This window comes from Bidens hawaiensis, unplaced genomic scaffold, assembly GCF_021521415.1.
Source record: "Bidens hawaiensis isolate Kalapana, Puna unplaced genomic scaffold, B.hawaiensis_p1.1 tig00029671_1, whole genome shotgun sequence".
Lineage (NCBI taxonomy): Eukaryota > Viridiplantae > Streptophyta > Magnoliopsida > Asterales > Asteraceae > Bidens > Bidens hawaiensis.
In genome coordinates, this window is record NW_027494930.1 from 151117 (window position 1) to 223205 (window position 72089).

General features: G+C 37.5%; 4 protein-coding genes and 3 pseudogenes across 8 annotated transcripts; 3 read left to right on the forward strand and 4 right to left on the reverse strand.

Annotated features, from left to right (window-relative positions):
• The first annotated feature begins 6242 nt into the window (after positions 1-6242).
• Positions 6243-8995, forward strand: LOC143579365 (putative polygalacturonase). Its single transcript, XM_077062695.1, has 5 exons — positions 6243-6690; positions 7580-7700; positions 7770-7944; positions 8039-8109; positions 8559-8995. The coding sequence occupies exons 1-5, from the start codon at positions 6346-6348 to the stop codon at positions 8993-8995; spliced, it is 1149 nt and encodes a 382-aa protein (XP_076918810.1). The 5' UTR covers positions 6243-6345.
• Positions 8996-16456: 7461 nt separating this feature from the next.
• Positions 16457-18870, reverse strand: LOC143579360 (uncharacterized). Of its 2 annotated transcripts, none has more exons than XR_013143448.1 (2): positions 17394-18870; positions 16457-17362 (listed from the first exon to the last, which is right to left on the reverse strand). XR_013143448.1 is itself a non-coding variant. In XM_077062693.1 (2 exons), exon 1 carries the CDS (start codon positions 18624-18626, stop codon positions 17664-17666), a length of 963 nt encoding a protein of 320 aa, XP_076918808.1. In that variant the 5' UTR covers positions 18627-18870; the 3' UTR covers positions 16457-17425; positions 17622-17663. The 2 variants fall into 2 exon arrangements, 1 of the variants encoding a protein (XP_076918808.1); XM_077062693.1 differs by having other exon boundaries at positions 16457-17425; positions 17622-18870.
• Positions 18871-24751: 5881 nt separating this feature from the next.
• Positions 24752-28248, forward strand: LOC143579356 (uncharacterized). Its single transcript, XM_077062692.1, has 6 exons — positions 24752-24972; positions 26492-26553; positions 26626-26758; positions 26846-26918; positions 27005-27070; positions 27168-28248. Exons 1-6 carry the CDS (start codon positions 24794-24796, stop codon positions 27414-27416), a joined length of 762 nt encoding a protein of 253 aa, XP_076918807.1. The 5' UTR covers positions 24752-24793; the 3' UTR covers positions 27417-28248.
• A 1008-nt stretch (positions 28249-29256) lies between these two features.
• On the reverse strand, positions 29257-31821 carry LOC143579361 (high mobility group B protein 13-like; annotated as a pseudogene). Its single transcript, XR_013143449.1, has 8 exons — positions 31275-31821; positions 30741-30863; positions 30374-30651; positions 30174-30283; positions 29853-30085; positions 29678-29769; positions 29512-29596; positions 29257-29424 (listed from the first exon to the last, which is right to left on the reverse strand). The product of XR_013143449.1 is annotated as a high mobility group B protein 13-like (transcript).
• Positions 31822-43936: 12115 nt separating this feature from the next.
• On the reverse strand, positions 43937-46094 carry LOC143579357 (protein trichome birefringence-like 23; annotated as a pseudogene). Its single transcript, XR_013143446.1, has 3 exons — positions 45814-46094; positions 45177-45466; positions 43937-44902 (listed from the first exon to the last, which is right to left on the reverse strand). The product of XR_013143446.1 is annotated as a protein trichome birefringence-like 23 (transcript).
• A 9471-nt stretch (positions 46095-55565) lies between these two features.
• Positions 55566-56261, forward strand: LOC143579366 (uncharacterized). The gene has a single exon (XM_077062696.1). It carries the CDS (start codon positions 55566-55568, stop codon positions 56259-56261), a length of 696 nt encoding a protein of 231 aa, XP_076918811.1.
• Positions 56262-66964: 10703 nt separating this feature from the next.
• On the reverse strand, positions 66965-70905 carry LOC143579358 (uncharacterized; annotated as a pseudogene). The gene is made up of 5 exons (XR_013143447.1): positions 70554-70905; positions 68483-70027; positions 67618-67678; positions 67296-67519; positions 66965-67209 (listed from the first exon to the last, which is right to left on the reverse strand). The product of XR_013143447.1 is annotated as an uncharacterized LOC143579358 (transcript).
• Positions 70906-72089: the final 1184 nt, after the last annotated feature.

The following is a 72089-nucleotide window of genomic DNA, read 5'->3' on the forward strand; positions in this document are numbered from 1 at the left end:
TTGCAGCAGCCTCTTCGACGCCCTTTAGCTTCCGCTCAGTATGGTCAAGCACGCCCCTCTGGTCCAGGATCTCTTGAAGCTTCTTCGCGTCCTCCATCGCCAAGGCATCATGAGCCTGCTGGAGAGCCTCTAATTTGGCTTTAAGCTCTTCATTCTCCACGCGTAGAGGCTCGGCAACAGCTTCAGCCTTGGTGGCCCTCTCGGTTGCGTTCCTCGCAGTCTCCTTAGCCAGCCGAAGCTGTTCATTAACAGCTTGGGCAGCCTTGGAACGGGCCTCGAGTCGTGCCTGAACTTCAACCTCAAGGGCCTTGAAGGCCTTCTCCTTTTCCGCAGCTACAGCGGAAAGCCTTTGGTTCTCCTCCCGGATGGCCCGCGCCTGAGCAACTTCTTTAAGGCGAGCTGCTTTTAACTTGTCGTTTTCACGACAAAGCAGCTCGACGCGCGGCTGCATCCGAGCTAGGAGAACCCGAAGCTCATTGGTTAGCCTACCCTCCTGGTAGCTAGCCATGGCTTCCCCCAACGCACCACTGGGAGCAGCGTGACGAGCCCATTCCACGCACTCCACAGGGGTGCGAAGGGTTGTTCCTCGGTGAATGTTCCATCGTGGAACATACACTTCATTGGAATCCGACACTGCAAAAAACATAAAGCAGTTAGGAAAAGATGATAAAGAATATATATAAAAGGGCCAAAGGAACCCTACGCACCTGTAGGGTCAATAACAGGCCGATAGCCGCCGAACCCATCACCTGAACCCAAAGGAAATCCATCCAAGAGGTCAGGCAGATGGGAAGGTGGCAAAGACAGGCGAGAAGCCCCATGCGTACCTGATGGATCGGCAGTCGTTGCCGATGGCGGGGGCATCGTAGCAGCCGCCGCGGTGGCCGCCGCAGTCGCCGCCGCGGAATCCGCAGCAAGTGTAACCGCCGGCTCAGTGAAAGATGCTGTAAAAATCGCACTCACTGCCGGCGGTGACGTCAACTCGGCTGGAACAGTCGGCTCAAAAGAGTGAGCAACTGAACCAGCGGACGCAGGCGCAGCCGCCTGGGTCGTCGCCTCAGGTAGGCTGACCGGGCCTACCGTCATTGGCGTGGAGGTACAACTCTGCGCTCCACCCTGGAATGCGTCAACATCCACGCCTGCGTAAAGAAGATAAGTGTTAACGATATTAAGCTATGAAGATAAAAGCAAAAGAAAATTGTACTTACGGGTTTTCTTGGGCCTGAAGGTACGGAGAGGCGGGGACGAACCCGATGGAGCCGGCCTCTTTGCGCCGGTTACCGTCGTCTTCTTGGGCTCTCCGGAGGTGACAGTCGCAGCCTCCGGAGCAGTGGTCTTATCACCACCGGGATTCCCCGCCACCTCTTCGCTCTCGGTCTCCGAATCAGACCGAGGCGCTGGATCGGCAGTGGAGGCCTTCTCCTTCCCCTTCCCGCCGGCAGCCTTCTTCTTCCGCACCAACGGAGGACCATCTGCGGATTCCTCATCAGAACATACGATTAGAGGAATTCCAGCAGAGGTTTCAACATTGAGGGGTCGAGGGTCGAAGAGCGCCTTACCTGGCCGACGGGCGCTGAGGATCTCATGGCCTAGCGGATAGACCTCCACGAACCGATCCGCCGTTTGTTCTAGGATGGGCAACTCGTTCTCATCGAGAGCGCGAGTACCCATCCGTGCGGGACCGTCAGCCTCCCGCGGGTTCAGGAGCGACTGCAAATCGTTCCCCTCTGAAATAAACAGGAAAGAAGTTAGAAGAAATTCAAAATCAACAAAAGGGAAAAAGGCATACCGTAAGGAACAGAGTTCGAACCGTATTCGAGGACGATCGGAATCTTGCGCGCATCAGCCTCCTTCCACACCCGGCTCATCCCCAACATCACCATCCCGGACTCCGCAAACCGGTAAACCGGAGATTGGACCCAAGATATCTTCGCAAACCATTCCGCCTCCTGGTAGCTGGAGGCGTGAAGGCTGGGAAGTGCCTGCCCGTTCTTGAATTTCATGGCAATGGGGATGGCGCGGGCGGATATGAAGAAGAACTCCCGCTTCCACGAGCGAAGACTGCGCCCGGTCGCGCAGATCTTTAAACCCTTGATTCGGGTTGTCAGGGTGTACCACCCCTGGATGCACCTCCAAGTGTAGAAGGTCATCAGGCGGTCAACATAGGGCTCAACGCCCAGTATCCGGCACACCCACTCAAAGTGGCGAATTTTAGCAATCGCCATAGGGTGCAACTCGGTCAAATGAACACCGTGCCTCTCAAGGACACGGTAAACAAACTTTGTCAATGGGAACCTAAGATTCCCATAAACAAAGAATGCTGCATAAACCCCGATCTTGCCTCTGGGGGCATCGTACACAGTATGATGGGGTTCAGGAAACTCAGGCTCGAGAGACTCGAGCATGAACTTCCTGATGACATACCGGTACAGATCGCCAGGCAGAGCACACTGGCACTCGCCAGCAGTACTCTTATCATCGGCTGTGGATTCAACATCACGAGACGACATCTTGTGAAGAAGAGAAGAAAGCGATTTCGGAAGAATGCTTGCCTGAAAAGGGGAGTATTCGCCGGAAATCGCTTAAAATATGAAGAGAAGAGTGAAAGGGTTGATTATAAAGAACCCTCTCCCCCTTTATATACTAATCGCAATTAATGCGATGAATTTAATGCGGAGGAGAGAGAAAAAGAAGGTGCAATGAAACTATGACACGTGGCAAAAAAGAAAGCTGGGCAACAGCTGTTTACAGGACGCGTACCATTAATTTCGCGGCCACGCGCCCGAAAAATCGGGCCCACGCGCCTGAAAAAGCGTCTGGAATGACCATGTACTGTCACGTCACCATAACTTCCTGCACGACCTGACACAGTCAGAAGAAACCGTCGCACGACGTTTCAGATGTTTGGACTGTTCCTATCTTTCCATCAACTCTTCGAATTTCAAAATTCAAAATTCAAAAAGATTCAAAAGTGAGCGGGAAAATACCCCTTACCTTGGCAACCAAGTAACCGTAAGACGGATGCGGGTACAGTGTTAAGGCAAAACCCTTCACATACCTAGCACCCGCAGGGAATTGACGCCAGGATTACCTTGGAAGTAAAGTAACCGTAAGACGAGTGCGGGTACAGTGTCAAGGCAAAACCCTTCACGTACTTAGCACTCTGCAGGGAATTCAAACCAAGAGGGATCTTCTGGGCCATGCTTGCGGAAAAGTGAATAACATTCCCGCACGACGGGAACGTCGAGAACTATATTGTTTGAAACTCCAAGATGGAATTGGTGGTTTTAGCATAAATGATCACTATGTCGAAAACCACCAAGACCCCATGGAGAATCCACACAGGTGGGACTCAACGCTCCTGACGTGCGAGGAGGTTACAAACCTACCCGCTTCACACCCAAAGATCAAGCAGAAAAGTCGGGAATTTCTGCGTGACATCAGGAAAACCGCGGGATGAATCACCACGGAAAACCGAAAAACTAAACCCTTTTCAAAACCCCTTGCTAAGTCCAAAAGTTCACCTCACTTATTAATAATTCATGAGAAGAACATTGGACTGGGGGGACTTGAAGAGGTAGGTCCCAGCAGAGTCCAGTTGGACCCGCAAGACTCACCTTGAACAGGGACGTCTGCGCAATGACCAACTGCTCCAGCAGGACCCACCATGCTCAAAGAACCTTACGCGCAGTACGCCAGCTGTACCCGCAGGGAAAGCCTCCCAATGGTGAAGTACCCCGCCTGTTCCCGCAGCTGCGGATACAAGCCATCAGGGAAGACTACCCGCACTAACAGCAAGGCTACACGCACAAGGCATTCGTTCAGTAGTCACATGAAGGAATGAGCAAGGCGGGAATACTCCCGCCTAAATGAGCCAGTCCGTATGCTTCTGGAAGGTCTTTCGTACTATACCTACTAAGGTATGGGCGGAACAGACAATTTGACCAGAGCAGCCCATGAACTAATCACAGGGTGACAGCTCACCGACAACAATACGAGGAGGAGCACCCTCTAGTACTGTTTGTCACTATTAGCCGCTGCCTACTCACCAACCCTTATGATGGGACATGCGCAGCCTACAGTTGGTGGAACAGTATACAGCCGACCTTATTACTGTTGGCCGTAACCTATCCACCAACCAGCATGGCCTGTGCGTAGTCCACTGTTGGTAGAACAGGAATACTATTCAGCCGGCTGTACCTGCTTGGAAACCTACCTTCGGCTATAAATACTCCAACATCTTGGATTGGTAAGGACATCATCTGATATCTCAATCTTATCTAGCAATCTCTTAATATACACTTATATTCAGAGCAATCTAGTCTGATTCTCACGCCGGAGGGTGGTCACAAGGAGGAACCCCCCCTTCTCAGTGACGAGCTTACGGTGTCTGTTTTGCAGGTCTCTAGAACAACCTTCTCAGCTGGACCTCATCCCCGTGGGAAACATTACTTAACCCCCAGATTATCTATAATCTGTCCAGGGTTCACTTAGTGTTTCTTCAGTTGGGCTAAGAAATATTCGATAGGGAAATGGAAAGGTGTTGAAGAGGTAACTAAAGCATTTGATAATATGCTTAAAGAAAAACAAAATGGATATCATGAAGAAAAGGTGGATAAGTCCCTTGAAATAAAACAATGAAAAGTGTAAATGGCAATCCTCAGCATATAAAAGCCAAATGAATCTAGAGATGTTTGCACTATATAAACAACAATGTGTCGATATAAAAAAATGATATGTAATACTTTAATGTCAAAATTAAGTGATATAACTGGAACAGATATGAAACTACTGGTTAAAGAAAAGCGTAAATATCAATTGAGTTCTATAATTATTATTTCATATATAGATTATTCATATAAAAATCACAAATGAAAATTCATGACAATTTAAAATACTACAATTTGAGGGAATTTTGTAGTTACAACTTACAACTTATAAGAAAACACGTTTTACTTTATTATAACATAAGTAACTTTTATTGAATTTAAATAATTTTAACTATTGCACATTGGTTGGCAAAAAACTCAACTAACGAAATATTCTGTAACAGTCTAACCTTTTAACATATTTTCTCCCAACGATCTCATACTAACGAATTCCTAAAGTCGTTAGTATTTTAATGATATGGCATGCTTGTGTGCAAAAAACGTGCTTATGTGTCGAATATGTGACAATCGTGCTTATGTGGCATATTGCACCACCAACACCATTACCATGGCAGCTACCGCCATTAGCACTGCCACAACCACCATCTTCGGCCATCGCCACCATCTCCACCCACCACCTCATAACCAATCAACCCCCAAACTTGAAGCTTCAAACCAAAGCCTTCAAAACCAACCCAAACCCTCAATCCCTCCCCGTCAGACTCCCCGAAACTCCATCTCCATCGTTGGAGATACTTGTCCGTATGGGTGGAAATTCCTGTATAGATGGGAATTACCCCCCCCCCCCCTCTCCCTCCACCCAAAAAATAAATAATAATAATAATAACCCCACTCTCCTCCAGCTTTTTCTGAATCCACTTTCAGCGATTATTGGTGATTGCAAAGCCGACTTTTCCAAGAATTAAAGGCAAAGCAAGAACAAAAATGGAGAAGTCAAGATGAATCCCTAGGCTATTGATCCATGAAAAGCTGGGAACACTACCAACCCGCTCTAAGGAAAAATACGAAAGTAAGGATGACTCTGTATGCTCTTATCTTATTGGCAGTTTTAACAATATGGGTGGGCACGGTATGGTTTGCTTAATAGCAATAACCAAACCATACCCCAACACTTCGGTTATTAAAAAGCAATAACCGTTCGGTTTTGGTTAATCGGTTATTGGTGGTTAAACCGGTTCAGCTAATTAACCGTTAAACCAAAATTTTTAACATATAGTCATAATATTCTTAACCTTTGTTAAGATTTTAATAATAACAAAACCATAAATAATATAAACAATTAGGTTATGCACATATTTTCAAAATATACATAAAGAATTACTTATATCTATAAAAACAACTATCATAACAGTTAATATTATTTGAATTACAGAAACACAAAAGAAGACGATTGAGATAATATCTTCATTTATTATTTATTAATCCTATGACCTTTATGTATAATAAGTTCGGTTAATTTCGGTTAACTAAAGGTATAAAAATAACCAATAACTATTTTTCGATTAATTTGGTTTAGTTTTATCAACTTTTTGGTTTGATTTATAGCCCCTCTGAAAGCATGAATATCATTCTGTTACGTGTCCGCTCTCACAGAAAACAAATGCTTGTGCAGAAGATCAGAAACCAACTTCAATTCCTCTTCAAACTCTCACAAACTTTAACCTAATAACAGAAAATGAGTCCTCAATGTGTTTACCAAACGCTAGCTTACCTAACATTATTATCATTAGCCGTCGTGAATTGCTATTCAGCAGCCGCTGAAGCGGTCACGTGTTCCGGAATCGTACCGATGGTTTACCGGAACGATAAGATATCAATAACGGATTTTGGCGGAGTCGGAGACGGTAAAACGGTGAATACGAAAGCGTTTAATGAAGCTGTTTACAGGATTAAGCATTTGAGGAGAAGAGGTGGCACGTTACTGTACATACCTCCAGGTGTTTATTTGACACAGAGTTTTAACCTAACTAGTCATATGACTCTGTATTTGGCTAATGGTGCTGTTATTAAAGCCACGCAGGTATTCTTAATTCCAAATTGGTGTATTAACTTTTGGTCACTGTCGGTCCCAACTAATGAATTGGTTGATAACGGTCCCACCTTTTATCATATGTGTTCCCAACGGTTAGTGACTAATAGAATCTAACACTGTTAGTTGCATGTCGCCAGAAAAACGCTTTTGGCTGAAAAGTCACATGTTTTTTCCGGGAAAACTCAACCTGAACACTACCACTTGAGCACCACCAACCGATTCCGAAGATGGTTCTAGGCTTCCTGCGACCTCAATAATTGGGTCTTTTACTTGAAAAAGGTTCCTTAAAGTCCGATTAAAGGTTACAAAGATGTTTGAGACGAAAATGTTGAGTTTTCTGGAAAAAAATGTGTGTTATCCGGCCAAAAACATTTTTCAGGTGATCTGCAACTAACTAGGTTTTAAACCGTAGGTTCGGAACCATTTTGTACTTTTCTCAGCCAAAGCCAGTTTCAAACTGGTTAACCGAATCGAAACCGGCCAAAACCAGGCAAAAACTGGTCAAACCCGAACCAAAACCGATCAAAACCCAAACTGAAATCGATCGTAAGGTGGTCAAAAAACCGGTTTCAACCTGTACCGATACCGATCATAAACCGATTTTGACTTTTAAACTGGTTTGTGCAAATCTAGATTGTATCGTTTAGTACCACTTTAGTTTTAAATGGTGTTAGCATGCTGTTAGTCGCAGACCGTTGGGAATGAATATGATAAAAGTTGGGATAGTTATCACCCAATTCGTTAGTTGGGACCGACAACGACCAAAAGATGATAGTTGAGATCAATAAAAACCAATACACCTTCCAAATTTCACTGTAATTGACTAATTATTTGTTATGAATTTAGTTAATTGAATTTTGAAGATTCAATTTTGCAGAATACTGCAGACTGGCCGTTGATTGATCCTTTGCCTAGTTACGGAAGAGGACGAGAGCGGCCGGGAGGGAGATATATGAGTTTTATTCATGGAGAAGGGCTCCGGGATGTAATTATTACTGGTATGCAGATTGTCCTTTGATTGCGTGTTTAATTTTGACCTGATGAGGATGAACTAATTGTTTTGTTAGGTGAGAATGGGACAATTGATGGTCAAGGAGGGGTTTGGTGGGACATGTGGAGACGAAGGACGTTGCGGTTTACTAGACCAAACCTTGTTGAATTCAAGGATTCGAGAAGGATCATTATCTCTAATGTGATATTTAAGAACTCGCCGTTTTGGAACATTCATCCTGTGTACTGCAGGTAGTTTGGGACTATAATGTTTGTGGATTAAACTTTATTTAGATGTGTATCATGTTAACATAATTTGTAAATTCATGTGTTTATGTGAAAACAGCAAAGTTGTTATCAGGCATGTCACTATATTGGCTCCACCTAGCTCCCCAAACACTGATGGAATTGATCCAGGCATCCAGTATTTTGGAATTACCATAAGAAAACAAATCATATTAGTTATTACTTATTAGGCTTTGCAAAGTGCGCAGGCCGACTAATTGGTTCAGGCTAAACAGGCGTGTTTTTTTAAATATCAATCTGGTTCATGTCAAAACATGTCCTGACAAGAATGAAATCAGGTTGAAACGGGTTTTTTTAAAGAAAATATCAAAATAGGTTCACTCGCTAGTTGCTACATTTGTTTTTAAGCATGTCTGCAAGTTTCATAGAAGTGGCCCAAATTAACTCGTTTAGCAAACAAAAATCATTCAAATCAATCAATGTTAATATGTTTTTGCTATCTTGCAAAATAACGTTTATTTGTCAAAAGTTCTAATTTACCATAACATGTGTATTTATCTATTTATAACTTGAAGACTTGATGCTTGCCTCAAATTACTCATGTGCATCCATTGTTGCAGATTCAAGCTCCCATGTATGCATAGAAGACTCCTACATTTCCACAGGAGACGACCTAGTGGCGGTAAAAAGTGGGTGGGACGAGTACGGTATCAAATACAACCGTCCTAGCACCGACATTACAATCCGCCGTCTGGTCGGATCATCTCCATTCGCAGGAATAGCTGTCGGAAGTGAAACTTCCGGTGGGGTATATAATGTATTGGCGGAACATATAACTCTAAACACCATGGGAGTTGGAATCCACTTGAAAACAAACATTGGTCGGGGCGGAATCATCAAAAACATCACTATTTCCAACGTTTACATGGTGAATGTCCGTAAGGGAATCAAAATTGTTGCTGATGTTGGTGACCATCCTGATGAAAACTACAACCCAAATGCCTTACCGGTTCTAAAGCACGATTTTACCATTGCTATCAACCATTTAAATTGTTAATGTTATTAAGAATGATATATTAGAGAGTATGAACTACAAGGAGTTAATCGAGAGCGTTGCTTTCAAAAATGCTACGAGGCTCACGATTCTTTTTAGTTAAACTAAATCATTTTGCAATAATACTTTTATTTTGTTTAACGTTTTCACAATCATTTAAACTATATATGAATTATTGAGTTTATTTTTAAGTGGCACACACATTTTTATTAGCCCTGGACCCAAAAGTTTTAAGGGATTCTTGAAGACGGCCTTGGTCTAATGTTCCCTGTGGACTAGAATCTCCAATGATTTGAAGCAACTCACACACTAATGTTCACATGAGATATTACTTGCTTATATACCCCACTAGATTTAGTTTAACTCTTCAAGTTCTACAACCATGCACATTCAGCCCTTCTAACTTCCAATAACCAACAACAACTTGTAACAACTAGAATAGATAGCTTTAGCCCTTCAACTCATCTAAAGATGTCAAAAACGTAAACACGAAGTTGAAAACATTTATACAAAATACCTTATTCATTTCACATTTACTGCTGAATTGCGTTGCCGTTGTAGCATATCTATTTAACACATAACGTTCGCAAAAGGGCTTAGGTGAGTAATTATTTACTTGTTTAATATAGATTATATTTATCCGTTTATTTTTTTACAATAATTTAGAAATATCTTACCTATAATAATAAGAGGCTTGCCTCCCTAGTGGAGATGCAGACATACAAGTACGATTCCCATTCGGGCCAAATTGATGGGGATCTGAGTGGAGGGACGAATCGAGGCTTTAATCACAGGTTCGAAACCGACAAGGGGTGAGAGTTTACGAATTTCATCCGGTTCCCGTGCATCAAAGGGGTATGGTCTCACAGTGGTTGAGAAGTCGACCTTAGATATAGCCCCAAATATGATAAGTTTACACATGCGATTCCCTGTCATTATAAAAACTATTGAATGTTACCAATATAAACTTTGGTCTAGTCTCATGTTATAAAAATAGTATAATTTAAACATATTGAATAAGGCTTTGTCTTTCTAAATGGTAAAAGTTTAAGTGGGTTAAAAAATGTAATTTGAAAGTATAGTAAAGAGTGTTTTTCATTAAGAAAACATATATATAATGTTACGAGTTAATGACCATTTTTGTCCCTGTGGTTTGCTACTTTCGTCACTTCAGTCCAAAGTTTGAAATTTTGTCAATTTAGTCCCCATAGTTTTAAATCTTAGCCAAATATGTCTCATTCATCAAACGGCATCCAGCTATGTCGTTAGTTTAAGGGTATTTTGTCTTTCTTTCTTTTTATTTTGAGTTAATGGTCATTTTAGTCCTTGTGGTTTGATACTTTTGCCACTTTAGTCCAAAGTTTGAAAATTTATCAATTTAATTCTTTTTATTTTTATTTTTTTTTTGTTTATAACCTGAAAAGCATAATCCAAGCCCAAAGCAATCGAGCATCAACTAAAACAGGTCTGCATTTACTCTGTCGACGACAGTAATCATGCCCCGTCCCCTCGTATTTTGTTTCTAGACGGTTCATAAACTCTCCCCCATGGTGGAATTCAATGGTAAAGTGGTCAAAGCAACTCCCTAAAAACGATTTGTACGAAAAAAAACTAAAAATCATTTCTTTGATGAATGCATAATAGTTAGGGTTTAGAGATTAACATATCGTAACGAAAATTTGGGTCGAAATCAACTATTATACATTAATCAAATAAACAATTTTTTTTTCTGTACAACTCTGTTTCAGGGGATTATCTTGACCACTTTACCATTGAATTCCACCATATGGGAGAGTTTAGGAAATGTCTAGAAACTAAATACAAGGGGGGGTACTAATACTGTTGTCAACAGAGTAAATGCATACCTGTATTCGAGGTTGTTCGATGGTTTTGGGCTTGATTTATGCTCTCTGGTTTATAGACAGCATAAAAGTTAAAAGAAATAATAAATAAACTGAAATAAACAGAACATTAAATTGATAAATTTTCAAACTTTGAACTGAAGTGGAAAAAGTATCAAACTACAGGGACTAAAATGACCATTAACTCAAAATAAAAAGAAGAAAGACAAAAATACCCTTAAACTAACGGCATAACAGGATGCTGTTAAACGGATGTGACGTAATTGGTTAAAATCTAAAACTATGAGGACTAAATTGACAAAAATTCGAACTTTGAACTGAAATGGCGAAAACATAAACGAAAATGGTCATTAACTCTAATGTTACACATCAACTTTGTTCGTAGAATCATACGTATCAAAGTTTTTATATTATCATGATTCTTTAAATAAACACATACTAAATTATGTTCCAGAATGCTTCAAGATGTGAAATTATGAGTTAAATCTTTATTTTTTTTCTTCTTCAATACTTTCTGAATTTTAGTTTATATTATATTATTTTTTGCTAAAGTTGCTACACGGTGAAACCAAACCGATTATATTAGTGAGTGTCAAAATTAAGTTGTGTAAAACTAAGCTGATAAACATTTAAGACTAAATACATATTGATAGTAGTCGGATTCAAGATTGGCGGTCTTCCAATATTTGATCAATTGAGCAGGTTAGACTCCTATAAAATAATAGATAGATCAAGACATTTTACTTCAATTTTCTTTCAAGACCAAGTCAATCCTGAATAATAATGAAATCCTCAATAATTCAGTGTATCCGGTACAGTGTAAACATTTAATACAAATCCAATAATTTACACTCTTAGGCTATGCGTAGTGGAGGGGCTATAAATTGAGGCATTTTGCGCCGTGTGGCGCCCAATCAGCAAGATGTGAGAATTTGTTTTTTGGGTGTAATGATGTAGAGGCTAAGATAGTAATATGTATATATATATATATATATATATATATATATATATATATAACACATATTAATAAAATATTAATATTCTTCAAACCTTTCAGGCGACAAATACTCCCCGCCCCGCCCCTTTTCGCCCAAATATCGCCGGGGGCGGTGTTCCCCTTCTTCTCACCTCAATTCGTCCCAAACCTCGCCCCACTACGCACGACCTTACAGTCTTACCCATTCACATATTATTCTTCCAAAGGAATTTATTTCTTTCAACATTTTTCTCATTACTTGTCTCCTAAAATAGTAATGTCTGCTCCATTCATCTTAAAATATATATATATTCATGGAACTATTAATGGAACTGAAGAAAATAATACTTAAGCGAGACACGTCGACATGTATACATGAAATATATCTCATGCTTTAGATTCAAGGGAATCTTTTGACTATTTCATCAACACCAAGCGTGCTTGAGTTGCGTACGTGCGTTGGTGACCAATGTTCTATGGGTTTTTTACATGCATTATACGGTGTTTTCAAAACACCCATCCAATCCACCAAGGATTGAGCAATCTATGGCATATTGGTAGGATCTTTTGGAAAAATGTGTTTTTTTTGTATTTTTATTGTCTTTTTTATATATTTTATTGTGTTTTTGTCTTTTTGTTGTCTTTTCTTTTCTTTTGTTTGTTTTTGTTTTTGTATTAGTAATTTTTTTAAAAAAATAGTTTTTAAATTTTTTTTCATTTTAAACCAAGTTTCGGGTAAAACCAAGTAAAAGTCGAACTTTTCATTTTAACGAGCTAGTCACTGTTCAAATCACCAAAAATATTTCCTAACATTTTTAACTTATATTCATTTTATATTATTTAAATTTCTAAGTTTTCTAAGTTTGTGGTGTGTTGGAACCAAACTTGGTTTAATACCAAGATCGAGAGGATTTACATTCGCTTAAACCCGAGTTTAGGACTTTAGTTAATAAAAATTCTTCTCAAACTAAGCTATTGATTTTATTGAAGTGATTTATATATTTAAAAGAATTGTTTGACGAGTTTGAATAATACGAGGATATAAAATGAATTAAACAAAATTAAATACTCAAAAATACAAGTTTTTATTAATAAGAAAGTTCCGAATTACATTCCCGAGTCGGGTAAATATAAACGAATACAAATACAAAAAATCCGAGATGTTACAACGACGGTAGAACGACGATGACGATGATGCTGGGGATAAGCCCACCACACGCAGACGAGACGACGACGCGGGTGGCGCTGCGGTTTAGATTTATTTTTGTGTTTTGTTTTTTTTTTTCGAACTCATTGTTATGTATTTAATATTATTATATAAAATTTGTTTTGTTTACGTTGTTTCGTTTCAACTTTAAAATTGTTGTTTTATTTTTATTTTTGATTTTGTTTTGTTTTTGTGTTAGTGGGGATGTAACCAATTTTTATTTTCAATATTTTTTTGTTTTCAATTCATCGGTTTTGAAATTACAACGAAAGAACAATTTTAAAATTGAAACGGAACAACATAAACAAAACAAAATTTATATAACAATATTAAATACATAACAACGATTTCGAAAAAAAAACAAAACACAAAAATAAATCTAAACCACAGCACCACCCGCGCCGTGGTCTCGTCTGTGTGTGGTGGGCTTATCCCTAGCATCATCGCCGTCGTCGTTCTACCGTCGTTGTAACATCTCGGATTTTTCGTATTTGTATTCGTTTATGTTTACCGACGTAATTCGAAACTTTCTTATTAATAAAACTTGTATTTTTGAGTATTTAATTTTGTTTAATTCATTTTATATCCTCGTATTATTCAAACTCGTCAAACAATTCTATTTAAATATATGAATCACTTCAATAAAATCAGTAGCTTAAGCAAGTTTGAGAATTTTTATTAAATAAAGTCCCAAACTCGGGTTTAAGCGAATGTAAATCCTCTCGATCTTGGTATTAAACCAAGTTTGGTTCCAACACACCACAAGCTTAGAAATTTAAATAATATAAAACGAAACATAAGTTAAAAATGTTAGGAAATATTTTTGGTGATTTGAACAGTGACTAGCTCGTTAAAACAAAAAGTTCGACTTTTACTCGGTTTTACCCGAAACTTGGTTTAAAATGAAAAAAAAATTATAAAGTATTTTTTTTTTTAAATTACTAATACAAAAACAATAACAAACAAAAGAAAAGAAATAAAAGAAAAGCAAAGACAACAAAAAGACAAAAACACAATGAATGTCTCTAGTAAGACCCATATTCTACCGTTTTTACTTTAAGGTAACACATTCTTAATTATAATTTATTTATTCTTAAATCAAGGTTAATTTAATTTTGTACCTTACCTAAGCTAGCTACTTACGTTACCCATAACCATTCCCATTTGGTCATATAAATTAAGATAGCTCATACTCTTTGTTCTTGTACAAAGAACAAGCGTTAACGCCTTAACGCCACCACCACTTAGGCGTTTAACACTCATATAAACCACATTGTTGGTGTTAAGCAGGGCACCACCCCTTAACGGGCTAGAGAGAAGAGTGATATTTAACTTTTTAGTTAAACCACGACGTGATAATTAAATAGATATGTTGTGTAGTACTCTACATATTGATATTACCCATCGTCTTCTATAACATGTTGGGAAGCAGTAGCGTAGCCAGAAATTTTTTCTTAAGGGTTCGAAAAATTTCAAGAGACGGACAACCGATTGTTTATCACTTAGATTTGGTACGGGTTCGATGCTGAAATTTCTACGGGTTCGATGTCAAAATACACTAATATATAACGCTATTAAAAAGTTTGTACAGGTTCAACCGAACCCATTCCTCTAAACCTGCCTACGCCCCTGTTGGGAAGACAAAAAGATAGATCTATTGCGTGAACAGTTGTGATACCTCCGAGAGTGGATATGTTGAGTGATGATGTTTCCATGGTGTATAGATCATATTTCAACATGAATTTTATAGACCGGGCTAATTAAATAAATTAAATCCATAAGAAAATTTGGTAATATATTCTTTGGACCATGCATCTATATTGACAAACTCAAACACCCCTAATGTACTCTTTAATTGACTTCGTTTTGCTCTCAATAGATTTTAACCCTTACCGCTTAAGACGGACTCCATATTTTTTACATTTTGATATCATTGAACTACAAACCATTATGTATTTACATATTACATGCTCTCATAGGATGTGCACAACATATAAATGCTCTCATAGGATATGCACGTTAGTTAAATATACTAACAATCTTAAACACCATCTTTTTCTATAAAGACTATAAATAGTTGCACGCTTATTAAAGTCAAACGAATCATTATTAATACTAAACACACAAATATGTTATTTACAAAAGTAATAATCATTTAATCCCTCTTTTCTTAATTTCTTTAACCCCACACGCTCCAAATTAATTAAAAAAAAAAACTTATCATCTTTTGTAGAAGATTTTAGATCCATGATGCCAGGCATGATAGAGTCAAAGTGGTTTGGTGGTGTACTATTATATAGCATAAGAGAACAATGACAAATGGATCTTAATTATCACTCAAGAATGGATGACACAAAAACATCTACACTTTGTGTTCATGAATTATGATCCTGAATATGCCCGCCTTCAATCAGACAGGTCAGTTTTGTAATTTCATCACATCACCTTCATCATGATGTTAACTATATGTGTGTGTGTAATTTCTATATTGTAGGACAAAGAGAGGAGCAAGGGAGGTGGAAATATACTTGATCAAGAAGCATAGTGACTTGTTGGCTAAGGAACTTGAGCCTGGAACCTACAAAAAGACCTTATCTATGTCCATTGTTGATGCTTTTGCTGTTCAAATAACTGATGCTTAGGTTAGTGGTGGACCTTGAAAATTTTCTCAGTTAACTATCGTTATATATTCACTAGGGTCGGTCAGAACTTTTACACTATAATTATAGCACTAAGAATTTTTTTTTCACATGGGACAGCTGACCACCATCCAGACACACACATACACACTCATCTCTCTCTCTCTCTCTCTCTCTCTCTCTTCATTCATAGCTTGTAGCCATTCCGGGTCCTTAGTTGCGGTCTTGAAACCACGTGGCTCGGTGATGGCGGTTAAAGCAATATGAAGAGGGTGAGTGTTAAGCGATGCCAAATCAGCAATATGCTTAGGTTTAAAAATGCCAGATTTGGATCGAGTGGTCATTTGATGGGTAGAGGAAGTAGGCTCGGCCGGATGATTGAAGGGAATCGGATCAGGTTGATTGAAATGTAATGGTTCAGGAAGAGGTTGAGGGTTATGAGCTGGTGGATCAGATTGGGTCAAGGAGGGTGGGCTTGGTGGGTTTAAGTTGAAGGATGAAGGTGAATTATTGGGTGAGTTAACTAGTGAGTATAAATTAGAGAGAGGGATTGGTGGGATTGTTGTTGATTTAGGCTCACAAAGTATACACGGAGTGGTGGTAGGTAATTTTGTTGGAGTGGGATTAAGTGGTTGAGAAAAAGTTTGAGTAATAGAAGGTGATGGATCAGTTGGTGAGGTGGTTGAGTTGTTGGCTAAAGGACCCGAAAATTCATCCAAAAAGGTTATGATGTCAAGTTTAGATATGCTAGAAACATCTGTCGCCCCCATAAATGGAAATGCCGTTTCGTTAAACCGAGCGTGACGTGTAATGTAGATACGAGAAGTGGTTGGATCTAGACAACGATACCCTTTGTATTGTGAGCTATAGCCGATAAAGATACACGGAATACTTCGCGGTGCAAGCTTGTGTTTTGAGTAGTCACGCAAATATGGAAAAACTTGGCAACCGAAAACACGAAAATTCGCATATTGCGGTTTGTGATCAAATAAACTTGAAATGGCGACTTGTTATCTAATAATGAAGTGGGGAGCCGATTAATAATATAGGTTGCCGATGCAAAGGCCTCTACCCAAAATTGAGCCGGATCATGGGCATTAAATAGCATGGCGAGACCTGTTTCAACAATATGCCTATGTTTTCGCTCCGAAAGCCCATTTTGTTAGGGCGTATATGGACACGAAAAACGATGAAAAGTGCCATTATCTTCAAAAAATTTTCGAATCGTGTGATTGAAAAATTCCGTGCCACCATAACTTTGAAAAACCTTGATCTTCCTTGCACATTGTGTTTGAACAAGATTGATGAATATAGGCAATATCGTGTAGAAACCTGTTTTGGTTTTTAGTGGATAAAACCACGTGAACCTGGAATAATCATCAATAAACACAACATAATATAAATAACCATCTTTAGACCCAATAGGTGATGGTCCCCATAAATCGCAATGTATAAGATCCTACGGATGTAAAGATCGTTTTAAATTAACATCAAATGAAAGTTTTTGACCCTTTGCAAGTTGACAAGAAACACAAATGTTTGGTTTGGGCAAAACTGAAGTAACAGATAAAGCCCCCAACTTATTTAAAATAGAAATAGAGTCAAAACAAACGTGGCCTAAACAAGCATGCCAAAGTTCATAAGATGCTCGACTCGAAACTGTAGCAACCAAGGATTGTGGAATTTCTTTTAACACGTAAAGGCCGTTTTCACAAACTCCTTAGCTAGCACTCTTTTTGTTATCCGATCCTGAATATGAAAGAAAGGTTGAGAGAAAAGCACATCAACCGAATAATCAGATGTTAATTTGCTGACAGATAATAACTTCTTTGTCAGATTTGGAATGACCAAACATCTCTTAATTTAATATGATCGGAAATAACAGAAGTACCCGTATGAGTAACGGGAAGAGTCTTACCATTGCCAAAAATAACACTTGTATTACCTTGATAAGGAGCAGACTGATGAAGAGAATCAAAATCTGGAGTCATGTGCGTAGTAGCTCCCGAGTCAACGTTCCAATCTGGCGTGTTATTAGTAACATGACATTGAGCATGAAAGGCCTTTGCCAATGAGTCATCAGAAGGAGAGTGTTGCCTAGCATACTTATGTAGATCATGACAAGCAGTGGCAGCGTGGCCATGAGTTTTGCAAATTTGACAATGAGGAAGCCTCTTTTCATAAGAACGACCACGACCATTACTTTGCCCTCCACGATAAGAGTTCCCTCGGTAATTATTTGACCGACCGCGAGAAGCGTTCCCGCGGTAATTATTTGACTGATGTTGAGCTGTGAAGGCCGCTGGTGGGTTGGAACTCCCATTAATAGATTGCATAAAAATCTCGTGACTTTCGGCTTGAGTAACAAGGTCACGAAATAGCGGGGCTGGTTTAGTAGTCCGTATAGCACGGAAAAATTCTCAAAGGCTGGTCCAAGTCCACAAAGGAACCAGTGGAACTTGTCCAACTCGAGAACGGGTTGTCCAATAGCAGCTAACTGATCACAAATTGATTTAAATTTTCGACTATAATCGGTAACCAAAGAAGTACCTTTTGTGAGTTGACGAAGAGTGTCATGGAGAAAATACATACGCTCAGTAGAAGAATTACTGAAAGCCAATTCGAGTGCAATCCAGATTTGACGTGCACCGGAGATGCCGAGAACCTCCGAAGCAACTTCTTCGGTTAAAGAGGCATTCAAAAGTATAACAGCTTTCTGGTCTTGAGCCGCCCAGAGAGAAGCGGCTGGATTCGGAGTCGTCTTGCCTTCGACAGTGATGGTGGATGACGGCTGGAGGGAGGTGCCATCGATATGACCAAGCAGATTCTGGAATGCAAAGATTGGAAGCATGTGATTCTTCCAAACCAGGTAGTTAGTAGGGGTTAGTTTGAGAGTGACAAGGTGTAATAGGGTGCTCATAGATAGAGATTCAGAAGAGGAATCCGCCATTGAAGAAGAGAAGAAGGAAAAAAATAGGGTTAGGAAGAAAATAGGATCGGTGGTTATTTGGCTGATACCATGTGAGATATGGTGAAATCAACCTCACGTATGTTGAGGTATTAGATTGCTTTATATAATAATACGGATACACAAATTACACCATAATCAAAGGAGATTTGACCAAAAGAATAGGAAACTAAATAACTATACAAAATTAACATATTCTCTTAACTATACGACATGTTCTCTTAATTATACTTTAATAACATGGGACGGCTGACCACCATCCAGACACACACATACACACTCATCTCTCTCTCTCTCTCACACACACACACACTTTAGAGTTTAGATTGTTGATTAAGTTTGAGCAGGGCCGTCTCAACGAATGTGGAGGTCTAAATCAAAACAAGATTTTGAGGCATTTTAATAACAATTGTTAAGAAAAAAAATTGATTATTATAAATTTTGAACTCATAACCTATACTTCAGTAATAACCAAGTCTACCACCACATCAATACATTACTTTGAGTTTACCATACTCATTATAATATATCTATATACAATGTTTTTTTATTTGGAGGCCTTAACTAAACGGGGGCCTAAAGCCCTAACTTATTTTCGCTATTCCACGAGCCACCTCTGAGTTTGAGTATATGTGTTTCAGGCCAATGTGCTTAGATATGCAAAAGAAGTGAGGATAATGGAGAAGAACCAAGAGCTTGCTTGAAATGAAACACTGTTTAATTATGTGGTTGGACGTTGAACCATTATTTTTCTTAAATATCTACTACTACTACTACCTAACAGTCCTAGCTAGAGACTTGTGGCCGCTACATTTGTATAGCATAAGATATTATTGTTTCATGAGTAGAAAGACTAATGAGGATCGGTTGGCTTATTTATATGTTCATATATATGTTGTGAAGACTTTTGGACTTTGGTTGTTAATTCATCGTTTGCGAATCCTTTTGTTTTGGATTTCATTTGCTGATTCATATGATGAGCATGAGTCGCTATGATATAATTATAGGCTAAAACCGAGTTCTAGTTTTTCCATTTTTTTTAAAGTTTATTAACTGAGTACTTATGGTTAGAAACAATTTAGTTTTTTTTCTTTTTACTGGCCGGGAAGGTGACTCGAATTCGGTAAACTCTTGATAGTTTTATAAAAAAACTCAAAACTTGTGTTTTGGTGACATATTACCTAAGTTATTTCGGTTAATTTTTCATGTATATATTTGATGATTTTCAAATCATTTTTCTATTATAATAAAAGCCTATTATTTTTGCCACTTCTCAATACCATAATCTTCCTCATTTTTTTCCAACCAATTTTCATATATGGTCCTTATCTTTTAAGTCATTTCAATATATGACATTAAAATTATAGGTTTATTCCAACTAAATCCATTACTACATACAATAAGTATTCTCCATATGGATTGACAAGAGACGATTAGTGAATTTTGAAGTGTTAATTAAAGTGTTTATTATGGTTTATATTCAAAATAATAAACAATAAGCATTCGATTCATAATATGTGCAATGAGAACAATCGACTTGGACTAAATTCTGATAACGTCAGCGACTAAGGCTTAGCCTTTAATACCTGAAAATACATATGATTTTAAAACTAATAGTTTTCGGGTTGACCCGAAACCTAGAATTCTGACCCAAGAACCAACCCGAATTCATTCGATTCAGGTTCGGGTTAGTATTTTCTTGGGTTTGAGTTTCTCGGGTCAGGTTAGTTTGGGTCAGGTACGGGTTTTCTTGGGTTGGGTTTCATGTTACGGGTAAAAGTGGCAGCCCTACTTTCAACGATTATAAATAATAATAATCGCTACATTCATTTTATGCAACTTTAAATCTTCTAATATTCTTTTAACTCAGAATAATCACTATTATTTGAACATGGTTTTAATGTTAGTATGTATTTTTCATTTTCCTGACAATTACATTCATATGAAATAAACAAATCATTTTGTTATATTTAAATTTTTGGTTTTTATGTCGCTTGATTATACAGTTTTTAATTGTAAAATATAAAGTCAATTAAAAATTTGTCATACACAGAATATTAATTACAACAAATTTATCATGATCAATCAATTTCAAATTGTAAAGATTCTAAGGATAATTATTTTATCAAAGTTCAGGTATATGGTTTTTGGGATACTAATGTTTTTTTTTGGATAAACATGAGGAGATATTCTCAAATGACATCATATTAATTGATTAAAAACATGATATTTTATGTGTATGAATATTTTTTATTAGTACCATGGATATATATTATCATTTATCTAGAGTTGGTATGTACTTAGAGAACCTTTTTTGTCACACATGCAACTATATATAGCTATATCAAGAGTTATAAGCAGACCTATATGTTACTTTATTAATAGTTACAAGCAGACATGGACTAAAAATTTTGATTTTTGATAAACATTGTATACCTAATAATACAATAAAAAATGTAGTGTAATTTTAATTTAATTGTAATTGTATTAACAATATATAATCAATTTGTTGCCTCTATTTCACTTAATGGTTAAAGTTTAAAATTTTCAACAATTACCCGTGTAATACACGAGCCTCAAACTAGTTTATCATATAATAATAACATACAAGTATACAACTATACAAGATAACAATGTTACACATAAAAAACATAATTTCTTTCATTATCTTAAAGTGATTGAACATGTATTTGGGTATCTGATTCAAGTCTCACATATGATAAAATAGAAGTTTTAGGTTGGGCCACAAATTTTTCTTGCATATAGTGCATGAGTTTCTTTCTAAGGTAGCGTTTGATATGCAGTAATAACAGAATGAATGGAATTACTCATTGTGAAGGAATTAAAAAATGCATTTGGTTGCTCAATGCAATGGAATAAACGATAGACACCACCACCACCACCTTGCCACTACCACCACCAGACCACCATCACTACCACCGCCACCGTAGCCGTAGTCATCCCAACCATTGTCTTTGTTGTCGCCTGACCATCATCACCATTGTCACTACTTGACTACCACCACCTGACCGCCATCACTACCATCGCCATTATCACCTAACTGCCACCACCCCTACCGCCATTGCCACCACCGCAACCACCATCGTCGTCACCGATGCCGCCGCCACCACCACTGTCACCATCACATTTTTTTTTCTTTTTTGGTGTGTGTGTGTGTGTGTGTATGTATATATATTGATGGGAATATTTTTATCATTTATATTTCATTCCTACGTTTTTTATGGCTACCGAACAACATAAAATAATAATTTATTTCATTCTCATAGGTTAACAAAAAAGACAAAGGAATTGTAATGATCACTTTCATTCATTAGTCCATTAATTTCATTCTCTCATTTAATCCATTACCTCCAACTAAACATATCCTAAGAGTGGTATCCAGGTCAGAACTGATAAGGCGAACTGGCATACGAGCTTTCAAGGACGAATTAGCCTAGCACATCGTGGTTAGGGGTGCTATTCGGGTTGTACTTTCGGATTTTGGGTTCATGTCGGGTGTTCCTCGGGTTCAATAATTTTTTTTCGAGTACTCATACTAGACCCTAATCTCCCCTGGGCTATTCGAATTCAGGTTTTATAAGTACGGGTTAATTGGGTTACGAGTATTTTACCTAAAAAACTATATATATATATATATATGCTAAAATAATAGCAAATATATAATCTTCAAGTTTTAATTTACATAAGAAAATAACAAACCACATAATCCAATCGAAAGAGCCTGAAAAAACGTTTCGATTGATGCAATGAATAACCGGTCAAATGATGAATTGAGCCTGAAAAAACGATCCATTGATTGAAAAATAATCATATCTAATCTCTAGATTAATGAATGTTGGAATAATAATCGACAGGTAGTGTTGGAATCGGAATGGAATATGCGACTTAAAATATGAATTGTGTAGGTAGCGACATTCATTGAAAGTAGAAAGCATGTGATATATAGTTGAATAGAATACTTAGTGAAACGAGTTTTTCGTGTTAACCAGAACCCCATTAAAAAGTAATCGATACTTGACTCGTATTAGTTCGGGTTGTACTCGGGTTTGTTAGATTCGGGTTCGGGTTTCATGAGTACGGGTACTTCGATTTCAGTTTATTGCTATCCGAGTCAGGTTTTGGGTTGGGGTTAAAAATGACGGCTCTAATCGTGGTTCCATATAGAGGTGTACAAAACCGGTTCTTTACCCGAACCGGTTCGGTTTGGGACCCGGTTTCAGTGAGCAAGAACTTGGAATGGTCTGAACTGGCTCGGTTTTAAACCTTTTTTGTTTTCTTTGGGTGGAATGGACTACAGCAGTGGGCACCCTGGCAGGCCTGCTCTGAATTATAAAGTCTGAAGTGGATTAGGGGGCTGCCAAACTCCAAGTCGAAGTCAAAATCATTGCATTTTGAAAAATTGCATTATTGCATTACATATGTTCGGTGCAGTTGTTACTTGTTACAGAAATTACACCATATTGCCCGGTTCCTATTAGTAGGATAAATTTGAATAACTACGTCGGTTACGCCAACGGTGGGTTGAGTTGGAGCACTTAAAGTAGCCATTTGAAAGTGAACAAAGAGTGTATTTCTATGATTTAAGGAATAGTTATGAATAAAGAGTGTTGTGAGTAAAAGTGATCTGAGTTGTGAATAAAGAGTGTTGTGAAACTCTTTAATACTAGTTCCAAGTACTTTTTTAATGATAAAAAAAGTTCAAAAAACGGTAACATTACCGTAGCATGCATGTTAATTATCAATACCATTGTCAATTGTCAGCCTACTTAGTACTTACCTTACATACCTATTGTTACACTATAATAATGTATGCATGATTTCAAGTTTTATGGTTTCAGCTTTAGTGTAAAGTAGTAAACTAGTAAAGTTATTTTAAAAGTTATCTGCTTTTAGACAATTGGACTTCGTGAAGCCCAAAGAGGCAAAGAAGCTTGCATCAGCCATCGGCCCATAATAATCTATACTATATATAAAGCATGTGTCAGGGATTTCTTAAATTTTAAAAGATATAAAACTCATTGTTTTATATACAACACATAATGCATTAAAAAATTATAAGTTAGGGGTAATTAAGTCTTTACCCACATTTCAAAATATACTTACAACTTTGGTCCCTCAACTTCACTACCTTATTTTGTAAGTTTAATAAAAGTTGCACATATGATCCCTAATTCAAAACCAACTACTCCATGGTTTTTTAACGACCATAACCTTTTCACACGTTAATATTTTTTCACAAAAATTACATCATAAAAACAAGCATTTTTTTCTTTTTAATTTGGGTATAATATGCTATAATTTTTAGTTATAAAAATTTAGCATGTTACGCGCTTATCATTTAGAACCGGGTAACAGGTCGAGTCGGGCGAATTCAGGTCACTTGTAAAAGTACAATAGGGTCGGAATGAGTCGATACAAAAAAAAATGATTATGGTTCGGGTTCGAGTAGAAATGGGCCAGGTCAGATGGCTCTAGAGTCAGAATGGGTTTGGGGGCAAAACGGGTTGGTTTAAAAAATGAATTATTTCAAATTACTGTATATTGATTAGGCAAGTTTTAATGTCGGTAATGTGTATTCCCGTCTGGTTACGCATGTTCAATCTTCCATTACACGCAACTGGCTTTGCATGAGTTACGTGTCCAATTTTAGGCTACGTGCACACTATTATCAGGTGATGTAAAAATGGGCCAGGTCAGATGACTACGTGCACACTGTCATCGACGTATGTACCGACACAGACTACATTCAATGTTGAGTTGCGCGCACGCCCCGCTGCATTGCGCGGGTACCTTGCTAGTAAACATATACGCCCAAGTCACAGGACCTGTTTAAAACCGGCTTTCAGTTAAACCCGGTTTGTTGAGCAAAAATACGAACCGACACCCGAAACATGCGGGTTGGGTCGGTTTCGGGGCCGGTTTGAGTGTTGACCCTTCTGAAATGAAGATATGGGCTAGTTGCTTTATGTCATAAAAAGCCCAAGTAAAACTCTGACAGCTCAGTATAGCCGCGCCAGCCAGCCGATGTCATTTGGCGCGAGATAATCAGCCAACAACAACAACAAGAAATTAGGGTTTCATATCTCTCTGAAGAAGTTGTTGAACTGAATCAACTCAGATTCCGATCAATGACGTCAAAGCGGCCGCGAGAGACAACAGAAAGCGAAGACGAAAAGGCTATACAAGTATACGCTCCGGTTACCAAACGATCCGAAAGCTTGCCGGTCACGTTAAGTAATCACAATTCGCCAGTAGTCGTATTTGCTCATGGCGCTGGTGCTCCGTCAACTTCCGAGTGGATAATTAGGTTTTATTTCATTTCATATTATTTTTTAAACTACATTTTGCTCAAGTAATCACAATTCGCCGGTTGTTGATTTAAATCCCTAAATTTTGATTCCTGTCTACATGATTAAAGCTAGGGCTGTAAACGAACCAAATGTGAACCGCTCGGCTGGAAGTTCATTTATGCTCGTTTGTGTAATTAATGAACAAACATGAACCACATTCAATAATGTGTTCACTAACATTCGTTCATGTTCATTTGTATATGTTCATGAAAGTTTTTTGTACATTTTTTTATTTTATCTAAACGTTTTATATTCTTCTCATCATTCACATTGATGAATACATCGATCTCAATCTCTAGGCTCCGCAGATTTTGTATGTGTTCGTGAACGGATTTTATTAACTTAATGAACAAACATGAACTAAAAATCTCGTTCGGTAAGTGTTTGTGAACATGTTATTTGTTTAACAGACAAACATGAACAAGGCCTTGTTTGATTTTGTTCGGTTCGTTTACAGCCCTAATTAAAGCTTTTATCCAGTGTTGTAGAACTCGCTAGTTGCGAAGTGGGGTAGGGACTAATGAATAACATGATTAATCAGGATTCATCGGGTTGGAATTTATATGTAAATTTTCAAATATACATACATACATATATATATGTGTGTGTGTGTGTATGTATATATTCCAAATTTTTTATATAAAATTTTCAATTTTGACCGATTTTGGAAAAATAGAGATTAGTCGGAGACAAGTCGGTGGGGTAGTAGCTAGCGATAAATCAGCGCTTAGTTGGGATTTTTTACAACCATGCTTTTTACTATTCCAATGAAGAATATGCTTGTTGTTTATTCAAATAGGACATGTGAATATTAAGTATACGTGTGTTAATTTTGCACACGATTAAGTAAATTACGCTAAATTAATTAACACTGAACTCTGAACTTATGAAGCAATGGAATTTAGATACCTTGTTAAATTTTAGTAAGATTGATGGCTAGTTTGACAATAAGCTTAAATTTTGTTTTGTTCATGCTATTAGGGCTTATTATTGCAGCTTACTGATTTAAATCCCTGAAATGTGTTTCTATTGCAATGCAGACTGTGGTTTATATGTCTACAAATAGGATGTATGGATATCAAATGCAGTAGTTTTAATTTTGAAATTTGCAATGATAATTAGAGTTCCTTACACTGATTTAATTCACATTCGACTCGGAACTCCTGAAGTAATTGAACTTAGATACCTTGTTAAGTTTTAGTATAATGCAGGTCAAATCATGTGACTGCTTATCTAAAATTTGTTGATTGAAATACCAAAAATTTGGTTCTATTTACATGATTAAAGCTTTTATTTATTGCAATGCAGAATATGCTTGCTATTTTTTTCAAATAGTACATATGTATATATAATATAATTGTGAAATTTGAAATGAGAATTAGAGTAAAACAAATCAAATGGGCAAAGACATGTATGTGCATATCAATTTGCTTACAACTAGATTTCTATTGAACACCAGGCTTGAGTTTTATGCAGATGGAAGAACTTGCTGGCCAATGCTTTAGATGCTGTGGAAGTTGTAACTTTTGACTATCCATGTGAGTTTCATATATGTGTTTGATGTAAAATCTTCACTTGGCGTTAGGGTAACTAATTATGGTGTCTGGCAGATATTAATGGTAGAAGAAAGGCTGCACCGAAGCCAGAAAAACTGGTTGGGTTTCACTCTGATGTTGTAAGAAAGGCTGCTGCCAAGTATCCAGAACATCCTTTGATTTTGGCTGGAAAATCCTTGGGTTCAAGGTAGTGGTTAAACTGTTTAAATAGTTGCAGTTTGTTATGGACCGTCTATAAAAAGGTCACTAAAACAAGACTGTTCAATTTTGACAGAGTCAGTTGTATGGTAGCTGCAGAGGATGGTATTGAGGCTTCAGCTGTAATCTGCTTGGGATATCCACTAAAGGTTTGTTGCTAAATGAATTCTATTTTTGTTTCTTTAGATTTTATTTCTTCTGTAAATGGTATTTGACACAATAGATAATGTTGCAGGCCACCAATGGAGTCATTCGAGATGAACCCTTGTTGCAACTTACTGTTCCCATCATGTTTGTACAGGTATAACAATGAAAAGCTAAAAAGGCTTTTCACTTATGTTTACAGTACTTAAAAGTGGTTGATTCATTGCTATATTTTTTATATATATTTGATGTAGGGTGGAAATGATGGTTTCTGCCCGTTGGACTCTTTAGAAACGGTTAGGAATAAATTAAATGTTATAAACGCTTTGCATGTCATTGAAAATGGTGATCACTCATTCCAAATCGCTAAGAAGAATCTCGAGTTAACTGGAATGACTCATGAAGAAGCTGAAGGACATGCCGTTGAAGCTGTTGCAATGTTTGTTAAACAAATCACAACTGAAAAGGCGATCGATGCACCCATAGTAAGTTTTCACAAGTGATATTATTTGTATATACTAGCTTATATCATGTTTTCATCATAACAATTATTCTCTAGTGAAGGATATGACTGTGTCAGTTAGTTCTGGTGTGTTGTGCTTTTCTATCTTTCTTTTGACTCTTAATCATGTATGAAAAAGTGAGTTAATATCGTTTATTAGGAAATACCATACAAAAGGAAATACAGTAGTTATTACACACCAATTTCAGTAAAGCTTCACAAGTACCACATGTGATTTATTGAATTTAGTATGCCTTGTATATGTTATAATATATTAGCAGTTCTCCACACCTTAGATACGTTTAGCATGAGCTTCATTGTCACTGTCGCTACTGCTGCTGCCATCTTTGCATTTACAATCTTTTCCCTTCTTTTTTGAGTTTTTGTCTTTCCTTCTATTATCACCGATTCTAGGTATGCAGGTGGACATGCTTGATTCTTTTTGTTTTGGGCTAACCGGTTTGGGGCCAACTGGTTTTGGGCCTGAGTTGGGTCGATGACCATTGTTGTGTTGATCATGGCGGTGCATCTGGTCAGCCACTTTCTTGTAAGTTGAGTTTGCCATCTCTTTCATTCTGTTGGTAAACGAATGCTCGTTATCCTTACGGTGGCAGCATGAACAGGTGTTGTTACATTTGTTTGGGGCGTGTTGACTGGTTTTGGTGTGGTCAACTGGTTTTTGGTTGCCACAAGTGTTGCATTTGTTTTGGGTATTGGCTGGGATATGGGCGTGTTGAGTGGTGTGGTCGACCGACCTTTGGCATTGGATTGAAGCCATTTGTTGTTCGGTTTGTTTTTTGGGCTTTGATTGATTGATGGCTCACACACATTGGTACACAATGGGACATGAATTTATAGCAGTTTTTGAAATGGGAATTGGATTCCCATATCACCAAACCGGAATTGGATTCTGACTTTATAATCATAGTTTTTGGTTTTTCGAATTTTAGTGCCTTCCAGTGGTATTATTCTAGTTGGTTCGATTCTTTCGTCATCCAGGCAACTGGCATGGAACCTTTCTATAGATAGAAAGTTTCTGGTGCAATGAATGATGTGTCCCAAAACATTTTAGGTAAATAGTTGGAACCGAACTTTCAAGAATTGTTCCGAGTTTGACGGGTAAAATACTAAAATCAAGTGTATTACTGAAACTGAATTTGCTATTTACTGGCATGAAATGGTGACAATGAGTACCGATTAAACTAAACGTACTTATCTAAACACTGAAACAAGAAATGATCTTCACTGGCTTCTCGACACTACTAACAATGAACCCTGAGCCTTTTTTGTGGTTTCTTATAAGCATATATATCTTTTATGTCTTTGTTCCTATTCAAGAGATTTTAGATAGATGTTAAAAATCGAACTCATTCAGACTGCGGAGTCGATAAATCTTAAATTCAAAATCAAACTTATTCAGACTGCAGAGTCCACAAAACATTCATATTAATAGAACATCATAGATTATGTGGTCTCAGAACTGAACCAACATCCTTTTCACCTGTTGATTATCTTAATGAATATGTAATTTGACAATGAACCAATATTTTTTCATAGACCGCAGGTAAATTATGAAACTTGATTAGAAAATCAACTTCAAAAAAAATATAAAAATTTGTTAATCAAATCCTTTTGCTGTATTCTCTCATGCACCATGCCAAAGTACGAACTATGATTTACGACATAATTTACAAATAATGTCGTGCTCAATTTTTTTTCTAGCAAACAATGGTCGAATTTCAAAAGCATGTAATCAAATTTATTTTTCCACTGATAGTAATTTTTCATTCAAATACCCTGGTTTGTGGCTAAAACTTGAGACATAATTATCAACTTAAAAGGAGTTCAACAGAACCAGTTGAACATCATAAGCCAAATTAGTGCTGGTTATCATCATTGTTAGCGGTTTCCACTACGTTCTTATTATACTCCTCCATTTCCTTCTTGTAACTTTCCATGGCTTCTGCAGCCTCTGCATTCCATCTCTGTTTCTCTTCTTCACTCAGTTCCTGCACATTTAAACTCGTAAGAATTTCAAACTTTTAACAGTTAACCGAACGAACACGAACACGAACACTTGAGAAAGTGAAACATACCTTCCACTTCACAGAAATGAGAGCAGTGAGTTGTGCATTGCTAATATCGGGCTTCTCTTTCTTCAAATCATTCCTTGTTTCTTTGCTGCTTGATGCAAAACAACATGATTAATAACATTCGAAACGCGAGTTTATTGAAATCTTGAAATGAGTCACGATATGCTACCTGAAAAGAAGGAAAGAAGAAGCGGGGCGTTTGGGCTTGTTAGGATCATCAATCTTATTGCTCTTCTTCTTATGCTTCTTTTCCTTCGTTTTCTGCATAACCGATCATAAAACCAAAATTAATCTTATCCTAAAATCGAATGAAGAATTAACACCGTAAAACTAATAACACAAACCTTAATGATTGTTTCGGTTTTCTCTTTCTTTTTAAGCAATTGTAAAGCTTCCTGCTATAAAACTTTCAAAACCTCATCTTCTTCCTTCTTAGCAATTTCAGCTTCATTTTCTTTATTCTGCTTGTAAATCTCCATTTCTTGAATATATTTTTCATTCTTTTGCTTTGCAACTTTTTCATACCGCGCCTTTTGTTCATCTGTCATGTTCTTCCATTCTTCCCCTAGCAATCTGCCACCACCAAAACAAGAACCAAGTTCTTTACTTTTTCAAAAAAACAGCATTAAGTTTGTCTAATTTGATCTTTTAATGTTTAAATCAAATTACCTCAACCGCACTCTTGTTTTCAGCTACTAAAGCAGCTCGTCTTTCGTTCATAAACAAGAAATACGCAGATTCGGGACGCTTCGGCTTTAATGGATCTTTCTACTTCCTGTATCCATAACAAAAATCATTAAAATCAAATTTTGACAATGACCAAATTTTATAAAACATAAAGATTACAGTAAATTTAGATAATTACTTTTTCTTCTTGTTATCACCGTCTTCTTCGGCTTCTTGTTTGAATTGCAGATATTGTTCAAGTAACTCCAAAGCTGTTTTCTGCTTCTGTTCTTCTTCCAGTAGCTTCATAGCTTCATTTTCTCTCTTCTCATTACCCATAACTTTCAAATAAACCGCCTTCTCGGTTTGATATTTCTCCTCATAAGGCTTCTTTTCTTCAGGAGTTAATGTCTTCTATTTTGCCCCCAAAATATTTGCTACCTCACTAAACTCTGCTTCTGGATTTTCTTTCTTCACCTGCAAAATTCACACAATTCCCACAATTTTTAGCAAAATCTTTCATACCCACACACACAAAAAAAAAAGATGAAAAAATTGGTGCTTGCCTCAGTCCAATTCTCCTTACACCACATGTTGTAAGGAGTTGCAGGCTTTTTGGTTTCTTGCCCACTCTTCTTCTTCTTCTTCACTTGATCTTTGTCTTTTAAAGATTGCAGTATGGGAAGTGTCTATACAACAGATTATTAAAACCCTAATTTAAGTTTCCAATTCAAGATACAAAGACCCAAGTGCTAAAATCAAGAATTATATTATTATAGATGTGAAAAAGATGATGAAAACCCTAAAAATTTGATTTTTCACAACAATTTCAAATCTTGATACAAACCCTAGTCCCAAAAACCAAATTTAAACATACAAACCCTAATTTTATTGACTAACCCTAGAATCAAGAATCAAGATTCAGATACTTTAACACAAATTGAAGAACTTGAAATCATAATATTATATCAAAAGGGAATCTTGATACAAACCCTAATTAGACTAACCCTAGGACCAAGATTCAAGATTCAAAAACTTTAACATATTAAAGAAATTAAAACCCTAGAGATATTATATTAAAAGGGTTAATAATAACATACCATTGTGGGTTTAAATTCTTTCAATTTCTGCAACTTTTTAAGCTCCAATTTCATCTTTTGTTGCTCTTTATTATTCAACTCAAGCTCTTGATCCTTCAACTTCAAAAGCTCCTCTGCTTGTTGCTTCTCAAGTGTCATCTTTTCAAGCTTCTCTTGCATTTCCAACAACTCTTTCTCAAATGTTGCAGCTTCGGGTTGCGGTTGCATTTTCGATTTGGATGGTTTCTTGATTTTTGTGGATTTGTGTTGCGAGAGGGTTTCGGAGTTCTCTTTTCCTGCAGAGATCGCTCCCGCGGCAATGTTGGATTCATTGGTTGAAGAGGGTTTGGGGTTTAGCGGCTTTTGGGTTCTCTTCTTTGTGGGGATAGCCACGAAATCTGCGGTTGCGATATCGGCCATTTGTGTGATTGATTCAAGGAAGAGATTGTTTTGTTGGTTTGAATAGAAATGATTTGAGGGTTTTATAAAGAGGAGTATTGGTGTGGTTCTAACGGTTATATTTGTGAATTCAAAAATATTGCCTACAAAATTTTTATTATTATTAATTATTGTTATTTGGAATTAATATTGGACAAGAAAGTTTGTAAAAAGTTTGAAAATTTTACCTTTTAAGAATTAAGATTGTTAATGACTTCAAATCTGGGAATTAAATGCCTATAATATATATTAGTATTTTTTTCCTGAAAATGTTGTGTTTTAGAGCATTCGCATCCCATCCCCTAAATTTATGTGAGGAGAGTATGTAAATTATAGGGTGAAGTTATGAGTGGTTGTGAGTGTAAATTATAGGGTGGAGAGAAAAATGTAGTGATTTTTTGTAAATTTTGGAAAACATTTGGGGAACATTGTTTGCCCCTATTTATTTTTTAATATTTATTGGATTGTTTGTGAGTAGAGGAAAGAGAAACTGTAATGATAAATGTATAAAAAATATTATTTAATTGAACTGGAGAGAGAAATGTAATGTTTTTTAGTGTAATTATAGAGATAAGGATGGAGAATGGGGAATAAATGTATAAAAAATATTATTTCATTTCTATGTAATATTTGTTTCAATATATGTCTAAAGTTTCTTTGTGTTTACAAAAGAAATATTTATATTTATTTTGTGAAAATTTATTTGTTTATATCAAAACATATATAAGAAAGAGTGAAGTTATTCAAAATAAACATATATGAGTGGTTAACTTTTACAAAATAGACATTGATTAATCATAAAAGTAAACATGTACTCTTCAGGCGAAAATGTCAGTCAACTTGAAAATCTTAGTGTGATATCACCGTCCATATGAACACCTTAGGACTTACGTGTGACTTCTTTAGGTGTAAATTCCATGGAAAAATATTTGGGGTGGGGGGGGGGGGGGACCTTAGGGACTTGATATTGATATTTTGATTTTAAAAGTTGATGTTTATTTTGTAATTTTGACTGGTAATATAATTATATTTAAAGAATTTTTCTTAAACTGGGTTGAATATAAAACCAATGTTTTAAAAACCGGTATTTTACTCGTACAGGATTTGGTTTAAAAATGGTGTAACCGGTTAAACCGTGATGTTCAACCGGGTTAAATAATTTACCTTGTAATTCAATATAAATGCAACTTCAACTCAAAAATACATTAATAAACATCAAACATGAATCAAACATCAAACCTGAACAATGAAAAGTCAAGTAGAAACTTAATCCATTACAAAATATGTAAAAAAAATCCATTACTCATCGTTACTATTGTTAGGGCATGGAAATTTGACACTGTGGATACGTTATTTTGACATATGTTCTTGGATCAGTTATCCTTAGACAGATCCTGTCAAGATCAGTGGTCCTCAGTACTTGGTATTATTAACAATTGTTTCTTGTGTGTAAGTTGTTATTTAATAAGTATAGCGGCTCCAAGACTTATTTCACCGGATATCTCGCTATTGGACTTGGCAAACACGTGGTCAAATGGCTGTAACACGTTTAGTGGGAGAAGTGGCGGATTTATAGGACTTCTTGTTGTGTCACAAATAACTGAGTATTGAGGATATGTTATTCTTGAAGACATGTCTTGATCAATTATCCTTCTGAAGAGTTCCAGAGCTATGTCAGGATCATGGATCCTCGGTATTTGATGCTGTTAACGGTTGTTTCTCATATGAATGTTGATATTTATCAACATTAACGGCTCCAAGGACCAAGGCTGCCTAAACTTTCGCTACAAGACTCCTTTATGCACGCGGTCAAAGATATGGAGTGGATAGTGGAGGATTTGTGGATTTTTAGGACCTGTTTGTTAGTTAGTTATTAATTATTTTCTTTATATACTGAGATTATGATCGATTAGGAGATTCATTCATCACTGTATACACACACACTTAGAGCAGAACCAAACACTCTCTGTACACATTAGCAATTCTTGTAACATCGATCTAATCTCCACAACACTTGTAACCGATTTTTACCATTAATAAACTTGACGGTGATAGTTTTCACCGTCCGGGGGTTTTTTGTGCCGAAGATTACTATATACACGTACTATCCGACCAAAGGTTACCTCGTTGATCCTTGACTGAAGTGATTCGACCAAAGATTATCTTGTTAATCCTTGACCGAAGTCATTTTATCAAAGATTGCCTTGTTAAGTTTTGACCGAAGTAAGATTATCGTAATTAAGGGTTTTTTCCCTCGTGATCAAATCACGGTGTTCATCTCTATTTCGTTTATATAATCGCTGTTATCATTTTAGCACTAAACCTCACATAACAGATTTGGATACATTATCCTTAGCAGATTTTTGTCCAAAACAATTTGGCGCCCACCGTGGGGCAATTGGTGCTATAATCCAGATTATTCCCTATCAGTTTCCAACTTTTCATACCCATATCACTTTCAATGGCCTCTCAATCAACCTCTGCTTCATCAACCATGCCGTCTTTGGTTTCTCTCTTATCAAGGACTTTGCCACCGATGCCTCCGCCAATCACGGGAGCACCAATGGCTGCTGCTGCTGGGGGAAAGACGCAACAACCAGTCTTCCAGAGCTCCAAAACCGCTGCTGCTGCGCCGGTGGTTAATACTAACAATGATGTTTCATCTATGTTTTCACAAGTTAAAGCATATATGGAGCAGCATAACAAGATCAACCAGAGGATCCTTCGTGAGATAGAAGATCTCAAGAAGACTAAGAGGCCAGCGGAGGATCACACTCCTCTGATGCCCAGGATGCTGGATTTCGCCAGTCCAGGATCCATGGCTCAGTTCTCGCAAGGATCATCTATCCTTCAACAGGGGTCCATGGGTCCACAGGCTCAAGGATCCTCAATGTTTCAGCCATGATCATTTATCCTCCAACAAGGGTTCATGGGACAGCAAGCTCAGGGATCCTCATTCTTCTCGCAAGGATCATCTATCCTCCAACAAGGGTCCATGGGTCAGCAAGCTCAGGGATCCTCATTCTTCCCGCAAGGATCCTCTATCCTTCAGCAGGGATCCATGGGTCAACAGACTCAAGAACACTCGACCTTTCACTCAGGATCATCCATTCTAGATCCGAGGTCCATAGGTCAGCAGATTCAAGGATCCTCGATGTTTCAGCAAGGATCCTCAGTCCTTAATCCGGGATCGATGGGTCGGCAGGTCCAAGGATCCTCCATGTTCCAGAGAGGATCATCAATCCTTCAACAAGGGTCCTCTGGGGTGTATAACCAAGGATCCTACAATTCCCAGCCTCAAGGATCCTTCTACCAGGGCCAAGGATCCTTAGGAGTTCAACACCAACTATCTTCTGAAATCCATGAATGAGATATAATCCTCATGCAGACCATAGCTTCTGGTGGACCAACTCCTGTAGCAGACGCTTGTTACATCATCCACTCTTCTGGAATGCCGACTTTCACGCAAAAAAGAGGTAACTTGTATGATCCTATATCCTTATATGCTAACCGTGGTTCCATGCAGGATGCAGGTATCAACCAAGCTATGGCTAAGGAACTACAGAAACTCAAGGATATGATATCCAGCGTACCAGGGGTGATCCGTCCAATTCCTGAGATACCAGAAGGAAGCCACAAACTTTCCAGATTTGCTGCACCAATCTGTGACGCGGAGATCCCAAAACGCTTTCAAACCCCCAACATGAAAGTGTACGATGGTACCACTGATCCTGAAGAGCATGTAGCCCAATACAGGGAAAGAATGGAGATCAATCCAATTCCCGAGAGACTCAAGGAGGCTTGTCTGTGCAAGGGTTTCGGATCCACACTAACAGGATCTGCATTAAAATGGCTGCTAAGTCTTCCTTCCTTTTCTGTTATTTCTTTCTCACATTTAGTTAACTTGTTCAACGTCCAATTTTCTTGTAGTAGGAAATTTGAGAAGTTAACTAGTGACTTATAGAGTTGTCCAACCTTATGATGAGTCCTTTAGGGATTTTGTTACAAGGTTTGGCAGGGAGGCCCTAGAGATTCCTAATCTTGATATAGTTATAGCTGTTGAAGCATTCAAGATGGGACTTCAATGGGGCTCCCCATTTTATAACGATCTTGTGATGACTCCATGCAGGACTTTAGATGAAGTCAGAAATAGGGCACTTAGATTCATAAGACTAGAGGATGATAAAAGGATCTAGGAAAGATTGGGTACTTCAACAAAATAGGAGTCACCCGGTAAGAAATCAAGGATCCATGATCCTGAAGAAGCCCCTTAGAAAGCAGCAACACCACTACCAGATGCGCACGTGATCAACTTCGTCTCCAGAGGCGCAGATATATTTTGAAGTTCCTCTCCGACAGCAGAGACCCTCGTTGAGAAGACCGAATTGAATAATGGGGAAAGACCGCTTATCCCCACTACGTCAATAGCTGATAAAAGAATCTTCTTTGAACAAGAAGATAGTATAAGGATCCATGATCCTCATCGAGATGCTCGCATGATCAATTTCATTTCCGGAGGGTCAGACATATGCGGCACTTCTTTCTCTGCAGCTAAGAGGCTAGCCAAGGAAATAAAATTGGATGGCGGGGACCAACCGGTTATATTCACCACTCTGACCACTGACAAAAGAATCTTTTTCGATGAAGAAGACAAATCAAGCATCCAGGATCCTCACCACGATGGTTTGATTATTACTTTATTTATAGCTAACCATTATATTTGCAGGATCCTAGTTGACGGTAGCTCGGTCAATATCATCCAACATGATGTACTTCAGAAGATGAACATACCAGATCCAGACATCATCCCAAGAACATCGGTGCTAGTTGGTTTTAGTGGAGAAACCAAGAAAACATTGGGGGACATCAACCTCCCAATATACATCGAAGGGTTAAATTCTTATCAAAGATTTTGTGTAATTGATAACCTTTCTTGTTGCAATGTTATTTAAGGTAGGCCTTGGCTACATGGAATGAAACCAGTGGCTTCTACATACCATCAGTGCATCAAGCTTCATACCCCTTGGAGAGTAGTAAGGATAGACGGTGATCAGGTGGAAGCCAAGAACTACTATTCTTCGTTAATGAAGTCGACAGCCAAGCAGACTGTGGCATAGCAACCACAGCAACATCCTAGGGACGTTCTGGAAGCTCGGGAGAAAGACGTTAAAGAAGTATCCTTCGATCCCGAGGATCCAGACATAAAGGTGTTCCTAGGATCCAGTATCCCCAACAAGATTGAGGAGGATTTGGTATCCTTCTTAGGGCGAAGAAAATCTACCTTTGCCTTTAAGCATTCAGACATGACAGGGGCAACATATCAAAGACTGGTCAATATGATGTTCAAAGACCAGTTAGGCAAGACCATGGAAGTTTGAATGGACTCAAAAGCATGAGGATGCGCTGAAGGCTCTTAAGGATTATCTATCCTCAGCACCAGCCTTGATGAAGCCAATTTATGGTGAGCCGTTGTCTCTATACTTAGATGTTTCAGGTAATGCAGTCAGTGCTGTTCTGGCCAAGGATCATGAAGGTCCACAGCATCCGGTATATTATGTAAGTAAAAATCTCTTAGACGCATAGGTCAGGTATTCTCACATTGAGAAATTAATTCTTGCTTTGATTATTGCCTCAACCAAGTTGAGACATTATTTTTAAACACCCTATTATTTTGAGAACTAATTATCCTGTGAAGAATGTTCTTAGAAAACCAGAGTTATCAGGTAGAATGGCCAAATGGGCAGTGAAGTTAAGTGCATATGATATCCAGTATGAGCTAAGAACAACAATCAAGTCTCAAGCACTGGCGGACTTTGTGGCTGATTTCACTAGTGATCTACAAAAAGAAGCTGACTTGGAGGTCCAACAACTGGAAAAGATCAAGGATCCTTGGATCCTCTTCACAGATGGAGCATCCAACGTAAGAGGAACGGGATTGGGCATACTACTGAAATCGCCATAGGGGGACATAATACCCCAGTCCATTGCATGTGCATTCCAAGCTACCAACAATGAAGCAGAATACGAAGCACTTATAGCAGGTTTACTCTTAGCCAAAAATATGAGGATCAGTTTTCTTCAAGTTTATATGGATTCTTTACTCATTACTAACCACTTTAACGGTTCTTATACCGTAAAAGGTGAAAATATGATCAAATATTTAGAAATTCTGAAGGAATTAGCAAAATCTTTCGATGTATTTAGTATAGTACATGTACCAAGAGAAGAAAATGCCGGGGCAGACGCTTTGACAAATTTAGCCTCATCCCTAAAAATACCAGAAAATACGAAGATCCCAATTATTCACATACTCTCGCCAGCAATATGAGAGCAAGAAATTGGGAAAATAACAAATAATAAGCAGATTGTGCTTTGGGATCCATTATCCTCGGCCAATCAAGGATCCTGGATCCTCCCGATCAAAAAGTACATACATACAGGAGAAATTCCAACAACAGAGAATCCCAGATCCTTCAAACTCAAGGTATCAGAGTACATTTTATTAGATGATATGCTACATAGAAAATCTCTTGCAGGTCCATACTTGAGGTGCATCGAGGATCCTGAGATCAAAGAAGTACTCAAGGATTTTCATGAAGGAGACTGCAGCAACCACACAGGTGAAAGAGCACTATTTTCTAGGATACTTAGAACTGGATACTTCTGGCCAACAATGAAGAAGGATGCAGTGGAGTATTCAAGGAAATGTGATGCTTGTCAAAGACATGCAAACATTCTTCATCAGCCAGCGGAGCCTTTATATCTTATATCCTCCTCATGGCCTTTCATGAAATAGGGTATGGATATTGTAGGCAAGCTACCAAAAGCACCCGGTGGAAAAGTCTTTATGCTTGCTATGACTGACTACTTCTCCAAATGGATTGAGGCAGAAGCATTTGTACAAGTCCGAGAAAGGGAAGTAATATCTTTTATTAAACGAAATATTATAACTAGATTTGGTATTCCTGCTGAAATTGTTTGTGACAATGGTTCCCAGTTTATCGGGGATAGAACCACTAACTTTTGTGACAGTCGGCGCATCAAAATGATTACTTCCATTCCGGTTCATCCTCAAGCCAATGGTCAAGTAGAGTCTAGCAACAAAATCATCATCAACAATCTGAAGAAAAAGCTAGGATCCAAGAAGGGAAAATGGGCTGAAGAACTTCCTTATGTTCTTTGGGCAGACAGAACAACTCCAAAAAATGCAACAGGCCAGACACCCTTCTCATTGGTGTTTGGATCATAAACAGTAGTCCCTACAGAAATGGTGGTCCCTATAGCCAGAACGAGCATCCGTGATCCTGAAGCCAATGAAAAAATATTTCTTGAAGACTTGGATACTATAGAAGAACTCAGAGACCTAGCAAAGATCAGAATGACAGCTTATCAACAAAGGGTAGCTGGGGCATACAACAAAAATATCAGAATCAGAAGATTTCGAGAAGGAGATCTAGTGTTAAGAAAAGCCTTCCAAAACACAACAAATCCGGCTGATGGGAAGCTAGCGCCCAAATGGGAAGGACCTAATTAGATTGAGTCAGAAGCAGGAAAGGGCGCATATCATTTGCTCACAATGGAAGGCAATAGACTACCGAGAGCATGGAATGCAGTCCACCTCAAGAAGTACTTTTTCTAATCAGGATCCCATATCCTGAGAGGATGTATTGTCCTTAGAGAATCAAGGATCCTAAAATCGGTAATATCTATCTAATTACTTATTCATTTTATATTCTTATTATTCTAAGGATAATGTATTTTTAACATTTATTTTTTCCAAGTTTTTTAAGTAACAATGCAGATTTCAATAAGAAGTTCAATGTCTAAGAGGTTGGCCACCTCTCCTTTACATATAAGGTACTTTACTATTTCCCTTGGCTTTGCCCACGATTGGGTATGACCCCCGATGGTCATACCCCCCTAAGGTTTAAAGGTTTTCACCTTTCTCACGATCGCCAGTTGCGCACGATATCCGATGTATAGTCCGGGACAGCGGGACCAGTACACGTTTAGTGGCTGACAATTTCGTTGTTGCCGGCTATATGGAGGATCCTACGATATATGGTAGACTTACCATTTCCTAAGGTTTAAGGGGTTTTCACCTCTTCTCAAGGGCCATGTCGCCAGTTTAATCCTAAGGTTTAAGGGGTTTTCACCTCTTCTCAAGGGCCATGTCGCCAGTTTAATCCTAAGGTTTAAGGGGTTTTCACCTCTTCTTAAGGGCCATGTCGCCAGTTTAACACCAGATTATTGGGCTTGTCCCCAGAATATTTGTTGGGCTTGTCCCCAGAATATTTGTTGGGCTTGTCCCCAGTTTATTTTATGGGCTTGTCCTCAGTTGCACGGGCTTGTCCCCAGAATATTTGTTGGGCTTGTCCCCAGTTTATTGGGCTTGTCCCCAGAATATTTGTTGGGCTTGTCCCCAGTTTATTTTATGGGCTTGTCCCCAGCTTAACGGATTTGATCCCAATTAATAATATGAATTATTTGCAGCGAATTTTCTAAGTTATTACTGAAGATCGAGAAACTAAGGATCCCAGATCCTAAAACTACTCTTGTAAGGAACATTAAGAGTTCAATACTTCTGGTAACTTAGGTCTAACCAGACCTTACGGTATGATTTCTGTTTATCGGTTTACACTTATTTGATTTCAGTTTATATCTTCATAGATATAAGGATTCATTATTCTCAATCTATTTTTATAAGGATTTGAGATCCTGGTTTATTTTTAGCAAGGATATTTTATCCTAAAAACTTTTTACTAAAATATATTATTTCTTAAAACTTTCAATGAGACTTAAGCTATATCAACAAACTTTCAAAATAACAAGTAACAAGTAAGTAGTCATAAGATTTATATATTAATTAAGATAAGCCACGAGGACTTATCCAAAATTCTTAACCCGGACTTCACCATACGAAATATGGACCATCCACCCAAGTTAAACAGGTGTTACTAGTTGTTCGTGATTTTCAGGGAGAAGGATATACAGCCGGAAGTGAAGATTCCATGAAAACTCCATTGATATATGATAATTATATCTAGCTTGTCAAATCTCATCTGTTTTTACAGAAGTCTGAATTCAAAGGCAAAATGACAGCTGTGATCTTATCACAACCGCCATTTTGGAGGCAATTGTTAGGGCACGGAAATTTGACACTGTGGATACGTTATTTTGACATATGTTCTTGGATCAGTTATCCTTAGGCAGATCCTGTCAGGATCAGTGGTCCTCAGTACTTGGTATTATTAACAATTGTTTCTTGTGTGTAGGTTGTTATTTAATAAGTATAGCGGCTCCAAGACTTATTCCACCGGATATCTCGCTATTGGACTTGGCAAACACGTGGTCAAATGGCTGTAACACGTTTAGTGGGAGAAGTGGCGGATTTATAGGACTTCTTGTTGTGTCACAAATAACTGGGTATTGAGGATATGTTATTCTTGAAGACATGTCTTGATCAATTATCCTTCTGAAGAGTTTCAGAGCTATGTCAGGATCATGGATCCTCAGTATTTGATGCTGTTAACGGTTGTTTCTCATATGAATGTTGATATTTATCAACATTAACGGCTCCAAGGACCAAGTCTGCCTAAACTTTCGCTACAAGACTCCTTTATGCACACGGTCAAAGATATGGAGTGGATAGTGGAGGATTTGCGGATTTTTAGGACCTGTTTGTTAGTTAGTTATTAATTATTTTCTTTATATACTGAGATTATGATCGATTAGGAGATTCATTCATCACTGTATACACACACACTCAGAGCAGAACCAAACACTCTCTGTACACATTAGCAATTCTTGTAACATCGATCTAATCTCCACAACACTTGTAACCGAGTTTTACCATTAATAAACTTGACGGTGATAGTTTTCACCGTCCGGGGGTTTTTTGTGCCGGAGATTACTATAATCACGTACTATCCGATCAAAGGTTACCTCGTTGATCCTTGACTGAAGTGATTCGACCAAAGATTATCTTGTTAATCCTTGACCGAAGTCATTTTATCAAAGATTGCTTTGTAAAGTTTTGACCGAAGTAAGATTATCGTAATTAAGGGCTTTTTCCCTCGTGATCAAATCACGGTGTTCATCTCTATTTCGTTCATATAATCGATGTTATCATTTTAGCACTAAACCTCACATAACAGATTTGGATACATTATCCTTAGCAGATTTTTGTCCGAAACAACTATGATTACCCGTTTCAACCTTACCCGCTAGGTTAAAAGTTAGTTTTAAAAAATATGGGTCCAAAAAAAGTATCAAAAATATATTGGTTTTAAAACCGGTTTGCCGGTTTAAACCGGTATTTTTTTAAAAAACCGGCAGTACGATGTCTTAGCAAACCGCCCAAAAATACCGGGCTCTAAATATCGGTTGCCTTACTAAAATCCGGTGTAACCGGTTCAACCGGCCGATACAAACCGATTTTTAAAACAAAGTATAAAACAGTAAATGTTCTGATATTATTTATAATAATATAAGAAAGATAATTGTTAGACACATTTAAGTATTTGATATTTTTAAGTTATGATAAGATAACACAATATTAATTTTAATGGAAAGAATATAACGTGTAATGCTCAACATATCTAATATCCTTAACATTGTATTATGAATTAATACCATGTATAGTGTAGCGCATGCCTTTCATGTTCTCAAAAATGTAGTGCAAACCTCTCAAAAAAGGTGTTGCATATAAATATATATTCAATCGTTGTAATCACTATATTAAATAAAAATAAAAAATAAATCTTCGTATTTATCCTTGTTTAGCATAAAAAATGTACATTACGCGATCGAGAGTTGATACATGACGGGTAATTCACATTTCATATATATAATGCAGTCACAAAGGACTTAACGAGAATAAAGTCACATGACCTAAAATAGAAGAGTATTGCGTATCACACAGTTATGGACATACTTAATCCACTACTTTACTCTAGAGTCTAGAGACATAACACCCAAACTAACTATTTTCATGGTTTTTTATTTATAAATTTTTTACTTTAATGAGTAGTATTTGTTTTAATTACATATATTTAATTATATATATTGTTAATGATGATAGGTTTTATCAACTTCTCTAAAAAGTATAAAATATGCTACATAAATATAAAAGATTAAAATGATAGGTTTTATAACAAACTAAAATGTAAAAGTTTATAAAAAAGAAATGGAAATTAAACAATTTTATGCAAGAAAAACACTAAAATGGTTAAAGTGTGATTATAATTATTATAATATTTTAAGAAAAACATAGTTTGCAAAGATTTTATAATTTGGGTATAAATAAATTATATAAAGTTTCAAGGCCGGCCATGGCATATGGCAGGGTAGTCGACGGCCATAGGCCCAACTATCCGCTAGGCCCGGAATTTTTTTTTTAAAAAAAATTATATGTATTTTGATAAAAAAAATATATATAAATACTTAATGTTTTAACATAATTATAAAACAACTAATTTGGTCTAGTGGTAAGGGGGTATGATTCTCAACATGTTTTAGCCTATATTTATGCATTAATTTATGCATTAATTTTTTAAACAACCCAAATCATAACCAGGGAAGCCAGTTTAAAAATTAAATTGTTTAAACCCAACAAAATACTCTTATTTACTTTAGGCCCAAATTATTTTTCGCCTTCGGCCTAAATTTTTTTTCAGTTCTCGGAGCCGGCCCTGTAAAGTTTCATACAAGTTTAAATATGAACTTATTTCCCATTGCTTTAAAACAAAGATTCATAAAGAGGGTTTGAGACCAACTTTGTTGTCTATCACACTATAAAATCATTGTGGTTCTTTATTTAACTTGCGTCTCACAACTTATGAGTATTGGCTCGGTAAAAGCTTGTTTGGAACTCAACTCGAGTTACTTGGCTTGTATAAACATTCAAGCCAAGTTCAAGTCGACGGAAATTTACCCATGAGCTAACTCGAATAAATTCTCATCTTTGATTTTCTTATATATTATAGTTTGATGTGTTAGACCGGTATAACTTAAAATCGGTTTTTTAGACATGTTAAAAATATAAAAGACAAATCATCAAAATTTATAAAGAATGAGTCAAGCTCACCGAGCCACGAACCTCGACCTGAACATAAACTTATTTTCCAACTTGGATTGAAATTACCGGTCCGGATAGACATTCATGAAATGCATAACAGTTGAAAAACAAAACATACAAGCCTATATTTGAGCCAACCGATGCCGAAAGCAAAACTTACAAACACTTGATCCAACTGATCTCATATAAGGGCTTTTAGTAAAAAAAGCATAAGTCTACATGACCACCATTAAATCACATCACATCCTGAAACAAACCTAAACTCTAAACAATGGTGGACACAACAAATACTTCCAAAAAAGCATATATATATAATATTATAGAGAGTTCTTAACACTATTCACAAGCCACTGCATCAAGCACTTGCCACTATATTCATCAGCAAATCATTCCAGCTGTCAATCGGGCCAGGCAAACACCAATGCAAACAATCATACTGAACTTTAGCATTCTTATCTTCTGCATAAGGGTAAAAATGTCTATACGGGCCCGGATGCCCGTCCGGTCTCACCAACGAAAGAGGTGTCACGTCAAGAAGCTTCAACTTCATCCCCTTTTCAGCAGCCCGTTCTTCGGCTTTTGGAATTTCTGATAGTTCAATCTCTCTAAGAATCCTATTAATATCAGCCAACTCAAAGTCGCCATCTTTAGCAGGAACCGTTCTATCACAACTCCCGCCAGTTGACCATGTTCCGTTTTCAAAGTGATCAGGAGTTGAAGTTCTGTAAATGATCATACTTTTAGAGTTTGAATTCATAATGAATTCGAAAAGATTGTTCAAGATTTTTCGGTAAGCGAAGCCGAAACCAAGATCTGTGTAGTTCTTTCCACTGCTGCAACCATGGCAACCTAAGATGTTATTGTGTTCATAGTAGATTGCGGTTTTGATGAACCATTTACCGGATGAAAACAAGATGTAATCCCATGTGTCGAATTGTTCGGTCCATGTTTTGTCAAGAATGTCAAGGTGTAGTTGAATTTCTGCAGATGAAACGCCGTCTATGTCTTCAAAGATGTCGGCTTTTGCAAGAAAAGGTGACCACATAACCGAAACTGTGAGATTGTAAGTAGGAAAATGCCATTTTCTGTTCTTGTAATCTTTATCATGGTAGAGTTCAACTGCATCTTATACCTAAAATAGACAAAAGATTTAAAAGAAGTTAAAAGCTTTGATCTTTTAGGAGAATTGTATATTTTTGTCGGTAATAGGTACTGAGATAGCGGTTATTGCTTCCATTTCACATCTTTTGCATAACTTATAAATGCATAATCAAACTAACACGATTTCAAATGCAATTCAAAGGCCTTTAAAGAAACAAGAACACTAAATATGCTTAAAAAATCAAGCATCAACAAATGTACCACGAAAAATAATAAAACGGGCAAGATTCAAGAATCAAGAATACCTGAGACAGAAGACAAATAAAGGACTGAAGATGATTCCGATTAATCGAATCACCAACAAACGCCCACGATTTATCCCTCATCATTTCAAGAAACCTTTTCGCATCAAACCGAGGCAAGTCACAGCCTTTCGGGCTCCATTTCCAGTACATATACCCGGTGTCCGGCCTCCCGTTTCCCATACAATTTTGATGACTTTCAATCCATCTACAAGTGTTGTTTGTGTATACCGGACTACCCTTATTCGGCACCCATCCACCGTCAGATATATCACACTTTTCTGGCTCATTATCTTCACAACAATTTGCATATAATAAATTCAGTTTCAGCACATAATAATAATAATAATAATAATAATAATAATAATAATAATAATAATAATAATAATAATAATAATAATAATAAATAATATAAACAGCAACAAGCATCAAATCTTGTGTCAGATGCATAAAAAAGTAACCTTTTTTTGCAGTAATTCACTCAATTTATCACAATCAAACCCATAATTAAACAAATGTCCATTGCAGAAACAATAAATGCATGTCAATAAGTAAAACCCATCAAAATCTTGGATCAATTTCATGAAATAAAGACAACAACCGACAAAATAAGCAAAAAAAACAGAGGTAAAAACAGTACCTTGGGGTTGAAACTGGTTAAAATCTTTTGGGGGTTGCATAAAATCAGAAGGATTTGGGTTTACATGATCAGGGGTATTATGTTAGTAGTAGTATCGGATGATTGTGAGAAAAGAAGTCTGAAAGCAAAGCCAAGGAGTAAGATTGAAATGCCCAACTTGAAGACGAAGTGATGCTGCATATAATAAGCTGATCTCCACCAGTTTTGCTTCATCTTTTGGGCCTTCTCACTCAGTGTGGGTTGATTAATTGATTACAGTGATAAGGGTTGAATGAGAGGTTGAAAGTATATGATATAGAGTAGAGGGTACGGATATACAAATGACGAGATGGGGTTTCTGTTTCTTGATCGGCAGATTGAAGACTAATTTATTATTGAATTGATGGGAAATTGAAATTGAAAAAGAAAAGAAAAGGGGTTGATGAATTATTAGGGCTTTTATTATTGGTTTTTTGTTTTCTAATGGAAATTATTGCATATGCCATCTTCAAAAGCTAGAGTTAATAGTTTTTTTTTCATAAATAAAAGTTTATAGAAATATTCTCTATAAATACGTTTTTACGACATGTTTCGCCTGACACGACATGTTTGGCATCAACGCCATCAAATGAGTCTTTCATTACATGTTAGTCTCTAACGTGTATTTCATGGCGTATTTGGCCTCTTAGTTGTTTTTTTGTTTTTTTTAATATTACATTTTTATAATTAATTTTAATCATATTTGTTTTTTTAATAATCTATAATATATATAAACGAAGACCCAAAAATCCTACGTGTCGCGATGTGGTCGCTCCCCCCTTTTTTTTGAGTCATCAGATTTGCTTGATTTTTAAATGGAGGCTTCTCATGCATTTGATCTGAATTCATGGGTATGGGTCTTACCAAACCCAAATATTCTTTAAACGGGTTATAATATCTCATTAAATTAAAAATTATTCTCACCAAATTCTTGATGTGAAAATTCTATAAAATAGGATATACTAAAAATTATTATATGATTATTTTTTAAAATATTATTTATAATTAATAAACAATTTTATAGTAAAAAAATAAGCGGGTCTTGGGTCTTACCAAACCTAGATAACTTTTAAACCGGGTTATAAAATTTTAGTTATTTGTGAAACCTTTTTATCATCAAACTCTAAGTATATTATAAATTTCACTACAATAAATAAAATTAAACCAAAAAATATATATATATTAAAAACGAGTAATGTAAAACAGCCCCCGTAATACGGGGGATAAAAACTAGTTTCTAATATATAAAGTTTCAAATATACCAATGAGATGTGATTATTTTATCCAAGTATTGACATAAACTTTACTTAAAACCGAGCTTGGTCAAATTTTATTGAACAATTTAATATAAATTTGGCACGGCTCAGTTTTGAGTAAAATTTATGACATGTAGATAAATAAACACAGCTAAACATAATATATGAAATTATATATAACTTTTACGATATAACGTTATAAAATAAAAACCAAAATGAGAAAAATTAGTTATAATAATGTAATATTAAAACAAACAAAACAAAAGAGGTCAAACATATCGTGAAAGACGCATTGGAGGCTAACAAGTCGTGAAAAATGTGTTTGTTGGCCAAACAAGTCGTGAAAGATGCATTGAGGCCAAACATGTCGTGAAAGACGCGTTGAAACCAAACATGTCGTCAAATACGTTTTTATAAATGACATTTCTAAAAACTTTTATTTTTTACGGCAAAAGTAGAATCTCTCCATTAATAGTACATTTTAGGAATTTTTGCCACACCTAAGGTTTAATGTAGTGAAGGACTATAAAATGAGAGGATTTCCGATACGTGGTGCTACACTAGCAGATGGACTATTTTCATTTTAGGGGGTGTAGTGGTTGTAGCACAAAAATCAACCCCCCCTATTTTATTATTATTTTCAATCCTGTAACATCCTAAAATTTTTAATGTTGAATAAAGAAAGTTACGTTTAGTGATTTCGCGTTATTAATTAATTAATATCGAGTAAGGAGCGGATCATGGACTTAGATTAATTGAGATGGGTTAAATGAGAATGGGCCTTAGGTCCATGGGCTTTAAGGGATATAAATATCCCCTGAACCCTAAACTATCATTCATTCCATCTTATCCTCTAACACTCCAAAACACACACACCACACGCCACACGCACCGCCGGCGGCCGAGGGAGAGGGACGAACAAGATCCGAGAGAGAGTGAGCGATTAGTTGTGACTAACAAGTTAAACGAGATCCAAACGAGAAAAAATTGTATGATTCTTGATCTTTAAAGTTTAAAGATCCAAGCTTTATAGTATATATACGACCGAAAACGGTTGGGGAACGTAGTGGGTGATGTCGAACCATAACAAGGGTGTTAAAATCGCCAAAATGGTTGATAGAAACCAAACAGTGGCTGTACTGGGCAACTTCGCCGCGAACTGGGCAACTTCGCTTTCAAAGCGATAACTTCGCCTTCAAAGCGATAACTTCGCCTGAGGCCAAGTTCGCCTAATTGATAACTTCGCTTACTGCCAAGTTCGCCTAACTGGTAACTTCGCCTGAGGCCAAGTTCGCCTAATTGATAACTTCGCCTGAGGCCAAGTTCGCCTAATTGATAACTTCGCTTACGGCCAAGTTCGCCTAACTGATAATTTCGTCTGAGGCCAAGTTCGCCTAATTGATAACTTCGCTTACGGCCAAGTTCGCCTAACTGGTAACTTCGCCTGAGGCCAAGTTCGCCTAATCGATAACTTCGCTTACGGCCAAGTTCGCCTAACTGGTAACTTCGCCTGAGGCCAAGTTCGCCTAATCGATAATTTCGCTTACGGCCAAGTTCGCCTAACTGATAACTTCGCCTGAGGCCAAGTTCGCCTAATTGATAACTTCGCCTGAGGCCAAGTTCGCCTAATTGATAACTTCGCTTACGACCAAGTTCGCCTAACTGATAACTTCGCCTAAAGCTAAGTTCGCCTAAGGTTTAACTTCGCTTACGGCCAAGTTCGCCTAACTGATAACTTCGCCTAAAACTAAGTTCGCCTAAGGTTTAACTTCGCATAAAGTCAAATTCGATTAGAAAATAAATTAAAAACCTAATGAAAAATGTGTTAAGACAGTTAATGGAAATAAAATTTTTCCAAGCTGACCTGGCAGCTCGACCCCAGCCAGGGGCTCTGCCCCTTGGACCCTGCTAGGGGTTGCCGCCCCTAGACCCCGCTGCCAGGGGCGCTGCCCCCGGACCCCCGTTCGTTGTGGGTAGTAATTAAGATTAGAAAGATGATATAAGTAGTGATAGTTAATTGATACGTATACTTGTTATACAGTCAGCCGTGCACAACTGAAGAAAGGGATTACGATTAACGGTGAACGTAACCGTGTTCAGGTGAGTTTCTAGCCCCACTTCTGTGTTATGTTTTCGGGGCTGTGTGCATACTCGATATGTTTGTTAATACGCTTATCCTAAGAGATAAGTGTATGCCTTATGTGAATAATGTGATATGTATGAATGATGGCTTGACGGTACGTGAACGATCTTCAGATATTGCATGTACTGTCAGGTTTTAACGCTAAGTATAAGGTAAGTATGATATGTATGCTTATGTGTATGAATGTGATAAAGTTAATAAAAGAATGAAAGGATGGTTGTATGGTTACGAAGAGGGTACCGGGCCCTAATAATACTCGAGGTATGATGTATGGTTGTAAGGTAACGAAGAGGGAATCGAACCCTACTAATATTCGAGAACTAGGGAACCGAACCCTACTAATATTCGAGGAAAGAGGGACCAGACCCTTATAATACCTGTGATGTTAGGGACCAGACCCTTATAATATCTGTGATGTTAGGGACCAGACCCTTATAATATCTGTGAGGTTATAGGGCGAAAGGCTCTTTAAAACGTATGATTATGTATGTAAAGAAAGTATGAAAGTATGAAAGTATGAATGAAAGAATATAAGTTTATGTGTATTGTATAGTGTATGATTAACTAGAACTCACTCAGCGTAGCTGACTTTTAGTATGCACGCAGGTGAGTAGGATGAGGCAGCTCGCTTGAGGAGACACGTGGCACCGAATAAGAGGCTGGCATCGGAAGACTCAAGACGTTTAAGTTTAAATGTTTCGTTAATTTTGAAAGACAAAATGATGTTTTAAGACAAGACGTGTTTTGTTATGAAATGTTTTATGAAAGCTTTATATTCCGCGAATGTTTTAATTAACTCTGATATTTAGAACTGCGTTTATGAGTAAATCCAACACGAAAGTAGGGCTACCGGTAACGGGGCCTTACAAATCCATAACCGGCGACAAAGGTATACGCCCCACCCTCTCCTCACAAGTCGACCTTTTATCGTCTATAGAGGCGATGTCACTCAAAATCGCCCAAGGTCCAACCTTGACATTAAGGCTATGTGTAGTGGGGCGCGAGTTTGGGCGAATTGGGGCGAGAAGATGGAGGAACACCGCCCCCCAGGTGATATTGGGGCGAAAAGGGGCGGGCCGGATGTTTTTGTCGCCAGAAAGGAAGAAGAAAATATTATTATTATATTAATATGAGTCTGTGTTATATATATACATATATATATTATTATATTACTATTGTAGCTCCTACATCATTACACCCAAAAAACAAATTCTCACCCATTGCTGACTGGGCGTCACACGGCGCAAAACGCCCCAGTTTGTAGTCCTTCCACTACGCATAGCCTAATTAGGTGACATAGTGATTAGTTGTCCCTTTTATTTAGTCTTTCCATTGTTTAATTCTACGGGAGACTTATGTGAAATGTATTTACTTTTTATTTTTATTTATTTTTATTTATTTTGGTTAAGAGGGGCTAATGCGACAATTTATAGGGAGAATCAAATAATAATAAATATATTATAATTTTAGATTTAACGTCAATTATGGCACTCACCACTCACAAGTTAGTGACCAGACAACCACCCCATGGGAGGGAGGGAGGGAATTTGTATGGATGCATGTGGGCTTCGTTGTGGAGGTTTTTTCAAAGACCAAAGTCCACATATACATACAATTTTAGTTTTTTTAATGGGGTTGATTGTGGAATGAAGTAAAGGATCTTGAGAAAAACTTATAATCTTATATAGGGCTGATGTATCGGTTTGTGAGGTTCTAACGTTACTGATGCTCTTAAATAGAAAAAATAGAAAAGAAAGGAAAGCATTTATATTCCCTTTAATTTCGTTTCATTTTCCTTACAATCACGATTAGTTCCAATTACTTCCACAATGAATGGAAAGCAATTATATACTATATAGTAAAACAGACCGTCGGTGCCACAAGATGGATTTCAAGGTTTTTTTTTATTGTGTTTTTTTTTGCAATTTATCTTTTTTTAATTGTATTTTCTTTTATATTTGCAACAAGAATAATTTTAAGTTTTATTTATTATTTATTTTTTTGTTTTTTGCAAGTTAACTTTTGAATTGTTTTTTTATACCGACCGACGTCGCACCCGTTTTGATTTTCTTTTTTAGTATTGGTAGTATATCGAACGTAACAAGAACCGACCTAACGTCAATTTTTATATACTTAACGAAAACAAACTGAATTCATGTAAACTCTCTACATCAACGTCCGACACTGACAATGCTAGGGTTTTGATGCTATTTGGTTTTTTTTGTTTTAGTTCTGGTACTGTAACGAACGAGAAAGAAACCGACCAAGTCCGCGTAAAGTCACTGTCTTTTGTTTTAGTTCCAGTACCACCGTAACGAAAACCCACCAACTGTCATTTTTGTTTTAGTTATGGTATCGTAAGAAACCGAATGAATTTCGTCGACTTATGTAACATCCCCAAAATTTTGATCCAAATTTGACAACTTGAGGGATCAAAAATAATAACAAGACAAGTCATGAGAAAATATTAAATAAGGAAATATAAGAAAAATAAGAAAAATAAAATATTTCCTAAGCTAAGTATTTTTACATGAAGGAAATAAAATAAAGAAAACCTATCCCACATTGGAAGATGTAAGAAAGTGTAAGCATTCCACTAAGGAATAAATAAGGAAGATGGAATCCATCCCACATGGAAAGTGGTAAAGAAATGGAAGCTCTTTATAAGAGATAAAATTTCCATAGTTATATTCTTTTATGAATACCATGCACCAAGAAGTCCTAGCAGAGGGTGCGTAGCACCCGACGCTCACGGGCTCGGACGAGGACGACGGCGAAGGACGTTGGGCGCAATGTGGCGCTTTGATGGCGCATTTTGCACTTCGCACGCTCGCATCGGCGTGAGCCTCTTTGAGAGCCGCCTTAGTATTTTTGGACAACGAGAATTAGACTAAAAGTGACAAGCTACAAAAGATGAAGGACTGAAAATGAAAAAATATTATTCAAGGACCCATTACGCTACGCGATGAGTCCAAGATACACGTGTCACACTCTGGTGACACGTGGCAGCATACCAGGACACGTCGCAGAATGTGTCAGACCACGTGTCGGTTGCGGTACGCGTCGAAGCCAGGAAAAGGACCCATCGCGTACCGCGATGGGATCCAAAATCAGCTATAAATAGAGGGGGTCACGGCTCATTTGCACACACACCTCCCACACTCTCTCTCTAGAATTACTCTCTACCTCGGTTTGAGTGCCGAACACCGTTTTGCGTGCCACCGACCCGACAATCATTACCTCGTAATCCGTGCCAAGTACCCGGCGTTTCCTTAAAGTGCGTGCTACCCAAAAAGTAACCCGACATTCCGTCTCGAAGCACGTGCACAACACCGGCGCCCGAACATTGCCTCGATTTGCGTACCAAGAATAGTTGATCAAGAACGTCTCGAAAAGTGCATAGAGTAGAAGTGCTGCCCGTATAAACTTAGGAATATCTAACTCCGAATACCTTGCGAGGTAAGGGGTTCTGTGTGACATCTGCCCAATCCGACCCGACCCAGGTACCCGTTTTCGAATCCGATTCTTTTTATGATTTAAAATTTGATTATTAATCTTTGTAAATTTAACATTAAATAAATTATATATATATATATTACTTACTAATAATAATAATTCCTTTCCGCCGTCCCGCCTCTTTTCTCTCTTGTCGCCGTTCCGCCTCTTTTCTCTCTTGTCGCCGTCCCGCCCCTCTGCTTAACCCTTAAGCCTTGAACCCCCCCCCTTTTCTCTTAACTCTTTGCTTATCCTTTGGTTCTTCCCGCCTAAGGATGTCTGCGCAGCTCCACGCGCCAGACTCCTTACAAGGAAGCCTGCGCGAAGACCAACTGTTCCTGCGATACGCGAGGCGAACTGTTCCCGCAGCGCGCTAAGGATTGTAGTTCTTCCCGCGGCGCGCTAAGGACTGTAGTTCTTCCCGCGGCGCGCGAAGGAATTGTAGTTCTTCCCGCGACGCGCTAAGGATTGTTCTCTGTCTGCCTTCGCCCTCGCGCGCGCTCGAATCTTCTCGCGCTAGACCTTAAGTCTTTTCTTCAGTTTAGGTCAGCCTGTATGCTTTTGAAATATCTTATCTTTTGTTTGAGCACTGTAGGTCAGTTCCGACATCTGTCCGAAAAGCCACTTTCGGCGCAGCATGCGCACCAATCCTATTGGTTGACAGAAAAAAAGTGACTGACATAATCTTTTGAAATCTTCTTTTGCTTGTCTTGAACAGTGCTTTATCTGACTCCTCCCATGCTTTGATCTGTAACCTGTCAGCTTTTCCCCATCCCCTGCAGCTGCCGGCATATCTTTTAATATCTTTTGCTTGATTTGTTAAGATCTTTTCCCCTTTTCAAGGGATTGTGTTCCCTTGGGTTTTTCCTATAAATTAAGCTAATTTTATTTACACTACACACACTACACTTAAACACTCCCCAAATCTCTCTCCCTTTGCTCTCTGCCGTAGTTCCTCAGCGACGCCGCCACTCCTCTCTTTGCCTCCGTCTTCTCTTCTGTTCTGCCCAGAATCTCGGTAAATATAAATATATAAATTTTAATTTGTTTAACTAACAAAAATCGATACTTACTGCATATATTCAAGACATAAAAACCAATCGTTAAACCAATAACCTCTTATTTATAGGTTAACTTTCGCTTGTTTAAAAGTTGGTTCTTGCATTATCTTTCAACGCACCGTTTACAAGTGAGTAATCTCGTACTTAATCCCCTTTTATTTTTAACGTTTTGGGATGTTCATGTGTTCGTACAACTTGAGTCTTAAACTTGTTTATGAAATTTATGTGCGCAAAACCCCATGTGTTATGGACGTTTACTTGGCTGTTTATTTGTATGTGTGAATCATTAACCGCTTTGTTCGGCCTATTCCGAAGTTTTCATGGATCCATTAGATGAACACGGGAGACCTATCGTTTACGGTTTTCTTGTTTTGTTTACACATGCACGTATGATTTATTGTTTTTGTGCTCGATTGGGAGCACGGATTGAACTATGAGCTATGATCTATTTAGGCTTGATCACAATCTGATTACACCCTATGATAAACCCCAGTTAAGCACATGTTGCGCGCAGTGTTTGTTATTATCTATTTATATCTATTAAACTTGATTTCTCACCGACACGCAAGTGTTGACGTTTTATTTTAACACATGTTCAGGTTTGCTGTAGCTGCTTTTGGGAATCTCAAGGACACGTAGGATGTTTTCTTTTTCTTTGGACCTAGATTAAAATGTAACAAGACAAATTATGTTATCTGAATATTTTAAGTTATGATATGATTTATGTTACTTTACGATTTGTGTCATGCGCTGGTGCGCAATGAAAATGTATTTATTAAATATTGACACCCAAATAGTGTCACGAGTAATGAAACAATACGTGGCGCCCCGATGTATAATCCGCCATCGGTCGGGTGTTACATTCTGCCTAAGTTATTATTTTATTATTATAAATGACTTAGACCATTGTCGGAGTTATAGCCAAACCTTGATTACGATTAAGAATAAAATAAATTTTCTTAAAAGCAAAGGTTATAGTTTAAAATATAGTTTCTTCCGGATTAAGAAACGTAAGCAAGTTTATTCAAGGGATATAACTAAATAGTATTTCTTTATTTTTAAGAAATATATAATGTTCATATGAGAAGATGATAAAGTTAATGTTTAATGTTTCTTCTTGAAGAAACATGGTATGTAAATGATAAACAACCAAAGGACTAAAGGTCCAAATGTTTTGAATAAACAAATGTTTTTATCAAGGTTAAAAGCTATACGAAATAGACTAAAGGTCTAAAGCTAGATCGCTGATCTAGTTATTTATACAAATGTTATTCTCGTACTATAGGTTCGAGGTAACAAAACAAGAAGAAGAATCAGAAAACAGGAATCAGTAAAAGAAACTGATTATAAACAGACAAGGTGAATACGCCCCAAATCTTTTATATTGAGTCAGAATGTTTGCATAGGATTTACGAATCCTTAAAACTTTGTGTACAATAATAAGAAACGGACACTCTGATTAAGAGTATACATGTGTCTGGATCCAAACATACATGGTGACTCGGCATTCTTAGCCGATATTATTAGAATATATTTAGAAGATATATTATTTGTATTATTGGTATTTATCTTATGTAATTATAGGGTGATTATGTTTCCTCATTAGAGATAGGTATCATTGTATTCTCTCCCTATATAAAGGGATTATTGTTATCAATGAAAGGCAATCAATCTATTCTCCATAAACGCTTTTATGGTATCAGAGCCTCGGTTCTGAATACCTATCTCTTTTCTTCTTCCAACAAAACCCTAGTTTTGTAACAAAAGCATTCGGCAGCCATGTCTAAACCAGATACGCCCCTCATTCTTCCCAACTCAAACCCTTCTTTACATCCTGCATATTCTGTAAACAATATTCAGTCCAAAATTCGAACCCTTGATGGCGATAAGGTGACCTACTCAGCCTGGATCAAATTATTCAAGTTTAATGCGACTGCTTATAGGGTGGTCGATCATCTCGATGATACCCCTCCTCCGGCTGTCACCGATCCTGCTTACCCGGCCTGGAAAGAGTTGGACGCGCTGGTCTCGCAATGGATTTACAGCTGCGTCTCAGATGAGTATCTACACCGCATATTGGACACCGAAGCTTCGGCTCGTCAAACATGGCTGAAACTCGAAAAGATTTTTCGTAGTAACAAGCGTGCCAAAGCTGCTGCCCTCGAAACTCAGTTTGTTAACCTCACTCTTCTCGCTTGCAGTTCCGTTGATGATTATTGCAAGCAACTCAAAAATCTTGCCAATCAACTCGCTGATGTAGACCAGATAATAACCGAAGATCGTCTCGTACTACAGCTTGTTCGTGGCCTCTCTAAGGAATTCGAAACAACCGCTTCCTTGATCAACTCTCAAGCAGTTGATTGGGACACGGCTGTAGCTATGCTGAATGATGAAGTCATTCGACAGGCAGCACGACAACACCAGTCCACGGTACTTCTAACCCCCCGCAGCACCTCAGCCTCAACACTCGGCTGATACCCAACATCCATCTCCACAGCCTCGGGACAACATTCCGCCCCCACAATCCGGAACTCCGTACCGTGGTCGTGGTCGAGGACGCAACAATCAACCTTATCGTGGCAGAGGATCCCGCGGGAGAGGCTACCGAGGGTAACAGTTCTACTCATTCCTTTAACAATTTTTCGGGGCCAGCAATATTACCCACAGTGGGCTTGGTGGAATACTCCACCTTGCCCATACCCGACTCAGCCCAATTGGCGGCCCAATACACCTCAGCCGGCACCCTCCGCCAACTTCACCGGGTACCCGTGTCCTACACCCTACAGCCCACAAAATGGCAGCTCCTCCTGGTTTCAATGCATTATGCCCATCTGACTTAAGTGCTGCCGTGAACAACATTAATCTTGGATACGCGGACCCGACTCCCTTCATGGATACAGGTGCTGAACGTCATGTCACTGACAACCAAGGTATGATTCATCGCCCTGACTTATTTCCTGTTAACACTAAACTATTAGTCGGCAACGGACAGTACTTACCAATTGCGGGTTCCGGCACTGGTTACCTACCAATACATAACCGAAATTATATCCTACCTGACCTACTTTATAGCCCACATATCATTAAAAATTTATTGTCTGTCCGCCGATTCACCCGTGATAACAATGTTTCTATTGAATTTGATCCTTTTGGTTTTTCCTTGAAGGATCTCAAAACGGGGCGGCTCCTTTCCCGCCACAAATAGTACGGGCGACCTCTATCCAGTCACTCCTCCAACATTACCACCACAAGCTTGCTTCATCACCGCTGCTACTTTGCCTTGGCATGACCGTCTTGGCCACCCCGGCAAACAAGTTTTTTGATATTTTGTCTCGCAATTTTAATTTTCCATGTAATTCGAACAAGCTTTCTACCTTTTGCAATTCTTGTCATTTAGCCAATAGTAAACGTTTACCTTTTTATGAATCTACTTCTTTTACGTTTGCTCCCTTTGATATCATACATTGTGATTTGTGGACATCTCCTATTATTAGTAAAACCGGCTTTAAATATTACATGGTCCTAATAGACAATTTTTCCAACTTCGTGTGGGTGTACCCTTTAAAATATAAATCCGAAACTTTTACCACATTTACCAAATTTCACCGCCTCATAGCCACCCAGTTTAACCGCTACATCAAAACCTTTCAGTGTGATCTCGGGGGGGAATTCGATAACCATGCCTTCAAAGACTTTGCTCACCAACACGGTCTTCTCTTCCGTTTCTCCTGCCCTCAAACCTCTTCCCAAAACGGCCGTGCGGAATGCATGATTCGTCGACTTAATGACATCATACGCTCCTTACTCATTCACGCCATCTTCCACCTTTATTTTGGGTAGAAGCACTTCACACCGCCGCTTATTTACACAATATACTTCCAACTAAACGACTAAACTTTTACACTCCCACATTCACCTTATACCTTCGCCACCCTACCTACGACCACTTACGAGTGTTCGGCTGTGCTTGCTACCCTAACACATCGGCAAACCAACCACATAAACTCCACCCACGGGCAGTCCGGTGCATTTTTCTCGGATACCCATCTGACTTCCGTGGGTATCGGTGTTTTGACCCTACCACGGGTAAGGTCCACATTTCCCGTCATGTCACCTTTGACGAGCACACATTCCCTTACACCATCTCTACACCAACATCCCGCTACTCATTCCTTGATGATGCCATACCCCCCGGGTTCATTTTCAGTCCACCAGCATCTCCCACAGCCCTACCCACAAACTCAGCCCTCACAGCAGCCCACAGCAGCCCCACCCAGCAGCCCTCACCGCAGCCCCCCAGTCCTATATACATATGCTCGTCGTCCTAAACCTTCACAACAGCCCAATACCGCTCCGTCCCATCCAAACCCCACCCCCACGCCGTCCCCTGCCACCACAACCGTACCCCTCCAACCTACAAACACACACCCCATGACCACCCGCTCCAAAGCCCACTGTACCTTTGTTACCACCACGATCTCCCCGGTCCCCACCTCTTATGCCAAAGCCTTTGCCGACCCTAATTGGATGTCTGCCATGCAGGCTGAGTTTAGTGCTTTACAGGTTAATGAGACATGGGAACTCGTCCCTAGACCGGCCGATCGGCCAGTTATCCGGTGCCTGTGGCTTTTTTGCCATAAGTTTAAATCTGACGGGTCCCTTGAGCGTTACAAAGCTCGGCTAGTGGCTAATGGTAAGTCACAAACTGCGGGACTTGACTGTGACGATACCTTCAGTCCGGTGGTCAAACCGGCAACTATACGCACCGTTCTCTCTATTGCTATCTCTCGTTCTTGGCCAGTACATCAGTTAGATGTCAAGAACGCCTTTTTGCATGGCAACTTAAATGAGACTGTCTTTATGCATCAACCACCAGGATTTGTGGATCGGCGTTATCCTAATTTTGTATGCAGGTTGAAAAAGTCTCTTTATGGACTTAAACAGGCGCCTCGGGCTTGGTATACCAGATTTGCCACATTTATTAGTATCGCAAGGTTTTCTCAGCAGCACGTGCGACAATTCTTTGTTCATTTTTTCAAGGGGATCTCAAACCGCCTATCTTCTTTTGTATGTTGATGATATTGTGTTAACTGCCTCGACCAATGACCTACTACAGGATATCATTCGTATGCTATCACGGGAATTCTCGATGACCGATTTGGGTCCGCTATCTCATTTTTTGGGGATCAGGGTCACACAACAATCTGACGGGTTCTTCTTGGATCAATCGCAATATGTGAAGGACATTCTCTCTCGTGCATATGTGTCTTCTTGTAAACCATGTACCACCCCTGTTGACTTGTCTTCCAAGCTTAGTGCTTCGGATGGGTTACTATTTGCTAATCCTACTTTATATCGAAGTCTTGCAGGCGCTTTACAATATTTGACGTTTACCTCGTCCCGACATTTCTTATGCGGTTCAGCAACTTTGCTTGTTTATGCACGAACCTCGTGATCCCCATTTTGCGTTCTTAAAATGCATCTTGCGGTATCTACAAGGCACTGTTGACTATGGTATTCGATTACGTAAATCTACATCACTTCTTTGGTTGCTTACTCAGATGCTGATTGGGGAGGTTGTCCAGACTCCCGTCGTTCTACTAGTGGGTACTGTGTTTTCCTTGGGGATAATTTAATCTCTTGGTCCTCCAAGCGCCAACCTACAATATCACGTTCTAGTGCAGAGGCGGAATATAGGGGTGTTGCTAATGCGGTTGCGGAGGCGACTTGGTTACGCAACTTGTTGCTGGAATTACATCTCCCGCTCCGTCGGGCTACGGTGGTCTACTGCGACAACGTTTCAGCTGTTTACATGTCCGATAACCCGGTTCAACATCAACGAACGAAGCACATAGAAATTGACATTCACTTTGTTCGGGGAAAAAGTTCATGTTGGGGATATTCGCGTTCTTCATGTCCCCTCTCTATTGCAATATGCGGATATTTTCACCAAGGGCTTGTCACGCCAATTGTTTCAGTTTTTTCGTTCCAGCTTGAACGTCTGTCCTACGCCCGTTCAAACTGCGGGGGAGTCTTAGCCGATATTATTAGAATATATTTAGAAGATATATTATTTGTATTATTGGTATTTATCTTATGTAATTATAGGGTGATTATGTTTCCTCATTAGAGATAGGTATCATTGTATTCTCTCCCTATATAAAGGGATTATTGTTATCAATGAAAGGCAATCAATCTATTCTCCATAAACGCTTTTAGGCATTTCCCCGAGGCCATGCATATCATCAACATGCCTCTGAAGGTCTACGGGACTGTTCAGAGAAATGATATTGTGTATATAATTAATTGTACATGGTACTTAGGGTAATTTGATACCAATTTAGTTGGGTGCCTAATGAGTAGTCACAAAGGTATTATTGTTGGTTTCACAAAGGTATTGAAAAGATATTTTTAGAGTCAGCGTTATTCACCAGCTTTGTGCTGACGTATTTTCCCCCATGTTACAGGGAAACAAGAAAGGTTAGAACAGATAAGCAAGAAGGAATATAAGATTGGAGTTATAGTCATTAGATGCTATCTGGTAGCTCAGATATTTTATTTGGAAATATTATAAAAAAGTTATGTTTTCCAAGAAATGTATTTGAAACATCAAACGGGTAATTAAACCCGACTTTTTAATAAGTTTTCAATATAATAATATTTAATTAAAGACTTCCGCTAAAATGAAACCCGCAACTCTGATTTATTTACAAAACATGTACCAACTTGTGGTCACACGCCTAGGCCCCAAGTGAGGGTGTGACAACTTATCATCTCAACGCTCAAAACCGACAACGCTTGAGTTTTACCACCACCCAAATTTTACCGAGTGGCCCAGCGCAATGCGCCGGGTAAATTCCTAGTTTACACTATAAAAACCCTTACTTTCATTTTATTTTTTTCCTTCAAGTGAAACTCGATAACACAATTTTTATTATTTCCTTCATATCCCTTCTTTACATGAAACTCATGAACACAAGCTTCCCATTATTTCCTTTGTTTCCTTTACTTTCTTTTCATTCCTTAAATAGAACTCGGGAACACAATACTTTTGCTGAGTATATGACTTTTTTCTAAATGGATGCATCTGTCTGGTTGGGCTTTGCCGATCCCTAAAAAAATGTTGCATTCACATGAAGTGAAATTAAAAACTGAAACACAAACAGTCGTAGGAAAAAAACAAAGCACATACACAGAAAGCAAAAAAATTGACAAAACTAGGCCATTTCAGACGGTTTTCACTACTCCAACTAGGTTCTCAATCGTGTTGGGTTGGCATATTAGTAGGTTGAAATGTGCAACCTGAACCATATTATTATTCGTGTTACAAATTCCAAACCTACCCACACACACAGAAATTCAGGTTGACCTTAAAACGACCCGTTTGACCCATTTAAAAAAAGTTAAAGGCCTTTTTAATGTAAAATGGATATAATTTAGAGTTGGTAGAGAAAATACGTAACATGATTATTTTTTATTTTAATTACTTATATGAGCTAACGGGTCAAACCGTTTTTATATGGGTCAACCCTAGCCGTTTTTTTGAACGTGTCAAGATAGTCAACCCGAACTCAACTCATTTTTTAAACGGGTCATGCTAGTCAACCCAAAACATTTATATTTCATGTAGGGTTTGGTTCATGCCAACAATTGTCGTCCCTAGACCCAACCAACTCAACCAGTTTGATTTATTTTTATCAAAAATACTGTATCTAATGGTTCAACAAAAAAAATTCATCAAAATTAGTGGAACGATACCATAGACATGCCTAAGAACACAATATATCGTTTATGGGGTTGCCGACTATTAGTTGTTAATAACTATAAACAACGTAAAGGATTGAGTCTAATTCTCGTTTGTATTACTGATGTTGTGATTAACTTGATTGTGTTGTTGATTTGTGATACAAATAAACCTATTTATAATCAACCAATTATAGATCAACACCAATCTTTATTAGACTAAACTAGAAGAAAACTAACTAAAAAACTCTACATTTTGTAAATACGACACCTAAGCCCTCATACTTATACAAGACTACTCTAACGATAATTAACTATTTAGGTACAGATTGAATGAAACGGCTAACAACTATCAACAGCTGAAATAACCTTAAATAATGATTAAAAAAACACACAGTGTCTAATTAAAGCACATATATAAAAAGTGAGAATTTGAACAGAACGAACAATTTTGGGTGGTCTGACTGACTCAAACAACTCCACTAGTTTGATTTAGTTTATTAAAAAAACATATTTATCGTTTCAGCTAGGAAATTTCTTCAAAATCGGTCGAACTCAACCATAAACACCCCTAAGTCGCACAATACAACGCTTGTAGACCTGAGTCATTATGTGCTTGTTTTCAAATGTTAGAGAATCTTGTCATCGACCTCGCCAACTCCATTGTGAAAGAAAGAAGCAAACCTAAAAAAGAGATGGTGATAGGAGAGAGACATATGATTCTCGCACTTAGTCATGGATTATCCATGACCAAAGTTTGCATGCTTTGTGAAAAAGAAGTAATAGGCCATCCATAAATTTGAAGACGAGGTGGAAGAAATAGAAGACTTTAAACAACTAATGTAGAGTTTACTAGTTTAGTAATAACCCTAACCATTTGCGAGTGCTCTTATTAATAATTTATGTCACTTTTTAGTTGAAACAATAGTTGTTAGATCTTTTTATAGATTAAATTGAATTAATGCAACTTTTAAGAATAATAATTATGGGCCGTTTTTTGTTTGAGTACGTATTGTTAATTTATTTTCAAATTATTAAATTACGATATTATCTTTTATAAAAAAAGTAGCTGTCAAAAAACAAGACAGAAATCAAGTGATTTGTTTTATTTGACGTGCATTAATGGATCGAAATCCTTCAAGGATGGTGTTGATAACCAAAGGAGTTAGTATGGTTGATACAAGTTGTGGCATTTGCTATTTGTTCTCGAAATCCTCATCCCACCTATTGGTGAATTGCAGTTACATCGGTTCCGTATTGTCGGATATTCTCCTTTGGGTGAAACTACCTCCCATGAATGTCAACTCAATTCCAAATATTCTTGAATGCCCAAGTGTGCAAAATGTGTCAAAGGAGTAAGAGATGACGTTACAAGCTATTTTACCGATCTGATCGTTTTGGTTAATTTGAAAAGCAAGGAATGGAAAAAAAAATTCATAACAAGGAGTGGTTTATCGCCATTGATAAGCAAGATCTAGACTATTTCATTCATATAGGTGAATAAACATGAACAAAAGACCAAGTTTGAAATGATGTAGATTTAATTTTATAACTTTCTTTTATAATTTGTTTGGTATGGTTGTTTGATTTTTTTTCCTTATAAATTCGGGCTTCTTGCTACTAACTTGACGGAAAATTTCCCTATTTGTTCTTAATAAAATTTTCGTTGTAAGTTCGGGCTTTTCAAATGAAAATAAATAAAAACACACAAAGCCTTTAATAATTAATTTATTAATTATTAAATTATAAACGCACATGATTCTGACTCAATCTTGACCCACTCTGTCTCATCCAATGCAAATATTCCTTCTTTATTGAAAACTAAATAATTGAAAAGATTTCTAGATTTATGTATATTTTTACAATATTATTATTTAACAAAAAATTAGTATGATCATTTACTATTTAATGACATTATATATGCACATTTGAGGTGAGATTTCACATGTCTGGAATTGAAATTTGTCAAAAAGATTTTCGAAATTTAAGGTAATTGGAGTCTATCAGTGTTATTCCAACAACTCTATCATTGTCACCAGTCACCACCCTCGTCTATCGGTGTTATCCCAAGAATAATGTAGTCAGTCGAGCACGGCCAGGAAGAAAGAATGTCTAATTTTGATCTAGCAAATAATAGCATGCCGCCACTTTTGATATCGAAATAATAGAAATCCTAAAGGATCGTTTTAGCCTCCTTTTTTTTTTGCCTTAAATCAAAATGACAAAAAAAATATGAAAATTAAAACGTATGAAATGATGTAACAATTCATGAACACAGGCTAAACAAAATTATAAAAAAGTAGGATAACACAAACTCATGGAACCTTAAATTCATTGTAAAAAGATGAATATATCGCACTAAAAATTGGTTTCTCTTCACATGAACTCGCCTTCACTGAACATGTCTCAAAGAATACATATAAATATAATACTAGTGAACTCACATCCACCACCGGTTATAGGTGAAGGGACGTTGAATATTTCAACATAAATTATAGTATTCAGCAAATACGAGATTTCTCTTAAAAAGATATAACTAGTCAACTATAATAAATCAATATGAAATTTATTAAAAAGCCATTAAATTAAAATAAAAAGTATTATAAATTTTGTGATTGGTCAAAATATATTGTTTTACCATAATGTATAATTTATCTTTTTACACATTTATTTATAATATAACAATTGTGTGCATAAGTAATTGTACGTCCTGCAATTGAACTTGTATACCACTCCACGTGTTATTCAATGCTTCTTCATCTCAACTTCAATCCGCGTGTCTCTGGCCATCACCGCAACAAATATGCATCCTCTCCCTCTATATCTCTATCTCTGTTGCGTTGCGTTGCCATGGATGGGTTCTTCATCAAGCCGTTGTTTGTGTTGTTTGTTTCGTGTGTTTTATTTATCATAAGACCTACAATAGACAATAAATTACTTTTTACTTTCAATCATGCATATAGATGCATGCACACAGTGACACTTCTCACATACACACTTTTAACTGCCAATAGCTATATCACATACAATCATCATATGTAATTAGACAATAAATTATTCTTTACATTCACTGATACATACATATTTGTTCAACTACTGTTTGTTACAAGATATCACAAAATATATCCTCATACAGGTGGCGTCATACTTCCAACAGTGATAAATGAATAGCAACTCAAACAGAGAAAAAAATGACAAGCGTAAGCATATCAGAAATCGTTGGAACGACATAAACCAAAGCTGATAAGTATCCAGTATCAACAGATTACTTTAGACGTGTTGTGAGCAATAAGCATATCAGGTTAAAAAAACAAAAGGTTTTATCTCTGATTTGATGATTGATTACTTAAACATAATAAACAGGCCTTATGGAACCCACACTTCACCTACATTATGGGCAAATGACGAAATCGTGGAAGTTGACTTAAGAAACTTAACCCAAGGTTGGTGTTCTTACTTAAGATCCATATTTAATTTGTTTTGACTTTTAATTATTGCTGTCTTTTGTTATATGTAATGAATAAATTATATGTAACAAGTGGCGTGTGAAAGAGAAATGCTTTGCTAATGATACGATTTAATCTCTACAAAATTAAAGACTACCCATTTTCTTGAAAAGCTGACCTTTTCATGGCTTTCAACTGCAGTTAGCCCTTACTGCAATTGACCTCAGAGGTTTCAGTACAATTTAAGATGTTTCAAGGTAAACCATATGAATGTCTTTAAGTACTATTTGTATTCTGATGTATTTTAGAACTAAACAAAGAGTGCAGACATTGTAAAGCTTCAAACATTGTAAATGGTCATTATAGCTTGAAATAACTAGCTGCATTTATTTTTTGGTTTCATTTAATTTTAATTTCGCATAGCTTCTTTTTTTTCCGTAACATTCAAATGATCAAATCGACCACGGGGACCACCCCCAACCCCCCCCCCCCTCTCCCGCAATGCGGGGGATGAAAAAACTTGTTTTTTGTTTTCTTTTTCTTTCTGTTTTGCCTTGATTGGCTTTGATGTTTTCTTATTAGAATTTTTTAAATCCCTTATTCCTATTCCTTTAATTGATGTTTGGGAGTGATATTAACTGTTTATGCTTCATGTTGTTTGTGTTGTGCATTGAGGACTATGGTCCCTGATGTAAAAACCTCTTGGTTTATGGTTGAAAGTGTTGTACCCAATGCTTATTGAAGGCTATACTGTTATATTAGGTTGGTTGTACCCACTTCGATGTTGATGCGATGATGCGTAGCTGAGCATTGAGGGCTATGATGCTTGCATGAGCCTTTAGTGTGAAACCTCTAATATATTTAGATCTAATTTTCATCCTAAACTGATAACTATGACGGAATTGGTTAGCCTCCCCGATGTTGTTGTAGCGATGATGCTTTCTTGAGCTTCAAAGGATATCCATAAAGGCTTTGTGAAACCATGTCAGATGTTATTCCTTTGACTTCATGTGGTTTTTGGCATAGAGGCTATGATGATAACTATGTTTAAGATGGATCTGAGATGGCTTCAAAGAACCAGGTTGCGTCGTTTAAACTAAGCCTAAAGCGGTGTCGTTCATTTTACCTCTGCCAACAGTTGAGTTTTACCTGGTGTTTAGGTGGTTTATTTAAAGTCTAAATATGATCATTGCTTTTGTTGCGCTGTTGTCAGAGGCTCTCCCGCCTTCTACGACAACAACTTTTAGTTGTTTGGATGATATAGGCTAGGGTGATGGCGTAATGGTAAAGACTATGATGATGACATACGAGCTTTCATTCTTCGTACGTTCTCCTGTGTTTATTATTTTCACTAGGTTCGTCAAATGTTGATGATGAAGACTTGCCGGTCGCAATGTGGGCTTTAATCGTCATCTAAACACCGCCCACTGCCGCATCACGGCGGGGCAATCTACTAGTGTATATAATAAAATTAGCTTATAATCAGCAGTTTGAGAATCAAATATATTTTTCAGACTTTTTTTTATGTCTAGAACATTACACAATAATCCAAAATTTGTTATTTAACATTTTTGTGACATGTCTATGCTCCATTTATAGTAGGTATAAATTAATTATATTCACAAGTGAAAATAAATGAAAATTGGCAAGTCACTTTCACATTTCATTATCTCTACCAACACCCAAGCCTATATTTCAATTTATAGATCTAAAAATAAATAAAGATGTGACAACGTGAAGCACAACATAAGCAAAAAAAGGTAGACATGAGGCGTATGTCCCTTGTCAAGTTTCAAACACTACAAATATGTCTTTGTTTGGAGGTATTCTAGTCATGTGCACATGAAGTTTGCTAAAGTAATAGACATATTATTATCAACTAGATATTTAAATGAAAAAGAATGCACAATTGAAATATTACATTATGTAAAAACATCTTAAGATAAACTTAATTATAATAATTAAAAAAAACCCGAAAAATTATAATAAAGTGTTCATTATGCATCCGTTTCGTCACCCTTGTTCTACACTCTTGATAATCCACTATGTAAAATTTATATCATAAGTTTATACCGAAACACAATAACCATTTACCATACATACTAAAATATCTTCACTTGTACAACCATATACGTGCCAAATGAACTGAAAACCGCATCAACACAAAGAACTTGATTCATTTAGCAACAACTTTTGGGACTTTCATACCAAATCCATGCTTTACTCTTTCAACCCTGTTCATATGATCAACGCAACAATGTCAAACCGAATTATATTCAACAGAAAAGTCAACTAACGACCAATAAAAAGTCAAACTTACGTTGGAGCAAGCCTGCCAAGAGCATCAAGCTCTTCCCCCGTGTCTTCAACCACAACTTTTCCAGAAATGTCGATAATATAAGACCTGTCTTTTGTTGTTGGTAAGCCTCTTCCGGCAAGAAGATCTAAATCTTTTTGATTAAGTTCTCTACCGTTAACAAAAACTCGAGTGTTTCCAGCAGCACATGTTTTGGGCATTGGATGGTCAAATTCTTGTATGAATGGCTGCAAAATGGTGACGACCGGGTTGACTTTTGAGGTCAAACAGATGAAATGAAATGAAATTGAAGTTTGAACACAAAAAGTTAACATAATAATCTTACAGGGATAATGCCAAGGCAAGGCTGATTCATAACACCCCAGAATCCAGCTAATGAATCATACCTGGTTAAAGACAAGAAAAATGTTTTGTCCGCGAATCGTATTCATGTCCGACCCCCTTCTCTGTTGGCGAATCGACTTCAGCTCCTGTACTTCTTTCCTTAGGGCCGTCTAAATCCTCGTCATGGTCGATCCACGTCCTACCGTAGTGCCCGGAGAACCAGGCTTGCTTAGCTTACAAAGCTAGCTTACTAACGCGAATCTTTTTTATTGATTGCACGAGCTAGCCAGCAAGCCAGCAAAGCCCCCGACGCTTAATCGCTTCATTTAGGCACCTACTGACACTAAAGCCGTTCCACTCGTGCTTCTCTAACGAGAATCACTTCGTTCCACTCTCCCAACAGGCAAGCAAGCCATTCCTAGCGGCTTAGCCCTTGTTAAAGGCTAAAGAGCGTACTGAACACTCACCCTTTCTCGCCAGCAAGCTAAGCTCCTAGTCCTCTTAGCCGGCTTACCTTTAACCTAACTCTCTAGTTTATGGCGGGAAAACACTAAAATTTGCAGTTTTGTGTAACTTGTGAGAAAATGTGACTATCTATATATTATGCTATTATAAACGGAAGAACGACAGTGTCAATATTAAAAAGAAATCCTTACAAAACAGATATGAACTCAAAGTCAAAGAGTTGCAGTTTGACTTTTGAGGTTAGACACACCAACTTATAAGTTTACGTTTTCGAAAATGTCAAATTAAATTTATAACATATAAACACAAACCGCAAATGATGGTGTTAATTTATTAAAAAACTTTATGAGTTTGATTCTAAGAAAGAACATGCTTGAGTATAAAATTCAAAGCAAACTAACCAGTATTCTCCAGGGTGAATAGGCCCTGCTAACTTCTCAGCTTTTTTAACCGCTCGCTCGGTCAACAGTTGACCATTTACATAAACATCCGATCTTCCCTTTTCAACGCCACTACTCGATCTTGAAATAAGTCTTTTTTAAGCAAACCTGCAAAAAAAGATTCGCTCCCGATTTTCTTGTTCTTTGACTGATCATCTTCTTTACTAACACCACCACAATTTAAATACTCTGTTAAAGGCACATCTATTTCGGTTGCAACCAATGCATCTTTTAAAGATTTCTTGTTATTATGATCCACAGTCAATTTTTCCTTAACAGTCCTTTGACTTTTGGTCAACTCATCATTTTGACTTTCTGATATTGGAACAGGTGAAGCGGGCTTATCGATTACATCGATTACATTGTCAGGGCTTTGCTCTTCACTGGTTGATAAATTTGGTTCAGTGTCGGTTAACTGAAAGTTATAACCATAATTATCATAATCAAGAGAGTCATGAGGGCTTCTGTTTGACTTTCTTTTGTTGACTTTTTGTTGTGTAATAGTTGAAGAAGTTGAAGCTACAATTTTGTTATCCTCGAGTCTTAATGATATTAAGGCGGAACAAACCGCACATTTTATCGTTGTGTGGTTATTATTTTCCACCATATTAACATTTTTAGGTATTTTTAACAACTCGAGGCAGTTACAACAGCTTATAAATGGGGCCCCACCTGAAACGGGCCGGGATACGCGTTCACCTCCATGAGTTAAAATAACCCGCCTTCTTGGGTATCTTGTACCCAAACTATCATTTCCCAAATCAAAAGAACCTGTACGATGACGCGGCAGCTGACATGGACCGTAACTGGTTTCTCGGCTGGTAAAAGACCTCGGCTGCCAGTTAATGTTGTAGCATTGCGAACAAGAACATGAGGGGCGATGAAGAAGGGGGTCGTGTTGGCTGTAACCAAGAAATGGATTTTGGTAAGTTGGAGGTAGGTAATGCTGATGTGGCATTTGCGGAGGCTGATGTGGCCAAGATCTGCTAAGTTGGGTTCTTAAATCATCAAGTTTTTTAAGAAGTTCAACTCTATCATTCTCTATTTCTTGAACCTTTGAGAGATTATGTAAACTAGTCGAGTGAGAACTCGAAGGGACTTCGGTTGAATATGGTAAATTTCCAAATCTACCCTTTTCGAGTATACTAGAATTTCTATGAAACCCAATGGGCCTTGATCGAATGGGCCCGAACGGGTTTCTAAGTTCTTGAGACTCACTTGGCATACCATAACTGTAATCAAGTCTTCTTCGTCTACTTTGGTCAGAATCAGTTAAAATCCCGCGTTTTTCTTTTCTTGATGCGGAATTAGGGGTCAAGTTTGAAACTTTTTCGTGGACGCTTCTACCCTTCCTGCTACCAATCTCAAGTTCATCACTTTCTCTCTCGGTTAGAAGACTAGTCTCTAAACTAACTTTTGCTTTCGTGGACGATTCTACCCTTATACCATTCTCGTTCTCGATTCTTTCTAACGGTCTTTTTTCTTTGGATGGAGTCGATTGTTTTCCTGATTTTCGTTAATTAAAGAAAATGTAGGTAAAACTATACATTTGTATACATATATCATCATTAAATCCAAAATGAATCACACATAAAAACAGCCAAAAGGCCAAGCAAAGGGTAAAACTGTAAATATATAAAAAATTATATCTAAAATTCATATCATTATATCTAACTCAAAATCTACAAATGTGTTCTAACATGCAACATTTTGTATTAACTAAATGAACCTAGCAACTTTCTATCATCAATCAAAACAATTCTTACAGATTTTGAAAACACTCACTAGCCAATTTGACCTTTGACTTTGCCAAAGTCAAATATTGTACTCAAAACCTTCATTATTATCTCAAAACATGTTCTAACATGCAGCATTTACCATAAATCAATGAAATTAACAACTTTCTTTCAACAAGTTACACATTGTTTTGCTATAGGTTCTAAAGTTAAAAACTAACCAATATGATCATCAACATCAAAACCAACCACACAAATAAACTAGTAATAATAATATTATTAATAAACAACATTACCTCTTAGAACAGCACCACAACCACCACACTGGTAAACAGAGTACTCAGGAAGCTCAGGAAGAAGATTCTCACATTTAGGACACCGAACCAATCTCACTGTCGAACCTTCTTCCTCCATTTCTTCAGACCAAGATGCTTGTTTGTTTTTTAACCTCAAAGTCACCAAACTAAGAGTAAACTTGCCAACCTGGACAAACTACAAGAAACCCACATGGGATTTTAAAATATTTTGGTGGGTTTTTAAAATTATAGAGGCTAGTGAAGAAACAAGTGAGAAATAAACAAAAAAGTTGTAGTTGGTGGTGTTTCTTGGATTGAGACTGAGTGGGTGAAAAGTGTGTGTTGATGGCCTCATAAAAGTAGTTGGTGGTGTTTCTTGGATTGAGACTGAGTGGGTGAAAAGTGTGTGTTGATGGCCTCATAAATTACTTGTTCCAAGAAAAGAGAAAGTTTGGAGGGAATTGGAATGGCATCTGGGCCCATTATTATTTATTTTTTAACGATAAACAAATAGATAATTGGCTAGATATTTGTACCGGATGATTCAATAGTAAAATACCACCGTCAGCTTACCCAACTCAGTCGTACATAACCCTTAAATGTCTCAAAGTTATCTTCAGTTTTATGGAAAAATCACCCGCCTGAATGTCTATGGGTGGTAAAACCCGGACGTGCATTTTTTTTTTAATATATATAACTGAAAAAAACCTCATGTGTAAACTTATTCTTTTGAGGCTATATCCAAGGTCGACTCTTCGATCATCGTGAGAACGTACCCAGATACGCGGGAACTGGATGTAACCTGTAAACCCTCACCCCAGTCAGGTTTGAATATGGGATTAAAGATCTGATTCGTCCATTCACCCAGATATACTTCAAATTGGCCTATTTGAGAATTGAACATGCGTCGTTGACAGATCTCATACCACTAGACCAACTTCTCAGGATGGCATTATTATTATTATTATTATTATTATTATTATGCTTGCTTCGATACTTTGATCAAAGTTGATAAAGGCAGATTGTGATTTGAGCCTTTGAGGTGGTATTGTAAAAATGGTAAAGAACGACGTCGTGTTGCTTGCTTTGATAAAGTAAAAGGTAAAGACTAAAGAGTAAAGAATATGGAAGGAGTGCTTTTTTGTGTGGGTTAAAGCCGAAAGCAAAGTGAGAGACAGCACAATGTTTTTTTAAACATATATGGCAACATGATGTTTGATTTGAAATTACATGTTTTTGTTATATTCTATATGAAAAAGGATATTTGCAATATTTGTATGTAAAGTTTATGTTTAGGTACATAATTGGTAATCTTAAGTTCGTACTCGGTTGTTATGTGGTTTTGCTTATTTAATATCACACTTTAGGTGCCCGGTTATTTTTTGACCGTAGTGGCGGAGGCACATTATTTTCATCGAGTTCGGCCGAAGCCAGTATTTTTCGGTTTTATATGTAACATGTAGTGTTGAATTAACGAGCGAACTCATTCTTTTTTACGAGCTAACCCGGTATCGTTTTAAAAAATTATATTCGAAC

Coding starts and splice junctions, on each gene's coding strand:
- LOC143579356 (XM_077062692.1), top strand. CDS start 24,794: ATGACGTCAAAGCGGCCGCGAGAGACAACAGAAAGCGAAGACGAAAAG. Junction 24,973..26,491: donor ACTTCCGAGTGGATAATTAG/GTTTTATTTCAT, acceptor AGTTTTATGCAG/ATGGAAGAACTTGCTGGCCA. Junction 26,554..26,625: donor TGTAACTTTTGACTATCCAT/GTGAGTTTCATA, acceptor GGTGTCTGGCAG/ATATTAATGGTAGAAGAAAG.
- LOC143579366 (XM_077062696.1), top strand. CDS start 55,566: ATGTCTAAACCAGATACGCCCCTCATTCTTCCCAACTCAAACCCTTCT.
- LOC143579365 (XM_077062695.1), top strand. CDS start 6,346: ATGAGTCCTCAATGTGTTTACCAAACGCTAGCTTACCTAACATTATTA. Junction 7,701..7,769: donor CCGGGATGTAATTATTACTG/GTATGCAGATTG, acceptor TTGTTTTGTTAG/GTGAGAATGGGACAATTGAT. Junction 8,110..8,558: donor CACTGATGGAATTGATCCAG/GCATCCAGTATT, acceptor CCATTGTTGCAG/ATTCAAGCTCCCATGTATGC.
- LOC143579360 (XM_077062693.1), bottom strand. CDS start 18,626: ATGGCGGATTCCTCTTCTGAATCTCTATCTATGAGCACCCTATTACAC.